Source organism: Cyanistes caeruleus, chromosome Z (assembly GCF_971803275.1).
Source record: "Cyanistes caeruleus chromosome Z, bCyaCae1.hap1.1, whole genome shotgun sequence".
NCBI classification, from domain to species: Eukaryota; Metazoa; Chordata; class Aves; order Passeriformes; family Paridae; genus Cyanistes; species Cyanistes caeruleus.
Window position 1 is genome coordinate 6,402,985 of NC_141732.1, and position 70,435 is coordinate 6,473,419.

Consider the following 70,435-nt stretch of genomic DNA (forward strand, 5'->3'; position numbering starts at 1 on the left):
CGAATCCTAGCAGATTATCAGCAGATACAACAGGTATGTTTGACACCAGATCTGCAGAGCGTGGTTACTGCTGAGTCTGGCTCAAGGCCTTTTTAAAGCAAAGCACATCTTGTAAACTCTGCAGAAGTCTTTGCCTGCCCTATTTTTTTTATTTTTTTATTTCTCCTTCATAGGGTAGCCCCAGCTACTTTGAAATGAAGAACAGGTGCCTGTACCTCCACAACAAGCTGTCACATATTCATCAGAGCCTCATATCTGAATTTGACAAGCATTAAGTGGAGTCCTGGCACCAGGCAACTGCTTCAGCCAGAAATATCTATGAACTCTGGATTTTTTATCACAACTAGAAGATTAGGTTTTTAGGATTATTTTCATTAGTATTGAACAGTAGGTAGCATTGAGCAATAGATGACTTTCTAAAAATGTAGAACTGGTTCAAAGAAGTTGAGTAAGTTAATGGATTTCAAAGATGATATTATTGAACTTTAAGAATAAAGAAATTTCACTTGTGACAACTCCTTCTCTCATTGTTGCTTGTATCATATTGAGGTGGCTTTTTTCTTCTGGCCAATTATTTTCTTCAAGACATATGTTTGTCTAGTGAAATAAATTTATCAGGAAAAGGTTGAAGCCCAGTACCTCTACTATGAGGTTGCCCGCATTTTAAGAAAATATTAGAGGAAATGGAAATTCTTTATGATACATATAGGGGTGTTTTCCAACCCTTCTCCTTAATGCACACTCTTTGCCTTAAGTGGTCCAAAGAGTAGGTGTTTGGACAACCCCCTCCCCCAGTCAGCTTGTTTGGAAGGGTTACAGAGGAATGTGTTATGGTCTGCTCTAAGCTGTCAGCTGAAGCAGCTGCCAGGACTGCCTGGAGATCATGGCCTCATCTTGTCAGTGAGCCAAGGAATATCCAGATCTTTTGCAAGTGTTCTATAAAACACATGGAGAAGTGTTGGAGGCAAGGCTCATCAACAGATTTTAAAGAGAAAGTGGCTTGAAATGTCTTTATGGAGACTCTGTCTGTTTTACAGTTTTTTCCAAAATAATCTGTCACAACCAGTCTTTCTAGGGAGACACAGATGTTGATTCCTGCACAGACCTAAAGGGATTTTGAAGTCTAGTCTTTTACCTAAGTCTCGTGCCATTAATTTCTTCAGCTGACAGGGTGGAGGTGTGTCCAGCAATGCCATAACCTTCTTCTGGGGAAGGATATGAAATTGACTGAGGAAGGACAATATCTGGCAACATTCAAAGGGGCTGTGAATGCCCCTTTCTTTCTTGGAGACTATTTTACCAATTCCTCAATTGTCTGCATGCCTACAATGTTTAGCCCCCTGTATGTGAGACATCTTGGGGTGTTTTGTGATTGAACACCTGATCCATTGTTGCCCTTCTGTTCTTTTTCAAGTGAAATTCAAGAACATGTCACCTCTATAAATCCTGATGTCTCACTATATTGGGGACAGTGAGGTAGTAACGACATGGAGTCTCTTGTGATTTGAACAGGAGAGCAAGGTTTATTACTGCAGATCTTGTTTTATAGACAAGTATGCAAAGGTCCAGAAAAGTAAAATCCTTATTGGTCAGTAAACTAAGACATTACCATCATTGGTCAGTGGTCTACACCACCCCTTGACCTTCTCTTGCAGTAAAACAAGAAACTGAAAACACCTGCAAGGCTGTCTTCTATTTCTAATGATTATTTGGATTCCTCCTTATGATTTCCCAGGCTACTTTCTTATTCAAGCCTGAGAAAGTTATGTGACTTGCTTTTCCACAGACACTGGGTTCCCTGCTTGCCGCTTGCTTTTAGCATCCACAGCCTGAGACTTGGGTCTTGCTTTGTCTGGGCCAGGGGCTACTCCTACAGCTCGTCAGTGCAGCAGCACAAGGAACGGTGACGTGGGGAGCACGGGGTGAATTCTGCTGGGGTGCCTTCCCTTGGGCACTTGGGGACTGCTGCTGGTGGATGGAGCATGCAAGAGTGCTGCTGTTGAAGTGTGGGCTGAGACAGAGGTTTTAGAGGCACATCCTTATTCTGGGTCACATTTCACTCTTGCTGTCAACTGCCTTTAGGATGTGTAATGTCCACATACTCCTTAGACCTGTGTGTTTCTGGCTGTCATTTCTGTCCACATCCCTATAAAACCAAAGGAGAAATAAAAAAACACTCTGTGCCAAACAGGAAAAAAATAAAACCTCAACAGCTTTATATGGAAAAAGAGCTTCTGAATATTACAATTATAAAGACACCAATTCAGTAAATTACAGTTGCTTTATATACCTGTTAAAAATGATTGTATGAGCTTGGGAGGTTTGGTGTAGCTTGGATTTAAGTCTGCAAGTTCATAGCTGGGGAACAAAGCAGGAATATCCCTGAAGAGCAGAAGGCTGCTGGAAACTGCTGGGAGTGGGGCAGGGCACAGTGTCCTTGGCAGAGGAATGTGATGGGGGGTTGGCACCCTGCTGGCTTTCCCAGAAGCCTGTCACTACTCCTCTGTCCCATGCCTGCTCACAGTGGGGAGAAGCCCTGGTGCAAACCAGATCTGAGCATCCCAGCTTGCAGTGCTTGTGAAGCTGCACCTGTGCATGGGGTGGTCCCCACCTGCTGCAGGTGAGAAGATTTTGTTGTTGGAAAGAGCAGAACTCATCAGGTTAATGAATAAAAAGTCTTTAGAATGTCTTTGTATATGAACAAGTATCCTTGGTCTTCAGAAAGAAGGGACTGTCCTGGCTCAGGCTTGTCGAGCTAATATCTTAACTGAATGTGGCTGAACATATAAAAGAATGTAGGTAGTTGTTGATTGTGCATTTTGAGTCTATAGCCAGCCCCCAAATCTTTATCCTTTTGAGGAAAGAAGAGTGAGAATTGAATGTCTTCAGCTGGGAGTTCCCAGGGGAATCTCCAGGTAAGGTGGAAAATCTTTCAGGTTACAAACCTTAAAACACAGTCTTCACCCTGACAGCCACAAAAGTCAGAATCAGGGCTGGCTTTCCTCTGACCAAGTCTGCCTCCCTGACACAAAAAGAACTTGGCCAGCTGCCTGCACAAGATGAAGACTGATAGAGTGATATTCTTGTTGGGCTCAGCCATTGTGTTCAGCTGTCCTTGAAGGAGAGGCTGGGAGCAGAGCAGAAGTGAGAAAAGGGGTGGATGTCAGTACTGGAGGCTTGGGGGATTTTCCCCACCACTTGACCTCAACCTCCTCTTCCTTTCCAAATGTGACAGCCACATATACAGGCTTAGAATGGCTTCGAGATTTCATAAGATACATGCTTTCAAAATAGCCATTTTTGTCCTAATAACACTGAATGCAAAACACATGCAGTAAAAACATTCTGTGAGTACATCACATGACTGGAAAGTCAGACCTGGAGAGGAAGAATAACTTCAAACCTTTTAAAAATATAACTTTAAGCAGCATTCAGCCTTCCACCTCAAACCACTCTCTATACTTGGGTGAAGTGCTGCTGCCTTAGGTGTTGGACTTTTCTGTCTTCAGCCTGAGGCTCTGGAGCATACATGGATTGGCTGCTCTCTGTGTCTTCATACTGACACCACTTTTTGCAGTGACTTCTAAGAGACACTATGGCCTTACAAGGACAGCAAATCCTGTGTTACTTGCTCTCCAGCAGCAGAGTTTCCCCTAATACCACTGCAGTGAAATGGGCACAAACCATCCCTGGCAATCCTCGATGGCTACCATGCCACAACCCTGGAAACAAGACACCATCTCCAGCCAAGTCAGTGCCAATCCTCTGCATGAAATCATATGATTCACCCATCCATCCCTTCCCACAGGAAATTTCTTGCAGTTCTATGCTTGCCACAAGATGACAAAAACTTCACCAGACAAGCTTTTAGGAAAAAGATCAGCAGGCTCCCACAGGTTGACACTCCCACAGTGGTGTCAGGGAGGATGGGAGAAGAGTCTTAATGGTGTCCTTGTGCCTCTTGTTTTCAGAACCACTGGCAAAGTCTGACTGGACTGCAGGGAGGCTACATGGCCTTACCTATAAAAAGGTACCCCCACAGAGCCTGGGTGGAGAGCTCACAATACCCTGGACACCCTTGGCTGGATCAATGCTGGTCCCAGCCCTGGTGATCCTCTCCCATGGGATCTCTGCTTCCTTTTTCTCTTTCTTCCCTCTTTCTTCAATGCCTCATAAAGCAAAGCCTTCCTCCCAAATCCTCCCTGCATTGCCTGAACACACTCTGGCTTTTGGGACACAGTGCAGCTTCCAGCACTGCTCAGTGCTGCTGTTGTGGCTCAGTGGGTGCTCAGTTGAGGAGCTGAGTGTCCAAGGTGAGGCTGGGGCTCTGAGCAACCTGGTCTAGTGGAAGCTGTTCCTGACCATGGCAGGAGTGTTGGGACAAGATGATCTTTAAGTGCCTTGCAACCCAAGCCATGGCTCTACCCAAGGCAGTATGGTTCTATGATTCTAAGAAGCTACAAAAAGTATCTCCAGTGTAAATCTCAAGTGTGCTGCTATATATCCATAAGTAATCACATGAGACTGATTAGAGAATTTTTTTTTTTAAATTTTAATCAAAAGTTTACATATTCAATCTAAAAAATGCATCATTTAGTCAAGGTACACTAGAAGAAAAACATACAAGTGTTTCAAAACATGCCTAGTAAAACAGTTATCCTTTTTTCTAACTTTCTATTTTCTTTTCTAACTTTTCTAACTTTTTTCTAACTTTTCATTTTCTATTTTATGGTTCTATCTTTTGTTTTTTTCTTCCTCTTAAAGGAAACACCCCATGGCTTCAGGACAATAACAATGGTTTTCTGACTATCATGTTGTCATGAGGTGACTTTACCTTTAAGGTGGTTGTGAGAGCTAAGTTGAAGTTGCTGGGGACTAAAAGGAGTGTCTTCTCCTGACCAATTATTGGTCATTACTGGGAATTGACAGCAATTTTAACCATTGAAAAGGGAGATCAACTTGTGGACCCTACCTTAAGATGTAAAGTCAGGGCACTTTGGTACTTTTTGTTTTCCTGGCTGTGAAAGGTAACAGAGCTCCGGCCTCCCGTTCCCTGCCCAGGCCATGTGGCCGGGCGGGGACGGTGCCGGGCCCAGCGGCTCCCGGCCGGGAGATGGGGCCTGTGGAAGGCTTTCCCCGGTCTCTGGCCAGGCCGGGCCGATCTCTGGCTCGGCTGCAGGTTTTACTGTGACTAAATTTACTAGAGACTGCCGAGTGAAGAAAGAAAGAGGCTCTGAACCTGCAGCGAGCTAAAGCGGCGACTACACTTTCCGGAACAGCCATGAAGAATCTTCCATCGCAGACAGCTCCAGCTCCTGCACCGGCAGAGGTCACAGAACCATCTACAAAGCTTGGGCAAGATTTTAACTCTTTCATTACCTAGATGAGACTTGCAGATTAATTTTTTTTATCCAGAGAAGGAAAAAGAGAGTGGTCAACATGAAAAGAGACTTTATAAACTACCAGTGACAAGAAAGAAAAGAAGCTTCAGGAAAGGTAGAGAATTAAGAAGATGCTTTAATTAAGATGAAATATTTTTCTGTTAAAGCTATGGAGATGGACAATAAGGTCCTGAAAGAACTCCTTTAATTCATGACAGTAAATCGGGAGGAATAGAGTGTTCAAAGTGAAAATTTCGAGTAAAAAGTAGAGTGATTGTGATATAGTGAAGTGCTGGAAACAGTGAAGCGAAAATTTGAAGCCTTGGGGGGCACTGAGAAAAACTGTTTTCTGGTGAAGCTCACAGAAACAGATGAAGAAGACTTTTGCTTTTGAATACCTCATCCTTAAAATGCCATCCCTAGACTCAGGGGTGAAGTGCTGCTGCCTTAGGTGCTTGACTTCTCTGTCTTCAGCCTGAAGCTTCTGGAGCAGACCTGGATTGGCTGCTCTCTGTGTCTTCATACTGACACCACTTTTTGCAGTGACTTCTAAGAGACACTATGGCCTTACAAGGACAGCAAATCCTGTGTTACTTGCTCTCCAGCAGAGAGTGATGCTGGATACACACCTCAGAGTGATGTGAAATGGGAGAAGTGAGCTCTGATACTAGCAGCTCTGGGCAGCTGACAACAGGGCAATGGAGAACTATAACAAAAAATAGTTTTCTTGTGAGAAACTCCATAAATTAACAGAAAGAAACTTCTGTTTCTCTACAAAGACTGGTGAAAAGACTGTAGCAGGAATTAAGACTGTTTTAACCACCAAAGTTCCAAAGTTTTTGTCTCTGTTGTCATGTGAACAAGGGAATAGTAGATAGGGGATAAAAAAAGTTTTTCTGGAAGTTTATTCTGGTGTTCCTATTATTGGAGTTTGTTAATAAACTTTCTTTATTCCTTTTAAGTTTTATGCCTGTTTTGCTCTTGTTCTAATCTATATCTCACAGTAAAAAATAAGTTGTTTTTTTTTTTAAGTTACTGGTTTAAAACCATGACACTACCTGCCCCTCCCACCGAGCACCATGCTTCACCTCCTTCTTCTGCTCAGTGGGTTTCTGGGAATCCAGGAGTTGGTATGTATTATTTGCTTCTGCAACTAATGGAATAAATTTTCTTTGCAACCCCCACTGTGTCTTGGCTTCTTTTCTACACGGGTCTCCTTCTGAAGCTATGACAATGACTACCAGAGAGCTTCAGGACAACCCTATTTCCATTTCAATATATTCTGAGACAGGATTTAAATATGTCAAATAATCTGGGGAAATGTTTAGCCTGTGAGTTTCAGCAAAGTACCGAAGATGTCTTAGTTCCATGGATACAAGCTAGTAGGTGAGATTGCTACATGTGCACAATTTAGGGAAGGGATTCTCCACACACTCTGCACTGAAATAGAGTACTGCCTCCTTTCGAACCTTGAGCTGGCTGAGGGGAATGGGCCCTCTTTGGTCACTTTCATTTTGGCCATTTCTCTTGAGCAGGTAAGAAAGATCAAAACAAAATCTTTTCCAGCTCTTTCCCTCTAGTTTACCTTTTGGGGGGCCAAAGCTCTGTGCTGCAGGTGGCCCGAGTGTCTGCAGAGCAATGCAGCCTCCACAAAATCCATCAGTTTCCTCACAGGTCATCATCATTTCTTCCCAGGTGTGTCCAGATCTGGCAGGAGAAAGAGCCCACAGCACAGTGGGCACCGTGCCCTGCCCAGACAGAGCTCTCTGGCAATAAGCAGCAGCAGCAGCGCCAGCACTTTTCAACCTGCTCCTGCCTTGGCTTCACCTGGGGGACAGAAGCCTCTGAAAATCAGCACTTCCACTCATGTTCCCAGCTTGGAGCAGCTACTGCTCCTCATGTTTCTCACCCTTTGCCATTCAGCTTTCCTACCCTTTTCTTCCCTCCTGTAGTGGCCAGGGATCTGGCCAGCGGTGTGGCCGTTCTTCCCTGGAGGGAGGAGACCCCTTAGGCTGCAAATGGTTGCCCTCTCCTTGGGGGAGAGACCCTGGCTGGCCACCTTTACAGGTGTGCTGAGGTCAAAAAGCCACCCCCAGCATGCCTCCAGTTTTATGTACATTCTGTGTTTCTCACTGGTTATTCCCTTTGACCCACCCTTTTCCACAGCGGATAAAAAGCAAGTTCTATCCAACCCTAGCAGCTTTTGAACTGGGATTTCTTGGAGGAGACAGCTGAATTAAAACCTCCTAAGAGATCAGAGCTACGAAGATCTGTCTCTTTTCTTCTGTATTTGCCTTAAGAGCTGTTTTCACTCCAGCAGCCCTTTTGAGGGCTAAAGAGCTGAAAGCCCAGAAGCAGCTGCTGAGGTGCCCGAGCCCTGAAGTTCTCACCACCCCACCGTCACACACAGCTGACTTGTCCTTCCCATTTCTCTCCTTTCCTCACTCACATTTCTCACATTTGTGACTTCCTATTTTCTGCCTTTTTCCTCTCACATTTCTTCACCCACTGCTTCCTGTCAGTGACTCTTTCTCTTCAGTAGTTGATGGGTTTCTCTTGTTTTTTTCCTGCAATCCCCTACTCAAAATTTCGGGTGCTAGAGCAGCAGCCCAAGAAGCCTCTGCCTGTGCATCTGCTGAACACAAAAGCTCTGCTCAACCTAAAGCATCTAAATTAAGAAGAACCTAAGCCACAATGGATTTCCTGCTGCAGTTTGATGGGTTATTTTCATTCCTACATAGTCTTCATAGTGTTCTAAATAAATAGGTACCCTGAGGGATAGATATCACAGGTGAGCACCCATTGCACAGTCTGCTTTCAGTTAAATTCCATCTCCATCTTCATCACCTCACACTCACTATGAGTCCTGCATGGAAGACCCAGGATCTGATGCCTCATTGTGCTTTTGGTACTTTTTCTTTAAGCAAATGAAATTTTCTATTTTAAAACATTCAAACCCTGGAGTTTCTTTCTATTTTTACCTGAGACTACTGCCAGCCAAGGTCACAAACTGCCTGGTACGTGTTTGTGTGCACAGACCACAGATGCTACCCTGTGTCCGTGCCCCGGGTGTCTGTCAATGTCCATTGAAAGAGATGGCTGGAAGGGGGGCTCTGACTGCCCTGCGATGTTCTGGGGCTGGGCTGGTAGAGGCTGCAGAACGCTCTGAGAGGCACAGCCTCACCTCTGGCCACCATCTTGTGCATGGCACAGCCTCATCTCTGGCCACAATCTTGTGCATGGCACGGCCTCAGCTCTGGCCGCTATCTTGTGCATGGCACAGCCTCATCTCTGGCCACCATCTTGTGCATGGCACAGCCTCAGCTCTGGCCGCCATCTTGTGCGTGGCTACCTCAGCCCCAGCTGCCATCTTGTGCATTGTGGCAGCTCTGAGGGCTGTGCGAGGGACGCTCTTCCCCAGAGCTGTTTTGTGTCCTTTCCTTTCTGGGGATGACATTTGGAAATGCTGCTTCTGTCCTGGGTTACCCTGTTTTGGCCTTCTCAATACACAACTCGCTCTCTTACTCTTATTATGATTATTATGTTAACTCTTATTATGATTATCTTACTCTTATTATGATCTTATTAGAAGATCCTAAGAAGAAAATGAAAATCATACTGGGATTATGAAGCATAAAAAGTAGTCAAGAAAACAGTACTCCATAGTGCAGGGCCTATAGAGCAAGGATTTGTTCATTCAACACCACAAGTGAGGGGAATAGCTCCACAACTTGTCCATTCTTTGCACAGTACAAGCTTTTGAGCTTTTTTAACTTAATGGGCACATTCTACTTTCCTGACCGTCATATTTTCTAATTCCTTGATTATGGAAGCCCTTGTAGCAGGGCTCTGCACAAGTCAGCCTCCTGGTGGTCGTTGTGAATGAAGGCCAGAAGTGTTCCTCAGGCTTGAACGTTTTTGTCTCTGTTTCTGCACATGCTCTATGAGATTGTCTGCTCAAATACCCAGGGGTTAGCTGTTTGCAGTTGGCTTGTTGTGCTAAAGTTGCTGATTTCTAAGAAGTGCTTGATTCCCATACCCTGTTACAAAGTAACTACTTTCCTCAGAGCTACAGCTTTTCCCCCTAGCTCAAGCACTATCTCTTTGCCTCAGTATCCAAAAGAAGAAAGGGAGGAGGGGGAAAAGTGGGCAGGGTGATAGGGCAACATTATCTTGTTGCCCAGGGATCAATTCCTAGGTCAACTAAGCAGTATTCTCGTCCATCTAGTAAGTGTGGGGGTACCACAGGGACAATGCCATTGCATGGATTTGGAGTGTTGGGGTGTTGGCACCAAAGTCTTTCTCTTGAGGGAAGTGCAGGGACACAGGGGCTGTCAGAGGACAATGAGACACGGGGGACATGAGGCCATAATGTGCCGAGCAAGATCCTGCCCAGGATGGCAGCAAAGGCATTTCCTCCCCATGGCTTGGCACTGCAGGAAATCCCAAAAGGGGCTGAGGAGTCCCATGGGTAACCAGGAGGGATGACCGACATCACTGTGGCTGCCAGCATTCCCCAATCACTGGCCATTCCATGGACACTGGGGACTCTGAGGATGTGTGGATATGCTGGTTTTACATTAATTAATACTCAGTGAGGAGGGAAGAAGCCAGCTAGAAAAATGATTTTTCTGAGAGAAGCTGCTAAGAGCTTCCTCTGTACCTAGTAAAAAACCAATAGCTGTCTAGTTCTGAGAAGTGACAACCCATTAAACCATTTAGAAGCTGGCTCTGACCCTGTGAATTCTACATTTTAAAAGACAGGCAAGCCCTCTCTTGTTTCCAGCCTTGAAAGGTAACTGGGCTCTGGCTGGGCCTGCCCCGCTCCACCGCAGCCTGCGAGGCCTGGAGGGGCCGGGCCAGGCCCCAACAGGAGCCAGGCGGGGGACGGGAGGCTGCAGGGCCCCGGCCAGAGCTAAGCCAATTCACAGCTACTAACATCTTACTAACACCAAGCCCTGGCCTCAGCCCTGGCCCTGTCTGCTCGTGCCGAGCCAGAGTCCGCTGGGCCCTGGGAGTAGCTGCTGGCCAAGCCATGCCTCTTCCAGCGCGACCCCCCACAAGCGGCTGCCATCAGTGGGAAGGGGAAGCCCTCAGTCTGCAGCTGAAATGAAAAACAACAGGGGCCAAAGACCAGCCACACAGCAAGAACAGCCATGACCATTGTGATCAGGTCCCTGAGATCTTAGCACAACCACAACACGGCCTCAAATCCATCACCGTAACTATTGCAAAGACTACCCAGCAAAAATTATCGTAACCATCTGCAGGCCAGGGTGAGATATTACCTCTTTCACTGTACAGAGAAGACTTAGAGACCTTAATCCTCTCTCAAGAGAGAGAAAAATATAAAAGACACGTATAAGATAACATAAAAGTCAATAAAAAAAGATCAAGTTCCAAATCAAAGAACCATGAAGAGATGCCCTAATATGCCATTGCCATCTGCTGCAAGTATTTCCACCGAGGCCCCCTTCTAGAAATGTCCCTGCAGCACATCAGCATCAGCTCTAGGTTTGGTTGCATCAGTGGGACAATTCAAGCCTTACCCCAAGCAAACAATCTCCATTCTCAGGCAACATTTTGCTTTGGGTTATTTTTCCAGCTCCTTTGGCTGTGTAGATGGCCCTAATAACAGGAAACAGTCATCTCAGAACTGGTGTTATTTTTTCCAGCAATGAAGGAAAGAAACTCAAACAAAACAAAGTTTCTAAAGTAGTGGTTTTGAGAGAAGTGCACCCCCCTTCTTCTCACTTCTTGCCTGTAACCTGGAGAGGATGGTTTAAAGGCACAGAGTCCCTGCTGCTCCTTGTGCCATGCTGCTGAAACACTTAGTGACCATATTATTTCATAAGCCAAGCCACTTTCTCCATATCAGCAAGCTGGAGCCTGGTGATGGGGAAAGCCTGCCAAAACGTCCCGTTTGTTTCTGGCACTTTCTGGGATGCGCCCAGCATTTATGCATTGACTTGAGTATCCAACGAGCAGAGGCTTAGCAAAGGGATGACACTTCTCTTTCTTCTGATTTCACCAGGAATATTTTCCTTTTACTGCATAAGGAAACCTGAAATTTTCAGACTGCAGAGAGACAAAGCTGCAGGCGGCTCCTGTGTGCCCAAAAAGGCATTTTTATCTCAATACATTTGGGGAGCCATCTTAATGTATCTGTGTTGAATAGGGGATCCCAAATGTTTGTTTCCTTCCCTGAAGAGCACCTGGGGGATTTCCTTTCTTTTCTTCCAATTACCATTGTTTTCAACAACAGGACAAAAAGCTTGATGAGTTTTGTTTTATGGCAGCTGTGCTTGAGGGACCGACAAGCACTGCTGAGCTGCCTTTTATGTAATAATTCTTGGAAAGAGTAGAGTTAGTTAGAATAGCAAAATCCCCCTTCCAAGAAGCCTTTCAAGCTGGTGTGAACTCTCAGAGAAGAAAACATGTATTTGCATGTCTTTATTTTCCCACTAACTAGATCAGTCCATGAAATCAGCTGCAAAAGCCAGACCTGCAGGATGTTGGAAAAGCTGGGGCTGCTTTGGGGCTTGTGTTTTTTGATGATACAGGGAAGTCATCTCTGCCTCTCTGCCAGGGCAAAATCTGCCACTGCAGAGTGGAGCTGAAACAATGGGCTCTGGGAGAGCAGTTGCAGATGGGAAAGAAGCAGGTGGAGCCTTGTGTTTCTGTTTGCTCCAGGTTCAACTCCTGATAGCCAAAGGAGGGACCCCACAACTGCGGCAGCCCAAACTCCTCTCAGCTTTGCTGCGTGACTTCCTGAGCTGCTGCCTGCAGACAGACGAGGCACAGTGCTGGTCTTCTGAGGAGCTCCTGCAGGTAAAATGCCAAGGGGCTGCAGGTGAAACAGTGGCTGAGGGATGGTGGCTCCTTCTCCGCTGAATTCCAAGGCATCAGATGTGCCCCCCTCCTCCTCCCTTCCAATCCTGGCGCTGTTCAACTGAGAATGGTGAGGAATCCTAGACTGGGCAGGGCTGGCAGGGACCTGTAAAGCTCATGTGGTCCAAGTGCCCTGCAGGGAGCAGGGACATCCTTAAAGAGAACAGGATACTCAGACCTGAGCTATTTCCAGGGGTGGGGCACCTACCAGCTCTTGGGCCAACCTATGCCACTGCTGCCCCATGCTCCTTAGACCTCCTCTGACTCAATGCCCTTGTCATTTAAAAAATATTCCCCTGCCTTTGAAGCTCTTAGCTTGGAAAATCATGCTTTCTTCTTGTTTTCTTTTCCTTACTGCAGTATCAATTTGTAACATCGGTCAAGCCTGGCTCCAGCCTGGTGCCACTCATCCTTTCAGTGAAACAGTGGAAGGAGAGAAGGATAATGTTCTAATCAATTTAGAACAGTTTTCTCCGTGGCCATCTTAGAATAGAATTGTAGAGTAGGAATTTAGAGAAGGATTGTAGAGTAGGATTGTAGAGTAGTAATGTAGAGTTGGATTTTAGAGTAGTATGGTCAGCTGGGCAGCAGCAACAAGAACAGGAGCAACAACAAGAAGAGAGGCAGCTGCACAGCACAAGTGCCTGGCACAAAAACTGATTTTGAACAATCCTTTGCAAAGACTTCTTGACAGGAAACTAAGCACAGGGAGACTACATTCAGAGGAAACAGAGACCAGAAGAGAACAGGTAGCACGGCAAGTATGTTTGTCATCTATAAACATTAAAGAGAGCTGGACCTAACAGAGCCTTTCTTTTCTTGGGAATAAACACTTCAATGTTTCATTCAACAAAAGGTTTCATACTTCCTAAGATTAAATGCATCTTGACACCTAGAATCAATTCCTACAAAGAGATGCCAATTTGGTAAGAGGAAGAGCATTGCCAAATGTTCCCATCGTCTCCAGCATGTTGCAATTTGCCAAAAGAATGAATGCCTTTCCATCTGTAAAGCAGAGCAGCTGATGCTGTATCCCATTCCAAGGGGGCTTTCGGCATCAGGACCCTCACCCTGTATGAGCAGGCTGAGCTCCAAGACGCCCTTGCCCGTGGCCCATGGGAAGAACCCCAGTGCTTCCCTTCACCCTGACAGCGCGGATCAGTGGCTGCCATTGGACTCAGCCTCTCAGCACCGCACACGTCCCCCCTACCTTCCCAAGTGGGCACAGCGGGCAAGGGCAGCGAGGACAGCAGTGCTGCTCAGGCGCCGCTGTGACATGCACAGCTGCCCAGAGGAGATGCTGTCCCTCTCGGGAGTCCAGGCCGTGCCGTGCAGAAGCCGGCCCAGACGAGGGGCTGCTGCCTCGGGCCAGCTCGGCTCTGCAGCGGCCGGCCGGGCGGCAGCGCCACTCTCCCAGCTAAGGAAGGCTCCAGCCCCTGCAGTCACAGCAGCCCTCAGGGCCAGGGCACACAGCAAGGCTGCCAAAGGCCAAGCATGAGCACTGACAAGCCATGGCCACAAGCCACAGCCAGCCTGAGCCCCTGACAAGCTGTTGCCCCCATTCAGGACACAACGGGATTGGCTTTGGCATCAGACACACCGAGGTGTGGATCGATTTTGTCTCAACAGGTGAAAGTACACAGAGATGAAATGGGATCTTTTCTCAGCCCCACCAGGTCTTTATGGGAGGGCACAACACTGGCAGCTCTTATGGGCAAGAAGCAGATTAAATGGGTTGTGCTGCAGAATCACAGAGGGCTTGATGTGTTTTCCTAGAGACTGATCTGAGCAGGGGTTGGGCCAATGGGTAGAACTCAAGCAACTGCTCCAGCAACAATTCCTGCTTCTTTCTTCAGTAGAAAGGGAAGCCAGGTAAACTTTAACCAGTCCAGGCTGCCCTCAGGGACAGCAGGAACATGCAGAGTGCTCTCTCCCTGCCTCGAAGCAGAGCACTTCCTGTGGAGAGACCTAAATGTCCCTGTGACACCAAACTGAGGAGGAACATTTGGTACAGCTAAGTCTGGCACGTGCACACAATTCACTGTCCCTCAGACAAGAAATAAACTAGATGTACTCAGTAGCTCCAGGAAATCCTCCTGTGGCTGAGCAGCATCTGTGTCAGTGCTGGAGATGAAGAAATTGCACAGGCTCCACTTCTCAGGGAGGGGAACCAAGGCTCCTTGGTAGCTCTAAGAGTAGAAATGAGTTGGTGTCAGAAAAGTGAATGGCAGAGATTACCCCGAGTACCCTTTTCAAATTCAAGCCCGTAAGAAGTTGCTCTTAGCCACATGCCAAGCTCATAAACTGGATTTTTTTGGACACCTGCTTCTGAAACCAAATGGTCAAAACCAGAGGTTGTTTTATTTGAGTTCATAGACACCTTCATATCCTATTTTCATGGATTTTCTGAAGGATGACTGCAACAATGACCATTCCATTTCCTCCCAAGGATCCCTTTCCCCCTCCAAGGGCTGCAGACACATTTGCAGCTCCTTGTTCAAATGTTGTACCTCTTCCCACTGAGTCCACTTTTCCTCCACCATCTTGGAGACATGCTCAACCTTCAGCATCTCTGCTTGGGACAGTTGCTGTGCCTCACGCCAACCTTGGGGCTCTTCATCACCTGTCATTTGCTGGAAGCCTTCCGAGGCTGCCAGGTGAGGTGTCAACACTCCAACCTCAAGTCAAACAGAACAAAGCAGTCAGAGACTACAGCTTGTCCCTTTCTGCCAAGGCTCATTGACTGTGAGGAAAGGGAACGAGCAGGAGAGGAGCAGATTCCCCAAGGGATACAGACAGCTTGTGGCTTGTGTTCAACATCTATCTGGGTGACTGTGTTCACTTGCAAAAACACCTGAAGAAACAAGGAGAGCAGGAAGAGGCCAGCAGGAATGCACTCAGATGAGTGCTGGCAAAAGGGGAAAGCGACATGTGCCACTGTCCAGAGCAGTAGCTGGGATTCAGCACACCAGCAAGTTTCCTTCAAAGCAGCTGGGATAGACACTACAGCAGGATGGCACTGAGAGGCATCACCCCAGCTCCCTGCTGCTCTGCAGAGGAAAGGCAAGAGGGGCTGAAACCACCAGACTGCAGTGACTGCAGTGGCTATCGCTGTTTCACTCACTTGTTTTAGTAGAGAATCCTTCTTCTGAATCAGGTGATTAATATTCTCTATAACAATTTTCAGTTCTTCCTCCAGCCTCTTCTCCTTTGCATTGATCTTAACCTCTGTTTCCTGCAGCTCTGCCTGGAGATTTTCCTTGATGTCCTCTAAAAAACACGAGAGAGACAGCTTGATGAGTGGAGTGACTTCTACTCTTTCACTCACCTGATTGTGCTGATCTCCTCGCTGCTGATGGAGCCTCATCTTGTCTTCGGTGCTCCTCATGTCTTCCTGGTGCCTCCTCTTCACCGCCACAATGGTACTCTGAGCTTCAGGCAACTCTGCCTGTGGCTCTGCCTTGATATTCTGTATACACAAATGGAGAACAAGTGACTGGGAGCTGCCATCAGGCTCAGCTTTTCCCTCTTTCAGCCTCAAAATCACACTCATTCAGTCACTTCTTTCTGCCTACTTAACCACCTCTGCTTCCACTGTAACCCTCCTGTCCCAGAGCTGATCTCTGCAGATTACAAGGCTCTGTGCTTTCAGTGCTTCTAGGACTCCTGGCCTCCTCAGTCCCAAGAGCTGTGTTTTATGCCCCTCTTCCTGCCCTGCACTCTGTCACCTGCTGAGTCAGGCTTACCTGGCCATTCTCCAGTGCCTCTTCCACCTGCTGCCCAAGCTGCTCTTCCTGCTCTCGGCCTGGGAACAGCTCTCCCTCAGTCTGGCATGGCATCTCTGATAAATCAATCTGCTCCTGCTCTTTCTCCAGAACAACCTGCAAAGAAAGCAAGAGAACATGGCCTTCAACTCCCCACACAACATTTGTGGGCCAAGACTCAAACACTGATGGGCTCACACGTTCCCAAAGCACTGTGCTGCTGCTCTCCTGGCTTGTTCTCTGCCCATGGGGAGACACAGATTCCAAAGTGACACTGGCAGTACAATCAGGGTCCAGCTGGGTCTGAGTCCCCAACAGACTCCTGGGCAGCTGACAGGAAATGTGTGCCATTTCTCAAGGGTCTGCTGAGGGCCTCCCTCCCCTTCTGCTCTGTCCTCTTTGTCTTTCCATAGTCACTCACACTCAGCCCTGTCCCACAGCTCCACCCTGGCTCTGCAGGTGGCTTCCTGTGTGATTTCATCCCTTGTGAGAGACACTTGTGGACTTCATGTTCTCTTCAGGCCTGCACCACCATTCCTGCCTTTCTGACATCTACACTCTTGTTAGAAATCCTGCTCGTTCAGGAGATAAGGATGTATGCAATTTGATCCTCTGATGGAGGTCAGGGAGCCCCTATGGCCAACTGAGTATATGGAAGAGGACCAAGGTGTTTATCCTCCCTCTTTTGTCAGCTGAGAATTCTGAGCAGCACTAGCAGAGATCCTCCAAAGGCCCCATCAACAAATGAATTGACACACCCCGAGGGATGCCAATGAAGGAAACCATGTGTCATGTAATGCATGTATGACCAAAGTCTCCAAACTCCACCTAGAGCTTGAGATTGTTCCACTCCCTTAGGACATGCAGCAATTTGTTGCATAAAAAGAAGGTTTCACAGCAGAAGAGAGTGGAGGAGGAAAAGAGCTGTGAGGGGAAAAAACAACCCTCTCTGCAGGGGGAATCATCTCTGCCTGCTCTGGATCAGTCAATGGAACCTGTCTCTCCTCCTCTCCTCAAAGGGATGCCTTTAGGTGACTTTTATACCACCAACTGCTTTGGAGAAGAGATGGGAAAATTCAAATTGAATATTTGATATCTGTCAAATAGATGATAGATAGATGGATAGATAGATAGATAGATGGATAGATAGATAGATAGATAGATAGGCAGCTAGATCTCACTATTATAAACTCTCTTACTATATTTTCTATCCCTACACACATCAACACTTGGTAGCCAGTGCCCCCATCAGCAGCAGTGCTGAACTTGCTCTCCTGTTGCTTCAATAAATCACACTCTTGGGGAATCTGGATTGTGTCAGTGCTTTGCTGTCAGACCCAGAGCACTGCTCTGGGAAGTGCAGTCTTTGTGCATCTGTGCTCAGACAAGTTCTTCTCTTGGACTCAACCACACTGATGGTGCTGAAGTGGCTGCAATCAGAAATGAAGCCCAGCCCCTCCCAGCATCTCTGATCTCTCAGCACCAGCTGGAATGCAAGGCCATTGATTTCCTGCCCAATTCCCAAACACAACACCTATTGATCAACCATGGGCTGCCAAAAGGCATGGGCACTGTTCACCTGAAAGTGATGTGTAAGCCCTGCTATCTGGCCTGGCACCAGAACAGCTCCTTCTGCCCCATCATCCCCACCCCAAACTATGTGTTCTCCTGCAAAAATACTGCATTTTCCAGAACTGCCATCTTCCAAATTCAAATTCTAACAGAGTTTCTTCCAGTGCTGCAAGTGGGCAGGAAGAGTTGAGCCAAAGCACCTTTAATGGCTGCAGAAGGAGAAATTACACAGAGTCCTTTTTACAATCAAACCAATAGACAAATAAACAAAGCAAAAAATGAAATTGTCACCCACTCCAGGGTCTAATCTTCTTGGCTGCAGGGAGGGGATGTTTGGCAGGGAAGTGGCACAAGTGGTGAGCACTGTCATGTCGGGATTGATGGAAGTCTGCTTGAAGCAGACTTAAAGCACCACAGTGCTGCCCAGCACAGGGGGACACTCAGTGCCCTGCTCCTGCTGCCCCACTCTTGCTGACACATGGCCAGCATGCCCCAGGTCTTCTTGGCCACCTGGGCCCACGTTGGCTCACGTTCAGCTGCTGTTGAGCGACACCCCTGGGTGCTTTGTCCCAGGCAGCTGCTCAAGCACCAAGTTGCACATTTGACTTTCAAGACACCATCCAGATTTTGGAGATGCCTTTCCTGTTCTTAGCAACACAAGACAGCACTCAAGGACTTGCGGCTTTATCCCAGCCTCCAGGCTCCAGAGGAGTTTTCAAAGCTGCAGACTTCAGAAAGAAAAGTCTCAACAGACATATGGAGTCTCTGGTTTTGCCTCAGAAGAAGGATTCAGAACTGTGCAGTTTGTGTCTTTTGCCACACAAGAGAAGAGTGGCCCCACATGGATCCATGGACCACAAAATCATCTCTTTGCAGCTTATCAAAAGCCAGAAGAGACGTGGGCTCAGAGCACCTGTCAGCTCTGCTACTGACTGCTCTGCCTGAAGAGGCAAAACAACAACCCAGCAACAAAGGCACCAAAATCCCTGATTTCAGTCAGAAATTTCACATCCCCAGTGTGTCTCTGAAATACTCCCAGGTAAGCACACCCAAGAAGGCCATGGAGACAAACCAGCCCAAAGCACTTGTGTGGTCAGAGCCACATCTTTTGTGCCTGCAGCTACTTGGCCAGTCTGTAGGGCACAGGACTCTCCAGACCATAGTGTCCTCTCCAGAATGTGACATGGCCGAGCAGAGTGTCTTTGAAATGCTCCCTCCTCTGGGCACAGGGAGCCTTCATGCTTCAGGCTGGCCCCTCTCAGAATCCCAGCAATTGGGGGCCTAAACATGACAGATCCAAAGTCATTTTTCAGCTGCCATTGCCTGGGGTGACTTGCTAGGTGCTGGCACGACTCCAGCACTCAGCAGCCTCAGCTACCAACAGCAAGTGCTGGCTGCTCAGGAACTTGCAGCTCTGCCTTGCACTAAAGACAACACCAGCCAGAAGTGGCACTTACAGTCTCCGAATGTTCAGGCTGGGGTGTGACCAGTGCTGGAGGCTCGTGGTCATTTTGCTCCTCTTTGGCCTCTTCTCCAGGAGCAGAGGGAGCCAGAGAAGAGTCTGCTGTTGGTTCTGGGCTCTGTGCACAGATAGTAGTGTTAGGGACAGGCAGCTACCTATCATTTATAACCTTACTTCTATTCTGCTCTATTTCTACAACCAGCTCGACTAAAGACAAATCATCCACTTTGATAGCAATGGGATTCTAAGTCACTCCAACTAAAAGAAAATGGCTTAATTCAACTGGACTGCAAATTGTCTGAATTAGATCTGCCACCTTGGCTACTATCAAGAAGCAGTGTTCTCTCTGCAAAACTGGTCTTCTGGTTCTTTTAAAGCATTGCAGTGGAAAATGAGGAAATAGGCAGCAATGCCTTTGCTATCACTGCTGCAGACATGGAAATGGATTTCCTTTCAGCCTACTCAGCTGGCCACCTACACTCTGCTGCCACAGGCCAAGCTCCCAGCTTGCTCCACAATTCTCCAACAGCAGGAATATCAAAGGTTCCTTTCTCACTCACCTCAGGATCGGCACCTCTGAACATACACCTCAGGTGACCTGCAGTGAGCAAGGGAAAATGAACGCAATGGGGTGAGAAAACTGCCTGGGCTGCTGAATCCCATAGAATAAGTGAACCCAAACAGAGGGTATTTTCCTCTGACAGCATCCCTCAGGGGACACCATTCTTTCACACATCCAACAATGAACTGGGCAATATTCTTGCTTGTGCCTACACTTTGGCCTCTTTTGCCAGTAAGTGAACACAAAGTTGATCAAGAACATGGAGAGTTTTCTTTCACACTCAATGCTCATGTCCTGTCCGACAGATAAAGTAGCTTTTGCTCTTTTCCTTTTCAGGTACTTTTTTAAAAAATCAGTTGCATGCAGTAATTCTCATTAACTTGCTGAAAACATTGGCCCAGAAAACCTTCCCCCAAATCCCCCTGAGCTGTGGCAGTTCTACTGTGCAGCACAGCAACAGCAGCTCCAGCGTTCAGGAGCACACACTCGCTGCTTTGGAGTTTGCACTTCATTGCAAAGGGTATTGCTATTCTAGCACTCAGAAAAGGGTGAACTTAGTCAAATCCTTTCATGACAAAACTGAGAACAAAAGAAGCTTTCCCTCATTTGTGGGGAGAACCACAAAGTCTTAAGAAGGCCTTCTGAGAAGGTCTCTGCATTTTCAAAGCTATCCTGCTTGAGCCAGCAAACTGAGGAAAGGACAGACTCTGCTGCCACAGACTCTCCTGTGCAGGGAATGGAACCCTTGCAAATGCTGCCTGCAGACCCCTGGCTACAGGCATCCTGTTTTTTGCTAAACTTGTTGACAGGAGCTTTAGCAAAGCAGTGGCATCTTAATGGTCCTTCTGTTTCAAAATCAACCCAGTGACTAAGAAAAAGCAGGAAGACCTACAAAAGCCAAGTTAGGTTACACCCAGGGAAAACCTCTTACTTACATGCCAGGTTTATCAGGTAATAGCCGGAATAAAAAAAGCCGTAAACAGTGCAAACTGCAGCAGCGAGTGGCTCCATCACTGGAGCACTGCTGTGCCAGTTTGCAGACTGCATTTTTGGCAGCCATTCCCTCTAGTAAAAGGAACGATGTTGCAATGACAGTCGCCAATGATGGTGAAGCACTATAACTTTCCTAGTCAAAATTCCAAAAGGATCGATGTGATCTTTGATGATGACTTTGACTGACATTCAATAAATTCCTCATGTGGGGGGCAAATAATGTTAGTGGACCAGGAGAGCATGGTCCACCAACCGGCCATCTTGGAATTCCAGGCCATGCTCGATTCCCACAAATCAAAAAGTATCCCAGTGGGAGTTCCCATTCTCCTGAAGTGTTTCCTGTCAGACCCCCTGTTTTTAATCTGTTCCATGGAGATTGTCCTGTAACATTTGGATAACCTTCAAACAATGTTTTTCCTCCTTGCTCTTGTAACCAACTAATCCAAGGATCTCCAAACCAAACTACTCCTGTACCATTAACTGCTTGCCACGGTGGGGCCATACTGTTGCAACTAGGCAGAACAGTAACATTGACATCCAAGGTTGGGAAAACACTGGCTAACAAATCCAGTTCTTGAAATGGAATAGGATATGATCAGTTCAAATTTGCAATTACTCTTTTCTGCCAGGCTGCATTGTGCATAAACGGCCGAGTATACTGTCCCTTTGGACTGAGACAGTCATCACTTCTGCCGCTTCTTAAATTTACAATTTTCGGGTCCCATCAACCAGAAAAATCTGTTTTGTTCTCCTGAAGGGGAATGCCAATTAAGCAAGTTCAAAAAGGGTCATTGGCCTGCTGTAAACTGAGACAAAAATCCTGCATACCAGACACATTAGCCCAGGTTACCCAAACATTTCTTTGTGCTTTGTCCAGAAACACCCCTCACCATACAATGAAAAACCCCCCAAAATCAACAGTAACATCGCCATGGGGCGTGCACTACACCATTGTCTTTCTCCCATGTCCCGTTCACGACTACAAACTTGCCAACTTTGGGCAACTCCAACACCCATTCCACACTTGGTGTTCACTACCTTATTGCCTAAAGACAGTATGTGAACAGGATGCCTCTTGAATAGTCTGATCTTTGGAGAGGATGACTGAAGAAGAGCCTTCCCCAAACCATACCAAAGAAGATATCCATGTCACTTTCCACCTCTAAGGAAAAAGTGGCAGTTCAGAACGAAATGTTGTGCTTTCTCACAGGGATAGAAAAAGGGGAATTTTCCAAAGGAGTTAAGGTTTCAGAAACTTTATGGATTTACAATCCTACTTTACATTACTACTCTACAGTCCTACTATCTAATTCTACTCTACATTCCTACTCTAAGCTGGCCATGGAGAAAACAGTTCTAAATTGATTACAACATTATTGTCTTCTCCTTTCACTGCTTCACTGAAAGGATGAGCGGCACCAGGCTGGAGCCAGGCTTGGCCAATGTTACAAATTGATGCTGCAGAAAGGAAAAGAAAACAAGAAGAAAACATGATTTTCCAAGCTAAGAGCTTCAAAGGCAGGGGAGTATATTTTAAATGAAAAGGGCATTGAGTCAGAGTAGGTCTAAGGAGCATGGGGCAGCAGTGGCATAGGTTGGCCCAAGAGCTGGTAGGTGCCCCACCCCTGGAAATAGCTCAGGTCTGAGCATCCTGTTCTCTTTAAGGATGTCCCTGCTCCCTGCAGGGCACTTGGACCACATGAGCTTTACAGGTCCCTGCCAACCCTGCTCAGTCTAGAATTCCTCACCATTCTCACTTGAACAGCACCAAGATTGGAAGGGAGGAGGAGGGGGGCACATCTGATGCCTTGGAATTCAGCGGAGAAGGAGCCACCATCCCTCAGCCACTGTTTCACCTGCAGCCCCTTGGCATTTTACCTGCAGGAGCTCCTCAGCAGACCAGCGCTGTGCCTCGTCTGTCTGCAGGCAGCAGCTCAGGAAGTCATGCAGCAAAAGTGAGAATAGGTTGGGCTGCCACAGCTTTGGTGTCCCTCTTATGTTTATCAGGAGTTGAGGCTGGAGAAAAAGGAAACACAAGGCTCCACCTGCTCCTTTCCCATCTGCAACTGCTCTCCCAGAGCCCATTGTTTCAGCTCCACTCTGCAGTGGCAGATTTTGCCCTGGCAGAGAGGCAGAGATGACTTCCCTGTATCATCAAAAAACACAAGCCCCAAAGCAGCCCCAGCTTTTCCAACATCCTGCAGGTCTGGCTTTTGCAGCTGATTTCTTTGAGTGACCTAGTTAGTGGGAAAATAAAGACATGCAAATACATGTTTTCTTCTCTGAGGATTCACACAAGCTTGACAGGCTTCTTGGAAGAGGGATTTTGCTATTCTAACTAACTCTATTTCCAAGTATCATTACATGAAGGGCATCTCTGCAGTTCTTGTTGGTCCCAGAAGCACAGCTGCCATAAAACAAAACTCATCAAGCTTTTTGTCCTGTTGTTGAAAACAATGGTAATTGGAAGAAAAGAAAGGAAATCCCCCAGGTGCTCTTCAGGGAAGGAAAGAAATATTTGGCATGCTATATTCAACAGAAATACATTAAGATGGCACCCCAGATGTATTGAGATGAAAATGCCTGTTTGGGTACCCAGGAGCCACCTGCAGCTTTGTCTCTCTGCAGTCTGAAAATTTCAGGTTTCCTTATGCAGTAAAAGGAAAATATTCCTGGTGAAATCTGAAGAAAGAGAAGTGTCATCCCTTTGCTAAGCCTCTGCTCGTTGGATACTGAAGTCAATGCATAAACACTGGGCCCATCCCAGAGAGTGGCAGGAAACAAACTGGAGGTTTTGGCAGGCTCTCCCCATCACCAGGCTCCAGCTTGCTGATATGGAGAAAGTGGCTTGGCTTATGAAAGAATATGGTCACTAAGTGTTTCAGCAGCACGGCACAAGAAGCAGCAGGGACTCTGTGCCTTTAAACCATCCTCTCCAGGTTGCAGACAAGTTTCCCTGTGAGAAGAATGGGGGTGCACTTCTTCTCTCAAAACCACTATTTCAGAAACTTTGTTTGGGTTGAGTTTCTTTCCTTCATTGCTGGAAAAAATAACACCAGTTCTGAGGTGCCTGTTTCCTGTTATTAGGGCCATCTACACAGCCAAAAGAGCTGGAACAATAACCCAAAGCAAAATGTTGCCTGAGAATGGAGATTGTTTGCTTGGGGTAAGGCTTGAGTTGCCTCACTGATGCAACCATACCTAGAGCTGATGCTGATGTGCTGCAGGGACATTTCTAGAAGGGGGCCTCGGTGGAAATACTTGCAGCAGATGGCAATGGCATATTAGGGCATCTCCTCATGCTCCTTTGATTTAGGACTTAATCTTTTCTTATTGAGTTTTGTGATATCTTTTACATGTCTTTATATTTTTCTCTCTCTTGAGAGATGATTAAGGTCTCTAGGTCTTCTCTGTACAGTGAAAGAGTTAATATCTAACCCTGGCCTGCAGATGGTTATGATGATTTTTGCTGGGTAGTGGTTGCAATAGTTACGGTGATGGATTTGAGGCTGTGTTGTGGTTGTGCTAAGATCTCAGCGACCTGATCACAATGGTCATGGCTGTTCTTGCTGTGTGGCTGGTCTTTGGTCCCTGATATTTTAAAATTCAGCTGTAGACTGATGGCTTCCCCTTTCTCTGCCTGGCAGCCACTTGTGGCGGGTTGCACTGGAGGAGGCCTGGCTTGGCCAGCAGCTACTCCCAGGGCCCAGCGGACTCTGGCTTGGCACGAGCAGACAGGGCCAGGGCTGAGGCCAGGGCCTGGTGTTAGTAAGATGTTAGTAGCTGTGAATTGGCTTAGCTCTGGCCGGGGCCCTGCAGCCTCCCGTCCCCCGCCTGGCTCCTGTTGGGGCCTGGCCCGGCCCCTCCAGGCCTCGCAGGCTGCGGTGGAGTGGGGCAGGCCCAGCCAGAGCCCAGTTATCTTTCAAGGCTGGAAACAAGAGAAAGCCCTCTTGGGCTTGCCTGTCTTTTAAAATGTAGAATGCACTGAGGCAGAGCCAGCTACTAATATGAGTTAATAGGTTTTCACTTCTCAGAACTAGACAGCTATTGGTTTTTTTCTAGGCACCGAGGAAGCTCTTAGCAGCTTCTCTCAGAAAAATCATTTTTCTGGCTGGTTTCTTCCCTCCTCACTGAGTTTTAATTAATGTAAAACCAGCATATGCACACATCCTCAGAGTCCCCAGTGCCCACGGAACGGCCAGTGATTGGGGAATGCTGGCAGCCACAGTGATGTCGGTCATCCCTCCTGGTTACCCATGGGACTCCTCAGCCCCTTTTGGGATTTCCTGCAGTGCCAAGCCATGGGGAGGAAATGCCTTTGCTGCCATCCTGGGCAGGATCTTGCTCGGCACATTATGGCCTCATGTCCCCCGTGTCTCATTGTCCTCTGACAGCCCCTGTGTCCCTGCACTTCCCTCAAGAGAAAGACTTTGGTGCCAACACCCCAACACTCCAAATCCATGCAATGGCATTGTCCCTGTGGTACCCCCACACTTACTAGATGGACGAGAATACTGCTTAGTTGACCTAGGAATTGATCCCTGGGCAACAAGATAATGTTGCCCTATCACCCTGCCCACTTTTCCCCCTCCTCCCTTTCTTCTTTTGGATACTGAGGCAAAGAGATAGTGCTTGAGCTAGGGGAAAAAGCTGTAGCTCTGAGGAAAGTAGTTACTTTGTAACAGGGTATGGGAATCAAGCACTTCTTAGAAATCAGCAACTTTAGCCCAACAAGCCAACTGCAAACAGCTAACCACTGGCTATTTGAGCAAATTTTATAGAGCATGTGCAGAAACAGAGATAAAAAAGTTCAAGCCTGAGGAACACTTCTGGCCTTCATCTGCAATGACCACCAGGAGGCTGACGACCACCTTGTGCAGAGCCCTGCTACAAGGGCTTCCATAATCAAGGAATTAGAAAATATGAAGGTCAGGAAAGTAGAATGTGCCCAATAAGTTAAAAAAGTTGAAAAGCTTGTACTGTGCAAACAATGGACAAGTGGCGGAGCTATTCCCCTCACTTGTGGTGTTGAATGAACAAATCCTTGCTCTATAGGCCCTGCACTATGGAGTACTGTTTTCTTGACTACATTTCATGCATCATAATCCTGGTATGATTTTCATTTTCTTCTTAGGATCTTCTAATCATAATAAGAGTAAGAGAGCGAGTTGTGTATTGAGAAGGCCAAAACAGGGTAACCCCGGGACAGAAGCAGAATTTCCAAATGCCATCCCTGGAAAGGAAAGGACACAAAACAGCTCTGGGGAAGAGCGTCCCTCGCACAGCCCTCAAAGCTGCCACAATGCACAAGATGGCGGCTGGGGCTAAGGCTGTGCCATGCACAAGATGGTGGCCAGAGCTGAGGCTGTGCCACGCACAAGATGGCGGCCAGAGATGAGGCTGTGCCACACACAAGATGGCGGCCAGAGATGAGGCTGTGCCATGCACAAGATGGTGGCCAGAGGTGAGGCTTTGTCTCTCAGAGCGTTCTGCAGCCTCTACCAGCCCATCCCCAGAACATCGCAGGGCAGTCAGAGCCCCCCTTCCAGCCATCTCTTTCAATGGACATTGACAGACACCCGGGGCACGGACACAGGGTAGCATCTGTGGTCTGTGCACACAAACATGTACCAGCCAGTTTGTAACCTTGGCTGGCTGTAGTCTCAGGTGAAAATAGAAAGAAACTCCAGGGTTTGAATGTTTTAAAATAGAAAATTTCATTTGCTTAAAGAAAAAGTACCAAAAGCACAATGAGGCATCAGAGCATGCGTCTTCCATGCAGGACTCATAGTGAGTGTGAGGTGATGAAAATGGAGATGGAATTTAACTGAAAGCAGACTGTGCAATGGGTGCTCACCTGTGATATCTATCCCTCAGGGTACCTATTTATTTAGAACACTATGAAGACTATGTAGGAATGAAAATAACCCATCAAACTGCAGCAGGAAATCCATTGTGGCTTAGGTTCTTCTTAATTTAGATGCTTTAGGTTGAGCAGAGCTTTTGTGTTCAGCAGATGCACAGGCAGAGGCTTCTTGGGCTGCTGCTCTAGCACCCGATATTTTGAGTAGGGGATTGCAGGCAAAAAACAAGAGAAACCCATCAACTCCTGAAGTGAAAGAGTCACTGACAGGAAGCAGTGGGTGAAGAAATGTGAGAGGAAAAAGGCAGAAAATGGGAGGTCACAAGTGTGAGAAATGTGAGTGAGGAAAGGAGAGAAATGGGAAGGAGAAGTCAGCTGTGTGTGACGGTGGGGTGGTGAGAACTTCAGGGCTCGGGCACCTCAGCAGCTGCTTCTGGGCTTTCAGCTCTTTAGCCCTCAAAAGGGCTGCTGGAGTGAAAACAGCTCTTAAGGCAAATACAGAAGAAAAGAGACAGATCTTCGTAGCTCTGATCTCTTAGGAGGTTTTAATTCAACTTTCTCCTCCAAGAAATCCCAGTTCAAAAGCTGCTAGGGTTGGATAGAACTTGCTTTTTATCCACTGTGGAAAAGGGTGGGTCAAAGGGAATAACCAGTGAGAAACACAGAATGTACATAAAACTGGAGGCATGCCGGGGGTGGCTTTTTGACCTCAGCACACCTGTAAAGGTGGCCAGCCAGGGTCTCTCTCCCAAGGAGAGGGCAACCATCTGCAGCCTAAGGGGTCTCCTCCCTCCAGGGAAGAATGGCCACACCGCTGGCCAGATCCCTGGCCACTACAGGAGGGAAGAAAAGGGTAGGAAAGACGAGTGGCAAAGGGTGAGAAACATGAGGAGCAAATGGTGAGAAATGTGAGTGATAAGAGGAGAAGAAGGTGAGGGGAGAAGAGGGCAGGAAATATGACGGGAAAATTCTAAGCAACATGAGTACAAAATGGTGAGAAACAAAGGGAGAGAAGGGAGAGGATGTGAGGGGAAGAGCGTGAGAAGTTTTATTTGTGAAAAGAGTAAAAGAGGCTGGAAATGTGAGAGGAACATTGTGGAAACCTGAGGCAGAAGAACAACAAAAAAAAAAAATAGAGAAACCCGAGGGTGGGAAAAGTCAGAAAATATGAGTGAAAGAGGGGAACAAAATATGAGAAAAAAAGTATAAGGACCATGAAGAGAAAAGAATTATAAATGTGAAGAAAAAAGTGTGAGACACATGAGAGGAAAAGAGTGAGAAGCATGAGGAGAAAAGTGAGAAACATAAGGAGAAATTTTGAGAAAGCAACCTGGGATAAGGAAACAAGAGGGGAGAAAAGGGTGGGAAAGGTGAGAAGAAAAGTGCGAGGAAGATGAGGTGAAAAGGCTGGGAAACAAGAGTGAGAAATGGTCAAGAGAGTTGTGACAATCATGATTGGGAAGGGAGAAAAGATAGGAAATGAGAAGGTAGAAAAAGGCAGGAGAAAAGGCACTGTTGACAAAAGAGGTGTTATAATTCTTAACCCATTCCCCCATACCTTTTCCCATTTATTGCACAAGCCCAGAGCTTCTCTGTGTGTCCGTCTCTGCCTCTGCCTTTATTCCCATTTGGAAGCAGTCAGACTGGCAGGATCTGCCCACCAGCAGCAGCAGCTGCTCCAGGCTGGGAACATCAAGTGGCAGTGCTGATGGATTTTGAGGAGGCTCTGCAGGCATTGCTCTGCACACACTTGGGCCACATGCAGCACAGAGCTTTGGCCCCCCCCAAAAGGTAAACTAGAGGGAAAGAGCTGGAAAAGATTTTGTTTTGATCTTTCTTACCTGCTCAAGAGAAATGGCCAAAATGAAAGTGACCAAGCAGGGCCCAATCCCCACAGCCAGCTCAGGGTTCAAAAGGAAATATTACTCTATTTCAGTGCAGGGTGTGTGGAGAATCCCTTCCCTAAATTGTGCACATGTAGCAATCTCACCTACTAGCTTGTATCCATGGAACTAAGACATCTTCGGTACTTTGCTGAAACTCACAGGCTAAACATTTCCCCAAATTACTTGACATATTTAAATCCTGTCTCAGAATATATTGAAATGGAAATAGGGTGGTCCTGAAGCTCTCTGGTAGTCATTGTCATAGCTTCAGAAGGAGACCCGTGTAGAAAAGAAGCCAAGACACAGTGGGGGTTGCAAAGAAAATTTATTCCATTAGTTGCAGAAGCAAATAATACATACCAACACCTGGATTCCCAGAAACCCACTGAGCAGAAGAAGGAGGTGAAGCATGGTGCTCGGCAGGAGAGGCAGGTAGGCAGTGCACTTTCAGGACATCCCCTGCATCAAATCTGTCTGCATTTTGTCCTTCTCACTCCTCCAGCCCAGAAGCAGGCCTTATATCTCCTGCTCAGGAGTGGAATTTTCCCAGTGACAGCATCAGCTCCCACATGGCCGGCACGTGAGATGAGACCACGATGGCTCAGAATACCGACTCCATGCCAACAATGCCTCCATTATGAACAGTTCCTCTTTCAAAAGTTAACTGCCCACCCATTGTTTCTATTGCAAGGGTCAAGTTCCCACCCCTTAATCAATACAGTTTTCTTTATTGTCTTTTTGACCTGCTCAAACATGGATCAAATATGACAGGGCCTCTGTCACGATCCTCTAACACAAGTTAGAGTTGTGAGAGGTTTGTATGATCTCCGAGTGCAAAAAGGACACCAAGGAATTTCAGGTTAGATCATAACAGCAACAATGTACCTTTATTTTAGTGCCAGCAACATGGGTTATGCAATAGATGAGAGGGAGAGAATAAGAAAGAGAGAGAGAGAGAGAGAGAGAGAGAGCGAGAGCGAAGGGAGGGATAAAGAAGCAAAGTAAAGAGAGAAAAAAGGAGGGGGTTATAGCTACCAATGGACGAGATGGGGGTGCTGGTGTCTTCTGTGGGGACATATCTCTCTCTGAAAGTAACTTAGAAAAGTCACTTTTATAGTCTGTTTCAAAGTGAGGGGCAGTTGGCCAAAAGGTGGGGAGATTTATAGGCTATTGTGGTGTGACTCATTGCTCTGAGAAGCCGGTGTAAGGCACAGAGCAGGCCGCTCTTCACAAGTCCCTGCTCACCAGCAGGAATTAAGTCAGTGTAGCGTGGCAGCACAGCAAACACACCTGCAAACAATCACAATTGTGCTGTGACCTGTTGCTCTGGAAAGCTGGTGTCAGGTCAAGCACACCTCCAAACAATCACTTAGCAAGCATCCACCTCAACCAGGCCAGAAGCTCTGCACAAAGTCCCTTGTGGTCTTCAGGGTCTCGGTCTCTGTTCTTGCCATGGTTGTGAGGCAGATGAGGGAAACTTGGCACCGTCTCTTACAGCCTGCTCTCACCTCCCAGTCGCTGACAGCTCTGCACAGGAGGAAATTTTGCAGAGCACCACCACTGATCTTTCTGCTTTCTCACTTGAGCAAGACTCTCATCCAGCCAAAGAGATTGCACTTAGGGATTGTAGTGGTTTATATTTGCTAATTTCAGCTTCTTGGCAAACACCAAGAATAATAAATTAATTTGTGTAGTGGTTTAGATTTGCTAATTTTGTTTCCCGGCCAACACACCAAATAAATGTTGTGGTTTTAAAGCAGTAACTAAAAGAATTACTAGAAAACTTACTTATTTCTTGCTAGGAGATATGGATTAGAACAAGAGCAAAACAGGCTGCAAACTTAAAAGGAATGAAGAAAGTTTATTAACAAAAACTGTAAGAATAAGAAAACCAGAATAAAACCTCCAGAAAACCCTTTTCTCCCCCACTACCCAACCATTCCCTTGTTCACCTGACAATATAGAGACAAAAAAACAACTTTGGTGCTTGCAACAGTCCCAATTCTTGCTATAGTCTTTTCATCCGTCCTTATAGAGAAACAGAAGTCTTCTTCTGCTAATCTATGGAGTTTTTCACAAGAGAACTAATTTTCTTCATAGCTTTCTATTTCTCTGATGTCAGCTGCGCAAAAATCTGCCATCAACTGTCTCTTCCCATTTCACATCACTCTGAGGTGTGTTATGGGTCAAATGGTTCTAGGGATGTCATTTTTAGGGATGAGTTATTCAAAGGCAAAAGTTCTCTTCATCTGTCTCTCTGAGCCTCCCTGGAAACAGAAGGTTTTTCTTTGCCTCTACAAAGCCACAAATCTTCAACTATTACTTCTCCCCCTCTGTTCCAGCACATCACTGTATCACAACTACTCCACCTTTTGCTTAAAATCCACACTTTGAAACACTCTATTCCTCCCAATATACTCTGTCATGAATTAAAGGAATTTTATTTTCAGAACACTATTGTCCATCTCTATAGCTTAAACAGAAAAATATTTCAGCTTATTAAAGCATCTCCTGATTCTCTCTTCCCCATCTAAAACTTAATTCTTTTCTTCACTGACTTTGATGGTTTTATTGTGCCTTCTTCATGCTGATGATCCCTCTCTCTTCCCCTCACTCTGGGAAAAAAGGGTTAATCTGTAAGTCTCATCCAGGTAGTAAAAGAGTTCAAGTCTTGGAAAGCTGCAGATGTTCATGGAGTCAGGTTTCAGTTCAGTGACACAAACTGCAAACCAAGTCAGGCCGGCTGCCTCTGCTCTTCTCCTTCCCCCCACCCTCCGCGGCCTTGTCCGGCCTGGTTGGGGAGGAAGAGGCTGAGCCGGAGCCGGAGCTGGAGCATTGTTACCTGTTCAAAAGATGGAAACCAAAGAGAACAAGAAATTCCCAGTCTTAAGCCTTACGATAGGTATTCACAAGTTGATCTCACTTTTCAATGGTCAGAATCACTGGGAGTTCTCAGAAATGACTAGTAATTGGTCAGGAGAAAAACGTCCCATCAGCCTCCAGCAGCTTCAACTTCCCCCCAGCTCCCAAAGCAAACCTTAAAGGTGCAGAACTCAAGATATATAAAGTCACACCAGGACAATTATTTTTCTTGTAATAATTCTATTTTATAATTATTAAATAATGTGGTGGGTTTAGCACTGGCTAAAATCACCAGTGCACTTACTCATTTGTTTTTGCTGGGAGATATGGATTAGGAGAAGGGCAAAACAGGCTCAAAACATAAAAGGTATAAAGAAACTTTATTAACAGGACTACAAGAAGGAGAAGCATCAGAATAAGACTTCAAGGACTCTTTTCCTCCCCCTGACTAACTTCTTTCCTTTTCAAGCTGACAGCACAGACACAAAACATGGGATGTTAAATCAGTACCAACAATACAATACTCCTCTGTCAGTTCGTGAAGGGAGAGAAGATTTCTCTTGCCATGCCACCAAGACTTCTCTACAAGAAACAGTTCTCTCATGGCTTTTCATTTCCACAGATAGCATCTGCCCAGGTTAAGTTCTGCAGTTGTGAAATCCTTCCCATTTTCACAGCCCTGCTACAAGTGTCTTCATGGGCTATGAACCCATGGGGTATTATTTTAAGGATGAGTTGTTCAAAGGCAAATGTTCCCTTCATCTGTCTCTGTCATCACCTCTGGGAACAGAGCTTTTCTTCTTCTCTCCCTGGGGGCAAAAGGTCTTCCTCACTCTCATCTCTCTCGCTCTCTGTTCAGACTTCTCATGGGATCACAGCTACTGCAACATCTGCTTGGCTTCTTATCAGTGCATGCCTCTGTTCACATGCACAGTTTGAATGCTTCATTCCCCCATCCTCTCTCATGAATTGAAGGAGATATTTCTGTGTATCATTTTCTATCTCCATAGCCCTACCAAAAGAAATTTTCAGCCCAACACTGAGACATCTCCTCATTCACCTTCTTTGATTCTTACTTTAATGACCCCAGTGTCTTCATGTTGTCTTCTACGTGTCCCCACTTTGTCCTTTTCTCTTGAGGGGAGAATGGTGGTCTGCAGTTCTCATCTGTGCACTGATAGGGTTAAATGAAAGGCTTAAATCTTGCTAGGTCTGCAGATGGTCATGGGCAGTGGCTGCAGCAATTATGATGATGATTTCAGGCTGCCCTGGGCTCCTCTCTCTGCCCGGCAGCTGCTGGGAGGGGAGGCTCGGCCTGGAGCCATAGGTGTGTGCTGGGGAGAGGGTTTAGTGTCAGCGAGATGTCAGCAGCTGTGGCCCAGCCTTGCCTGGGGCTGGGATTCTGCAGCCTCCATCCCCCGTCCAGGAGCCACTGGGGTCCGGCCCAGCCTCTCCCAGGAGCACAGGCCGTGGGTGAGCAGGGCCGGCCTCACCAGAGCTCCGTCACCTTCTGGGTCCGGAAGCCAAGAGAGAGATTTCCCAAGCTTTATTTTTAAAAACGTAGATCTCACAGAGGCAGACCTCATTTCTAAATGGTTCAAAATGTTGTCACTTCTCAGCACTAGCCAGCTATTGACCTTTCCCAGGCACAGAAGGAGCTCCCAGCAGCTTCTTTCCGAGAAATCTCTTCCATAGGTGGTTTCTTCCTTCTCCAAATATCAATCAATGGGAAACCACCACAGGGATACAAATCCAAATGGCAGGAACCCAAATGCTCTGGAGTCACAGCTGAAGGCCTGCATCTGCACAGGATGTTTCGGCTGCCCCATTCCTCCACTGCTTTTGCCTGCAAATGCCATTGCCCTTTCTGCCTCAATTAGACATACCACACAGCTGGGCAAAACACAGCCAGTGAGCCAAATTCCAAAGGCAATGCACTTTGGAGAGGATGACTGAAGAAGATCCTTCCCCACTTTCAAAGCACACCAAAGAAGACATGAATATCACTTTGCACCTTGAAGAGACAACTGATAAGTCAGAAGGAAATGCTGAGTTTATTCACAGGGTAAAAAAGAAAGCAATCTTCCAGATGAGTTAAAATTTTAGAAATTTTATTGATTTATAGTCCTACTCTATAACCCTACTCTACAATTCTAGTCCACAATCCTACTCTAGAACCCTACTCTATAATCCTAGTTCAGAATCCTACTCTATAACCCTACTCTACAATTCTAGTCTACAATCTGACTCTATAACCCTACTCTACAATCCTAGTCTACAAGCTGACTCTACGCTGGTCCTGATGTTTTCTCCTCCTTCCTCCTCTTCACTGAAATGATCAGCGGCACCAGGCTGGACACAGGCTCAGTTAATGTTACAAGTGGATGCTGCCCAAAAGGGAAAAAAAGAAATCAACAAAACTCAGTTAACCATGACTTTCCAAGCTCAATGCTTCACAGCCTCAATCAGGATTCCTCTGGTCCCCAGACAGACCCAGAAAGGGAACCAATGGGGGCATCTGCACCTCCATCTTCACGTGCAGGACCTTGCCATCACAGGCAAACCTGGCCCAGAATCCCACTCATCCATTGATTCTTCTTTCTTCATTTTGATGGGACTTTTGCCCTAGCAGGGCTCTTGAAATGGTGCTTTCTCTGCCAGGCTGAGAGAGCTGGAGTTATTCAGCCTGGAGAAGAACAGGCCCCAGGGAGACTTTCTAGCCACTTTCCAAAACTTCAGAGTGGCTTCTGAGGGTGTGCAGGACATCTTTTTGAATAGGTCCAGTGACAACAGGACATGGGCTAATATGTTTAAAGAAAAAGGGGATGGAATCAGAAGAAGTCTAAGGAAGAACTTGTTTCCTTGGGCACACAAACAACACTAGCACAGGTTGTCCTAAGAGCTTGTAGGTGCCCTGTCCCTGGAACCATTCCAGGCAGGTGGGAGAGGGTTCTGAACATCCTGATCCCTTTAAAGATGTCCCTGCTCATTGCAGGGCACTTGGACCACATGAGCTTTACAGGTCCCTGCCAGTCCTGCTAGAATTCCTCGCCATTTCCATTTGAACAGAAGGAAGATTGGAGGTGAGGAGGAGGGGGGCACATCTGATGCCTTGGATTTCAGCGGAGGAGGAGCCCATCCCTCAGACACTGTTTCACCTGCAGCCCCTTGGCATTTTACCTGCAGGAGCTCCTCAGCAGACCAGCGCTGTGCCTCGTCTGTCTGCAGGCAGCAGTTCAGGAAGTCATGCAGCAAAAGCGAGAATAGGTTGGGCTGCCACAGCTTTGGTGTCCCTCTTATGTTTATCAGGAGTTGAGGCTGGAGAAAAAGGAAACACAAGGCTCCACCTGCTTCTTTCCCATCTGCAACTGCTCTCCCAGAGCCCATTGTTTCAGCTCCACTCTGCAGTGGCATTTTTTGCCCTGGCAGAGAGGCAGAGATGACTTTCCTATACCAATAAAAAACTTAAACACCGAGGCAACCCCAGCTTTTCCAACATCCAGCAGATCTTGCCTTGGCAGCTGATTTTCACTGACTAGTTCTCTGGTTAATGAGAACTTCATCACCAAATGCAGCTTTTGCTTCTCTGAGGATTCACTCCAACTTGTGTGAATAGCTTGACAGGCCATTTGGAAGGGGGAATAGCTATAGCTCTAGCTATACTATTTCCAAGGATTATTACACAAAAGGGATCACTGCCATGCTTGTTGGTCCCTTAAGCACAGCTTCCATGAAACAAAAATCATCAAGCTTTTTGTTCTGTTCTTGAAAGAAATGCAGATGCAGAAAGCATTTAAAACAGACAGAAATGACAGTGGGGAGAGGCCTAGGAGTCTGCATGAAAACGCCCACCAGTGCTGGTGGCAATGAAATAGATGCTGACCAAGGAGACTTTGATCCTCTTCAAGCCAGAGGAAAACTTCCTTCACTTTTCCCACAGCAGCAGAGGTCAAAAAGAAGGTTTTATCCCGTCCCTCTGCAGCTGAGCTCAGCTAGTGGGCATGGTGAGGAGTCCTCACTGTCACTAGCGCTGTGCAACCCAGGGATGGCCCTGCTCCTGTGCTAAAGGAACAGCACCGGCGTCAACTGCACCCCTTGGATCCCAGCCCCAGGCACCTGACTGCAGGCTCATCCTCCTGTTCAAGTACCAAGAAACAGCCGGGGCTTTGGCACACAATTCTAACTGCAGCTGGAGAAAAACACATCCTGAATTTATCCAGGCCACCCAGACACATGACAGAACAATGTACAGATGACTTGAAAGCCTGAAAGTTTGGAGGTCCCACAGGATTTGGAAAAGATGCTAGAATTTGGACAAAAATGGATGTGCTTTGTTTAATAAAGGAAAAAGTAAGCAGAACTACTTTGATTTTTGTATTTTCTGTTTACTTTTCCTTTTTGTTCTATTATTTTCCTTTTCTTTTTCTTTTTCTTTTTCTTTTTCTTTTTCTTTTTCTTTTTCTTTTTCTTTTTCTTTTTCTTTTTCTTTTTCTTTTTCTTTTTCTTTTCCTGATTTTATTTTTATTTTTAATTTTAAGTTTAATTTTATATTTTCCTTTTCCTTTTCCTTTTCCTTTTCCTTTTCCTTTTCCTTTTCCTTTTCCTTTTCCTTTTCCTTTTCCTTCTTTCTCTTTCCTTTTCCCTTCCCTTTTCCCTTCCTCTTCCTCCCCCTTTTCCTTATCCTATTCCTTTTTCTTTTTTTCTCGTTCCATTTCTCTTTTTTTCTGCTTTTTCTTTTCCATTCCCTTTTCTTTATTTTCATTTTTTCTTCTTCTAGAAAATTGAAAACAGGAAGGTCCCAACTCCATCTCAAAGGATATTTATCACACTGCTGAACTCTCCACTGAAAAATTCTTCTCCTTCAGAGACAAGCTTCAAGAATTTTCAAAAAGCAAAAGAGAAATGTCACGGAGGCCAGCATGGCTGCAGGCCAAAATGGCACGTTTCTGAACTGGGTACTTGCCACTTACCTGCTGATGCAACCAAACCTACAGCAGATGCTGATGTGCTGCAGGGACATTTTTAGAAGGGGACCTTGGTGGAAGTAGTGCCAGCAGATGGCAATGGCATTTATATGCGCCTTACCGAGACAGGAGTTTCATTCCAGGAAGGAACTTCTCGTTCCACCATTTCGATGCCCACGATTCCAAAAGACCATATGTCCATTTTGGGGCCGTACGGGTGACCTGTCACGACTTCAGGCGCCATCCACCCCGAAGTGCTGGCCACGGAGCTCTGTCTCCTCTGCTCAGGGGTGAGCTGAGCAGAAAGGCCAAAGTCAGCTGTGGAGAAAACAACACACCGTGAAAGGCAGCTCCAATTAGGAAACCAAGCAAAAGAATTGCCCACTCCCAGTCTCAGAATGCACTTTGTCATCTGCTGGAAATCCATTCCTGCTCAATTTCCTCAGGGCTTTAACCAAGGAAATATGGCATTGGCTGCTTCAAAAAATCCCCACCTTTTTTACACTTCCTCCAGCAATGGCCTTTCTTTTTCTAAAGCTTTAGATTGTAGCTCTCTCCCTTTGGATGGGACACAGTAATGCCACTCTTGACTGCTTGTGGTACCTTGTCATACCTCTGTGCACATCACAGCTGTGCCTTCAGCTCACAGCAGGGGCCCCTGCACTGCCATCAGCACCATTTTTGGGGAGCTGGCAGTCACTGAAAGCAGCCCCACACCCCACATCCCTGGGAGGCTGAACCTCACCAAGAATACACTGACCCAGCTTGACAGAGCCGTCCATTCTGAGAAGGATGTTGCAGCTCTTCACATCTCGATGGATCACATGGTTGGAGTGAAGAAAATCCAGTCCTTGCAGGCACTGAGAGAGAGAACAAAAGAGGGAGATAAAAATGAGTGATGTGATTTCATCACACAAGCAAGGAAACAGCTGTAAAAATTCCCTTTGCAGGGGAATGGGGAGTAATGGCAGAACACAGTGCCACTGAGAGGAAGAGCCTGCTGCTGCAACAGCAGCAGAGCAGGACCTTTGTCAGGAAAGGCATGGCAGCTTTTGCAACAGCAGCAGCAACTGCTGTTGTAGACTGTCCCCTGCAAACCAGGCAGAGTGACTGCAGCTGCAGTGGGTGTGCTCAGAAGCAAACAGCATTTGGGCTGCACTACCATCCTTTTCTGCTGAGACCTAAAAGAAATTAGTCCCTCTTTTTTTCTTTGCTGTTTGTTTCAAATCCTGCCACCAGCATCTTTGCTTTAGAGGTAAGGAATGTAGTGCAGATAAGCACAAAGTAAGCATTTAGAGAGGCAAGGTGGAGAACAGCAAATCCAAATAGAAGCGACAGAACTAGACTACAGCTGCAGGAGATAAGAGTACAAGGAGTGAGTAGAGTGAGTGCAGGGACACTGGCAGGCAGTTCACTTGAAAGGCTCTTGCTTGCCCATAGCATACCAGCAACACAGAAACCAAGCTTGGCCCATGAAATCACTCCCATTCTGAGCCCCAGTTTCCCAGACAATCTTGCTCAAGCCCTTGGAAGCACAGGTGGGATCCCTGACCTCACGGCTGACAACTGCAATCTCTCCTTCTGACATTTGAGTCTCATTGATGATATCTCTCAGAGTGCCTCCGTCCATGTACTCCATCACCAGCCAAAGGTGCTTCCCCACAAAGTAACTGAAAGAAGGAAACAAGGGTGTGGAGATGAACATGCATGGCTACGTTGCTGTTTGCAAAAGACAACAGTTGATTCTTGTTTCTGGGTGTCTTTGTTACAAGGACAGAATAAAAGGAATAGACATTGCCTCTAGGCTGTGCAGGGTTTGCAGTCTGTGCAGTCTCAAGGAGAATGGCACATGTACAAAAAAGGAGATGTCTTAGATGGCCAGCAAGTGACAAATGCAGTTTTAGTAACAGCCCAGATAAAAAAGCTGTCACACATGGTATCTCTTTTAATAAACACCGAGTCTTCCTGGCATTCACAGCAATGGAAAAAGGGCAGCAATGCAAGGGAAATCCTCTCTCTAGGGTGGTTTATCAGCACTTCAAAGGTGCTCCTAAAAACTTGAAAAAGTTAAGCCCCAATCCAATGTGGAGGAAATGAATTTACAGGGTGTTTTGTTCTTAAGATAGGGCTGGTCCAGATTTTTGGACAATTTTCAAACTGCATTTGCCAGGGTAGAATAATGCAGACAAAATGCAAAAATCTCTTCCATCCACTGGAGATAAGGTGAGAAATCATAATTAACCAGTAATTAAGAGCTCTTTTTTCTGCCAGTATCCAAAGTGGGTTTTTAACTTTGCAGGCATGAAGTATGTAAATAAATATTGGTGGGATAAAACAAGAATCCCTCACCTCTCTAAATAGGTCACAATGCTGGGGTTCCTGTTCATTTTCATGACCATGAGTTCATAAGCAGTTGCTTCCTTCCCGACCAGTTCTTGAAGATTGATTTTCTTTATGGCCACCTAAAATGATATTGAAAATGAGTAACTATGGAAGTTGGCATGGAGCTTCTCACATGGAGTGAGTGATTCTGGAACGGCACAGCCAAGCTGTGCCAAAGCACCTTGTGATTAGACATTGGAGTAATTAGGAAGTGACAATCCAACAGCCCATTGCTCTGCTCCCTTGGGGACAGTTACATGACACCTGACCACTTTGCCTTGTCCACTTGGTAACAAAGGTGTATCAACTCTCACCCACAAAGTTCTGACCACACCCTCTGCTGCTCTGCCTGCACTTCCAGAGAAGTAATCTGTGCCTTGGTACTCTGTGGATACAGGCAGGCCTTTGAGCTTTTAGGGACACCTTGCAGATCTCTCCCTACGTACAGCTCCCAAGTGGCTAATGAGCTACCAGTAACATTCAGATGTATTTGCTGTCAACCAGAAATGAGGATTCAGGACTCTGAAGCTGTAGCCCCAAAGAGCAGTGAGATGCTCTAAGTGAGATGCTAAACCTTGGTTTTAGCAAATGAGAGCAAGTGGGCACGTCCTTCTCTGCAAGGAACCGCTGCCCTCCTTGCCTTCCTACTGGCAGCTGAGAAGGACAAAGACTGTCCCAAGTGCAATTTGCAGGTTGGCACCAGTCTGTGCTTCCTGTGTCTTTGCTGCACAGCTCTACCCAAAGCTCCAGGCACAGATGTCACCCGTAGGGAAAGGCCTTGAGAGCAGCAGAGTCTCCAGGGGCTGTTGACATTTACCTCTCCTCCTGTGGCAATGTCAAGTGCTCTAGAAACCTCTCCAAAAGCCCTAGAAACAAAACAGCAGCAAAGAAAGGAGAAGCCATTTAGATCTTGCAGTGAAAGCCACTCCAGAGAGGAGATCTCTGCTGTAAATACCTAAAAGCTGCAGATTGCAGGAGGGGTCTGCCAGAAGGCAGATGATACATTTTCCCCTCCAGTACATGAGCACTGGGCCTGTTTCTGAAGTGCTGGGCTTTCCTGCCTCAGCTCAAAAAGACAGCTTATTCCTTCATCTCGGCTATCAGTTTCTAAACTGGGCAGTTCTAATCCTGAGCATGGAGTATTTCCTTTAGCAAACTCTTGGAAAGAAATGTCCCTGAGGACTGTTATCTGAGAGCTATCATAAGGGGACGGGTTGCTCTTTCAGGTAAGCAAGGTTCTTCTCCTGTCATTTGTGTGGCAAAATTCTATAATCTTGAGACATACGCAAATGCTAAGGAAATTACCACAGAGCTGTCCCACACTTGAGAGACAAGGAGATCTACCAGGTTCTGTTCCTTGCTGCAGGCAAGACCTTGGTTGGCAGCATGGGGAGGTCTTTGGCAATGCCTTCTGAGCACACTTACAAATTCTGGCCAGTACTAAGAGATGGGGCAGACTAACCCTGGTGTCTGAACATGTTTGCAGCTTGTCTGACTTCCCACTTGATGGATATTCCACCAGCGAAACACCTGGCCCAAGGCTGTGTAGAAGTATCTGTGGACTCACCCGCTGCCGAGATTTTCCAGTTCAATGTATTTTCGTATGGGATTTTCCACGTTCACCATTCTCCCTGAGGGAAACAAAATGCAAGATTCTCACTTTCAAGCAGAAATTCCAATTTCCAGGAGATATGAAAGCCCCACTGTCTGGGGCTCTGAACCCTTTGTGGTCAGCTGGGCAGCAACCACAACAACAACAAGAGCAAGAGCAACAAGCCAGGCAGTTCTGCAGTCCAAATGGCCAGCAGAGAGATTGGTTTTGTCCAGTCCTTTAAAGACTTCTCTTGTCAGGAAATAAAGCCCAGGGAGATGCATTCCCAGGAGAGGAGGGCATCATCTCCAACTTGTAGCCATTTGCCAACAGAATGAATGGCTTTCCATCTGTAAAGCAGAGCAGCTGATGCTGTAACCCATTCCAAGGGGGCTTTTGGCATCAGGACCCTCACCCTGTATGAGCAGGCTGAGCTCCAAGACGCCCTTGCCCGTGGCCCATGGGAAGAACCCCAGTGCTTCCCTTCACCCTGACAGTGCGGATCAGTGGCTGCCATTGGACTCGGCCTCTCAGCACCGCACACGTCCCCCCCACCTTCCCAAGTGGGCACAGCGGGCAAGGGCAGCGAGGACAGCAGTGCTGCTCAGGCGCCGCTGTGACACACACAGCTGCCCAGAGGAGATGCTGTCCCTCTCGGGAGTCCAGGCCGTGCCGTGCAGAAGCCGGCCCAGACGAGGGGCTGCTGCCTCGGGCCAGCTCGGCTCTGCAGCGGCCGGCTGGGCGGCAGCGCCACTCTCCCAGCTAAGGAAGGCTCCAGCCCCTGCAGTCACAGCAGCCCTCAGGGCCAGGGCACACAGCAAGGCTGCCAAAGGCCAAGCATGAGCACTGACAAGCCATGGCCACAAGCCACAGCCAGCCTGAGCCCCTGACAAGCTGTTGCCCCCATTCAGGACACAACGGGATTGGCTTTGGCATCAGACACATCAAGGTGTGGATCAATGCCCTTTTTTGTCTCAACAGATGAAAGTACACACAGAATCAACTGGGATCTTTTCTCAGCCCCACCAGGTCTTTATGGGAGGGCACAACACTGGCAGCTCTTATGGGCAAGAAGCAGATTAAATGGGTTGTGCTGCAGAATCACAGAGGGCTTGATGTGTTTTCCTAGAGACTGATCTGAGCAGGGGTTGGGCCAATGGGTAGAACTCAAGCAACTGCTCCAGCAACAATTCCTGCTTCTTTCTTCAGTAGAAAGGGAAGCCAGGTAAACTTTAACCAGTCCAGGCTGCCCTCAGGGACAGCAGGAACATGCAGAGTGCTCTCTCCCTGCCTCGAAGCAGAGCACTTCCTGTGGAGAGACCTAAATGTCCCTGTGACACCAAACTGAGGAGGAACATTTGGTACAGCTAAGTCTGGCACATGCACACAATTCACTGTCCCTCAGACAAGAAATAAACTAGATGTACTCAGTAGCTCCGGGAAATCCTCCTGTGGCTGAGCAGCATCTGTGTCAGTGCTGGAGATGAAGAAATTGCACAGGCTCCACTTCTCAGGGAGGGGAACCAAGGCTCCTTGGTAGCTCTGAGAGTAGAAATGAGTTGGTGTCAGAAAAGTGAATGGCAGAGATTACCCCGAGTACCCTTTTCAAATTCAAGCCCGTAAGAAGTTGCTCTTAGCCACATGCCAAGCTCATAAACTGGATTATTTTGGACACCTGCTTCTGAAACCAAATGGTCAAAACCAGAAGTTGGTTTTAATTGAGTTCATAGCCAGTTTCATATTCCATTTTCATGGATTTTCTGAAGGATGACTGCAGCAATGACCATTCCATTTCCTCCCAAGGATCCCTTTCCCCCTCCAAAGACTGCAGACACATTTGCAGATCCTTGTCCAAATGTTGTACCTCCTCACAATGAGTCCACTTTTCCTCCATCTTTGACACATTCCCAACCTTCAGCATCTTTGCTTGGGACAGTTGCTGTGCCTCATGTCGACCTTGGGGCTCCTCATCACCAGTCATCTGCTGGAAGCCTTCCCAGGCTGCCAGGTGAGATGTCAACATTTCCACCTCAAGTCAAACAGAACAAAGCAGTCAGAGACTACAGCTTGTCCCTTTCTGCCAAGCTCATTGACTGGGAGGAAAGGGAATGAGCAGGAGAGGAGCAGATTCCCCAAGGGATACAGACAGCTTGTGGCTTGTGTTCAACATCTATCTGGGTGACTGTGTTCACTTGCAAAAACACCTGAAGAAACAAGGAGAGCAGGAAGAGGCCAGCAAGAATGCACTCAGATGAGTGCTGGCAAAAGGGGAAAGTGACTTGTGCCACTGTCCAGAGCAGTAGTTGGGATTCAGCACACCAGGAAATTTCCTTCAAAGCAGCTGGGATAGACACTACAGCAGGATGGTACTGAGAGGCATCACCCCAGCTCCCTGCTGCTCTGCAGAGGAAAGGCAAGAAGGGTACAAACCACCAGACTGCAGTGACTGCAGTGTCTATTGCTGTTTTACTCACTTGTTTATGTAGAAAATTCTTCTCCTGAATCAGGTGATTGATTTCCTCTTCCACCATCTTCATTTCTTTCTCCAGCCTCTTCTCCCTTTCGTTGATCCTAGCCTGAATATCCTGCATCTCTGCCTGGAGATTTTCCTTGCTGTCCTCTAAAACACATGAGAGAGACAGCTTGATGAGTGGAGTGGCTGCCACTCTATCACTCACCTTGTTTTGTTGATCTCTTCTCTGCCGATAGAGTGTCATCTCCTCTTGAATGTTCCTCATGTCTTCCTGGTGCCTTCTCTTCACCGCCACGATGGCATTCTGAGCTTCAGGCAGCTCTGCTTGTGGCTCTGCCTTGATGTTCTGTATACACAAATGGAGAACAAGTGACTGGGAGCTGCCATCAGGCTCAGCTTTTCCCTCTTTCAGCCTCAAAATCACACTCATTCAGTCACTTCTTTCTGCCTACTTAACCACCTCTGCTTCCACTGTAACCCTCCTGTCCCAGAGCTGATCTCTGCAGATTACAAGGCTCTGTGCTTTCAGTGCCTCTTGGACTCCTGGCCTCCTCAGTCCCAAGAGCTGTGTTTTATGCCCCTCTTCCTGCCCTGCACTCTGTCACCTGCTGAGTCAGGCTTACCTGGACATTCTCCAGTGCCTCTTCCACCTGCTGCCCAAGCTGCTCTTCCTGCTCTCGGGCTGGCAACAGCTCTCCCTCAGTCTGGCATTGCCCCTCTGACAAATCAATCTGCTCCTGCTCTTTCTCCAGAACAACCTGCACAGAAAGCAAGAGAACATGGCCTTCAACTCCCCACACAACATTTGTGGGCCAAGACTCAAACACTGATGGGCTCACACGTTCCCAAAGCACTGTGCTGCTGCTCTCCTGGCTTGTTCTCTGCCCATGGGGAGACACAGATTCCAAAGTGACACTGGCAGTACAATCAGGGTCCAGCTGGGTCTGAGTCCCCAACAGACTCTTGGGCAGCTGACAGGAAATGTGTGCCATTTCTCAAGGGTCTGCTGAGGGCCTCCCTCCCCTTCTGCTCTGTCCTCTTTGTCTTTCCATAGTCACTCACACTCAGCCCTGTCCCACAGCTCCACCCTGGCTCTGCAGGTGGCTTCCTGTGTGATTTCATCCCTTGTGAGAGACACTTGTGGACTTCATGTTCTCTTCAGGCCTGCACCACCATTCCTGCCTTTCTGACATCTACACTCTTGTTAGAAATCCTGCTCGTTCAGGAGATAAGGATGTATGCAATTTGATCCTCTGATGGAGGTCAGGGAGCCCCTATGGCCACCTGAGTATATGGAAGAGGACCAAGGTGTTTATCCTCCCTCTTTTGTCAGCTGAGAATTCTGAACGGCACTAACAGAGATCCTCCAAAGGCCCCATCAACAAATGAATTGACACACCCCTAGGGATGCCAATGAAGGAAACCATGTGTCATGTAATGCATGTATGACCAAAGTCTCCAAACTCCACCTAGAGCTTGAGATTGTTCCACTCCCTTAGGACATGCAGCAATTTGTTGCATAAAAAGAAGGTTTCACAGCAGAAGAGAGTGGAGGAGGAAAAGAGCTGTGAGGGGAAAAAACAACCATCTCTGCAGGGGGAATCATCTCTGCCTGCTCTGGATCAGTCAATGGAACCTGTCTCTCCTCCTCTCCTCAAAGGGATGCCTTTAGGTGACCTTTATACCACCAACTGCTTTGGAGCAGAGATGGGAATATTCAAATGGAATATTTGATATCTATCAAATAGAGATAGATAGATAGATAGATAGATAGATAGATAGATAGATAGATAGATAGATAGATAGATAGATAATCACTATTATAAACTCTCTTACTATATTTTCTATCCCTACACACATCAACACTTGGTAGCCAGTGCCCCCATCAGCAGCTGTGCTGAACTTGCTCTCCTGTTGCTTCAATAAATCACACTCTTGGGGAATCTGGATTGTGTCAGTGCTTTGCTGTCAGACGCAGAGCACTGCTCTGGGAACTGCAGTCTTTGTGCATCTGTGCTCAGACAAGTTCTTCTCTTGGACTCAACCACACTGATGGTGCTGAAGTGGCTGCAACCAGAAATGAAGACCAGCCCCTCCCAGCCTCTCTGATCTCTCAGCACCAGCTGGAATGCAAGGCCATTGATTTCCTGCTCAATTCCCAAACACAACACCTATTGATCAACCATGGGCTGCCAAAAGGCATGGGCACTGTTCACCTGAAAGTGATGTGCAAGCCCTGCTGTCTGGCCTGGCACCAGAACAGCTCCTTCTGCCCCAACATCCCCACCCCAAACTATGTGTTCTCCTGCAAAAATACTGCATTTTCCAGAACTGCCATCTTCCAAATTCAAATTCTAACAGAGTTTCTTCCAGTGCTGCAAGTGGGCAGGAAGGGCTGAGCCAAAGCACCTTTAATGGCTGCAGAAGGAGAAATTACACAGAGTCCTTTTTACAATCAAACCAATAGACAAATAAACAAAGCAAAAGATGAAATTGTCACCCACTCCAGGGTCTAATCTTCTTGGCTGCAGGGAGGGGATGTTTGGCAGGGAAGTGGCACAAGTGGTGAGCACTGTCATGTCGGGATTGATGGAAGTCTGCTTGAAGCAGACTTAAAGCACCACAGTGCTGCCCAGCACAGGGGGACACTCAGTGCCCTGCTCCTGCTGCCCCACTCTTGCTGACACATGGCCAGCATGCCCCAGGCCTTCTTGGCCACCTGGGCCCAAGCTGGCTCACGTTCAGCTGCTGTTGAGCGACACCCCTGGGTGCTTTGTCCCAGGCAGCTGCTCAGGCACCTCGTTACACATTTGACTTTCAAGACACCATCCAGATTTTGGAGATGCCTTTCCTGTTCTTAGCAACACAAGACAGCACTCAAGGACTTGCGGTTTTATCCCAGCCTCCAGGCTCCAGGGGAGTTTTCAAAGCTGCAGACTTCAGAAAGAAAAGTCTCAACAGACATATGGAGTCTCTGGTTTTGCCTCAGAAGAAGGATTCAGAACTGTGCAGTTTGTGTCTTTTGCCACACAAGAAAAGAGTGGCCCCACATGGATCCATGGACCACAAAATCATCTCTTTGCAGCTTATCAAAAGCCAGAAGAGACGTGGGCTCAGAGCACCTGTCAGCTCTGCTACTGACTGCTCTGCCTGAAGAGGCAAAACAACAACCCAGCAACAAAGGCACCAAAATCCCTGATTTCAGTCAGAAATTTCACATCCCCAGTGTGTCTCTGAAATACTCCCAGGTAAGCACACCCAAGAAGGCCATGGAGACAAACCAGCCCAAAGCACTTGTGTGGTCAGAGCCACATCTTTTGTGCCTGCAGCTACTTGGCCAGTCTGTAGGGCACAGGACTCTCCAGACCACAGTGTCCTCTCCAGAATGTGACATGGCCGAGCAGAGTGTCTTTGAAATGCTCCCTCCTCTGGGCACAGGGAGCCTTCATGCTTCAGGCTGGCCCCTCTCAGAATCCCAGCAATTGGGGGCCTAAACATGACAGATCAAAAGTCATTTTTCAGCTGCCATTGCCTGGGGTGACTTGCTAGGTGCTGGCACGACTCCAGCACTCAGCAGCCTCAGCTACCAACAGCAAGTGCCGGCTGCTGAGGAACTTGCAGCTCTGCCTTGCACTAAAGACAACACCAGCCAGAAGTGGCACTTACAGTCTCTGAATATTCAGGCTGGGGTGTGACCACTGCTGGAGGCTCGTGGTCATTTTGCTCCTCTTTGGCCTCTTCTCCAGGAGCAGAGGGAGCCAGAGAAGAGTCTGCTGTTGGTTCTGGGCTCTGTGCACAGATAGTAGTGTTAGGGACAGGCAGCTACCTATCATTTATAACCTTACTTCTATTCTGCTCTATTTCTACAACCAGCTCGACTAAGGACAAATCATCCACTTTGATAGCAATGGGATTCTAAGTCACTCCAACTAAATGAAAATGGCTTAATTCAACTGGACTGCAAATTGTCTGAATTAGATCTCCCACCCTGGCTACTGTCAAGAATATGCAGTGTTCTTTCTGCAAAACTGGTCTTCTGGTTCTTTTAAAGCAATGAAGTGGAAAATGAGGAAATAGGCAGCAATGCCTTTGCTATCACTGCTGCAGACATGGAAATGGATTTCCTTTCAGCCTACTCAGCTGGCCACCTACACTCTGCTGCCACAGGCCAAGCTCCCAGCTTGCTCCACAATTCCCAAGCAGCAGGAACATCAAAGGTTCCTTTCTCACTCACCTCAGGATCGGCACCTCTGAACACACGCCTCAGGTGACCTGCAGTGAGCAAGGGAAAATGAACGCAATGGGGTGAGAAAACTGCCTGGGCTGCTGAATCCCATAGAATAAGTGAACCCAAATACCAAGAGGGTATTTTCCTCTAACAGCATCCCTCAGGGGACACCATTCTTTCACACATCCAACAAGGAACTGGGCAATATTCTTGCTTGTGCCTACACTTTGGCCTCTTTTGCCAGTAAGTGAACACAAACTTGATCAAGAACATGCAAAGTGTTCTTTAACACTCAATGCTCAAGTCTTGTCCAACAGATAAAGTAGCTTTTGCTCTTTTCCCTTTCAAGTACTTTTTTAAAAGATAAGTTGCATGCAGTAATTCTCATTAACTTGCTGAAAACATTGGCCCAGAAAATCTTCCCCCAAATCCCCCTGAGCTGTGGCAGTTCTATTGTGCAGCACAGCAACAGCAGCTCCAGCGTTCAGGAGCACACACTCGCTGCTTTGGAGTTTGCACTTCATTGCAAAGGGTATTGCTACTCTAGCACTCAGAAAAGGGTGAACTTAGTCAAATCCTTTCATGACAAAACTGAGAACAAAAGAAGCTTTCCCTCAATTATGGGGAGAACCACAAAGTCTTAAGAAGGCCTTCTGAGAAGGTCTCTGCATTTTCAAAGCTATCCTGCTTGAGCCAGCAAACTGAGGAAAGGACAGACTCTGCTGCCACAGACTCTCCTGTGCAGGGAATGGAACCCTTGCAAATGCTGCCTGCAGACCCCTGGCTACAGGCATCCCATTTTTGCTAAACTTGTTGACAGGAGCTTTAGCAAAGCAGTGGCATCCTAATGGTCCTTCTGTTTCAAAATCAATCCAGGCACTAAGAAAAAGCAGGAAGACCTACAAAAGCCAAGTTAGGTTACACCCAGGGAAAACCTCTACTTACATGCCAGGTTTGTCAGGTAATAGCCGGAATAAATAAAGCCGTAAACAGTGCAAACTGCAGCAGCGAGTGGCTCCATCATTGGAGCACTGCTGTGGCAGTTTGCAGACACTGCTCCAACTCAAGAAGAACAAGGCTCCTGTCAGTGTGCAGCTGCCCACTGACAAACGCCTCAAGCAGGAGGATGCTCCTGCACTGAGCAAGCCCAAGAGCTGCTCTGACACTGAGGCCTTCCGTGCTCCAAGGCAACCTTCTGATGTCTCCATGACAATGTGGCAACCATGCCCTGACATCACAAAGCAAGTGTTCTGCATTGGAATTTATGCAAATTTATGCAAAGCAACCCAACCTCCCCAACAGCAAACACCAAATAGCCTGGGAAGTTCTCCTCTGTCACAAAGCTGCACAAAGTCCCCTGGTGAAACAAACCCTGTTGTTCAAGGGATCCAAGAGTAAAAGCAAGAGTGGCCCAAGCACCTACAGCCTGTTCCCCAACTGAGCACTCACATGGGACCAAAGACAAGGCAACCAGACCAAGAGAATGGCCCAAAGCATTGCACAGAACCAGGAAAGAAAGCACTGTTGCCATAACAGCTGAAATAATTCTTAACAAATCTCTCCACATATTTCCATATTTATTGGACATGCCCAGGGCTCCTGTGTACATATATCTCTGCCTTTATTCCCATTTGGAAGCAGTTGAACTGGCAGGATCTGCTCACCACCAGCAGCAGCTGCTGCTCCAAGCTGGGAACATGAGTGGCAGTGCTGATTTCCAGAGGCTTCTGTCCCCCAGGTGAAGCCAAGGCAGGAGCAGGTTGAAAAGTGCTGGCGCTGCTGCTGCTGCTGCTGCTGCTGCTGCTGCTGCTGCTGCTGCTGCTGCTGCTGCTCAGTGCCAGAGAGCTCTGGCTGGGCAGGGCACGGTGCCCACTGTGCTGTGGGCTCTTTCTCCTGCCAGATCTGGACACACCTGGGAACAAGTGATAATGACTTCTGGGAAAAACAAGGAGTTTTTTGGGAGCTGCATTGCTCTGCACACACTCGGGGCACCTGCAGTACAGAGCTTTGGCCTTCAAAAAAGGTAAACTAGAGGGAAATAGCTGGAAAATGTTTCATTTTTACCATTTTCATTTTCTGACAGATTTAAATCACAACTCAGAATTTATTGACATGAGAGTAGGGGTATCCTGAGGCTCTCTGCTAGTCATTGTCATAGGTTCAGTGCCAGGGTCTTCATTTCTTCCTGCAGGGACAGGAATAACACAGCACCAATATGAGGATCAGATCATTTGTTTATTCTCTAAGCTTGGTTACTTTTATACTGTATATAGATCTATTCATACAAGTATCTCCTGTAGAACTGGCTGCACACATCCTTGTAAGCATTTGTATTGGATAATTACATTTGTGTATATGGGACCACAACTTGTGTGTTCAACTTCTCTATCTCTCATCTCCTTTGGCTCTTCCTTTGTGTTCTTTTGCTGACCACAACTGTTTCTTCCCTGTCTGATAACCTTGCCCACGTTCTTAACTCTTTCTCTTTATGGTGAAATTTGTTCTAATGCAGCTCAGGGTCCTACATCTCCCCTTCTTTTCTTTAAAATTGGAGGAATTAAATGGTGCAACATTTGTTGAATGCATTGTAAGAAACAAGGCAGAAGCAGCAGAAAGCTTAGAAATACAATCAGTAACATTATTGCCCTCTTGACCAAGGTCTGCCACCAACCCCTTAAACCCAAACTAGCAAGAAAAAGGATCATGTCATTCTCTGATATGCTTCATGTTTTCATGTAGTCCTGCCATTTGTTTATCAATATTTTGGGAGTGCTCAGATAAGCTTAAAACAACACATTCCTTCAAAATCTTCACACCTGTGTCCATGTGCTAATAACAAAAAATCTATAGCTGCAAGATTTTGCATGGGTGGCATGCCTAATACTATCAACATCAGTCAGCAACTCACTCAACACTTTCTTAGTCAAATGCAACTGTTTGTCTCCCCAACAGGCAAGATGAGCTTTATTTTTCACATTCCTGGCAGCCATTCCCTCTGGTAAATGGAAAGATGTTGCAATGACAGTCACCAATGATGGTAATTGCACATTGGCATTACAAGTCTCATCAAAATTCAAATGGATCGATGTGATCTTTGATGATGACTTTGACTGGCATTCAATAAATTCCTCATGTGGGGGGCAAATAATTTTAGTGGACCAAGAGAGCATGGTCCACCAACAGGTCATCTTGGAATACCAGGCTGTAGAGGAATGGCTAGAGAGCAAAGGTCATATTCCCATGCAGCAGTTAGCTGGGAAAGAGTTAGACAATGGAGTACAGTTGGTGTGAGATGTTGCAAAAGTCAGGAAGGCCTTGGTGATAACTGTTAACTGAGAACAGGATGCTGTGATCAGAAGAATGTGAATTCAGCATAGCTGAGCGATCACAGGAATGTAGAATTAGGTGGAGTTGACCTTAAATGAAATATCCAATAATGAGCTTGCTTTTGCACTATGTATGAGCCTAATTATTGATGCTATATAAGTGGTTTTAGAGTTACCAGTAAATGAGATTTGCTGATCATTCGTATTGAGTGCTGCATTTTCTCCCGCCAAACTCTTCAAATGGCGCCCGAACAACAGGGACCTGAGCGACCCTTGGAACCTTTGGGACCTTAGAGACCCTTGGAACCTTTGGAATCTTTGGGACTTTAAAAAGGAGTCGGAGTCGGCCAAGTGAGTGGTGACAGGGGACGGGTCCTCCGTAGCAAGGACGGCAAAAAGCAACAGCTGTGCTGCATTCCAGGCAACCTCGGAGGAGGGTTCTGATCACACAGTAGGGTTGCCGCGCCCAGGCGACCTTAGAGGAGAGTCCTGCCGTAACGTGCTGCCGAAACCTTGTAGGGCTGCAACAGTGCTGATGGTAAGATGGAAAGGCAAGTAGCATATGATTTATTTACCTGCTTTTTAGAAAAGCAACAGGTTAAAAACTTTGATTTGCACAAGGAGCTTCCTGAACTTCTTGCTTATGGATATGCTCAGGGTTGTTTTCAGAATCCCCATACAGTCCATGAATTAAGTGAGTGGCAAAAGTTTGGAGAAAAATTGTGGGAAGCTACTTTAGATGGTGATAAAACTGCTAAAAAATTGGGAAAGCTGTGGCGGACAGTTCATAATGTTCTTTTGCAGTATCAGGCTGAACAGGCAGCTGCCACAAAGGCATCTGCAGCTATGTCAAAAAATAAATTATTAGAGGGAATTAATGAATGTCCATTGCCACCCACCACGAACACAGTAATCTTAACCCCCACCACGCAGTCACTGACTCCTGCTCCAGCTGCTAATTCTTTTGTGTCATCTCAAATTCCTTCACCTACTAACCTTGATTCTGGAACGGAGCCTTCGGCACCGTTACCATCCTCTCCTATGGGAAATAAATCTGTCCCTGGGGTAGGACGTGAGTTAGGTGAGACTGTTGCATGGGAAAGAAGGGAGACATGGGCTACATTGGCATGGAATGTTTTGCAAGAAGGAGATCAGGAAATGACAGATGCTGTATTGGAAGTAGTATGTCCCGTAACCTTTGCACCGATGCAAGTGGGAGGAATACAAGCTCAAATTACAGCTTTAGATTGGAAGTGGTTATCACAGTTGCGATCTGCAGTCAGTCAGTTTGGAGTGACCAGTGAACCGGTTAGACAGATGATTGATTATTTGTGGGGTACACAGATTTTGTTGCCTGCAGATTGTAGGAGCATTATGAAGTTGATTCTTACTAAGCATCAGCAGTTGTTGTTTAATGCGCACTGGCAAGCTTATTGTCAAGAAAGTGTAAATGTGCAAAGGCAGGCAGGTGATCCACTGCATGGATTAACTTTGGAAGAACTTCTGGGATTAGGAGCATATAGTCAAGTGGAGGCACAAGCTGTTTTGGGACCAGATAAATTGAAAGAAGGAATGCGATTGGCACGAGTTGCGTTTGATCAGATTAAGGAGCCAGGAGGAATTCCATCTTATATGGGTATTAAACAGGGGCGAGATGAGTCATTTGGAGCATTTATTGATAAAGCGGCTACAGCTATAGAACGGGCAGGTGTTCCTGAATATATGAGGGGAGCATTATTAAAACAATGTGCCTTACAAAATGGTAATCCAGCAACTAAGTCAATTTTAAATTCCCTAAGTGCTAATTGGACTATTGAGGAGGCATTAGAGAGAATGTCTAATATACCAGTGGGTTCACAGGCAATGTTAGTCCAAGCAATTAAAGAACTCGGGCAAGGGTTAGAAAAGCAGGCTGCATCTACTCAGAGTCAGGTTTTAGAAGCTTTAGAAAAGCAGGCTCTGCATCTACTCAGAGTCAGGTTTTAGCAGCTCTTGCACCCCTACAAGTGGCTACAACTAACAATGGCACGATTCCAGCCTCTCGATTCAAATGTTTTTGCTGTGGCAACCTTGGACATATTCAAAAGGAATGTACTGTATTGTCTGTTTGGTGCAATCAGTGTCGGTCCAATACCCACGCTGATAATGTTTGCCACTGGCGATCGGGAAATGGGAAAGCCAGCGTGAGAAGCCACCGCGCCAGGACACAAATAGAGGCTGCTGGAACATCAGTGCAACTTCCCTCCAGCCTGCCACAGCGGGGAGCCTCGGTCTGGACCTGGCAGCCTCAGTGACTGTGGATTTATTGACATCACAGCCCTACAAGATTCCCATGGGAATTATTGGACCACTGATAATAAATGGAAAAGCTATGGGTGCAATAGTGTTCGGGTGTTCATCTGCTAGTCTTATGGGACTATTTATTTTACCTGGAGTAATTGATGTGGACTATTTTGGTGAAATATATATCATGGCATATACACTGGCACCACCAACTAGAATTGATAAAGGACAGCGAATTGCACAATTAGTGCCGCTGCCACAATGTACCCATCAGTTGACACCACTGAAAAATCAATCACGGGGTACGGGTGGATTTGGTTCTACAGGAGGAATTACATTGCTTACTCTGGACTTAAACACTCGAGCCAAGCGAACAGTTGTTCTCAATTATAACAGAGAATCCCACCACTTAGAAGGACTATTGGATAGTGGGGCGGACTCAAGTATTGTTGCTCCACAATATTGGCCCCAGGAATGGCCTTTGTTGCCTAGTATGGTTCCTGTTACAGGGGTGGGAGGCTTAACTCTGGCAAAAAGGTCTCCACAAATCCAGATTCAATTAGATGGGAAGGTCATCAATTCTGTTTTGTCAATTGTTCCATTACCAGACAAAGTTCAATGTCTAATTGGACGAGATATTCTGTCACAACTTGGTGTTATTTTGACCAATGAACACCCTTTAGAACAGAGGCCATTGTTTGGACTTTCCCACTCCCACTTAAATGGATAATTCAGGAACCAGTATGGGTTGAACAGTGGCCTTTAAAAAGGAAAAGTCTGCAACTAGCTCATCAATTAGTGCTGGAACAATATCAACAAGGATATTTAAAACTGTCAACAAGTCCTTGGAATACTCCTATTTTTGTTATAAAAAAGAAATCTGGGAAATATCGATTGCTTCACGGCTTACGTGCAGTAAATGAACAAATGGAGCCAATGGGGGCACTACAACCTGGTTTGCCCAATCCTGCAATGTTACCAAAAAATTGGCCCTTGTTAATAATTGATTTAAAGGACTGTTTTCTCACTATCTCATTGCATGAACAGGATACTTGCAGATTTGCTTTTACTTTGCCATCATTAAATCGAGCAGAACCAGACAAGAGATTTGAATGGACCGTTTTACCACAGGGTATGCGTAATTCTCCTACCTTGTGTCAGCTTTACGTTGACAATGCTTTGTAGCCACTACGTGCTCGATGGCCTACAACTATTATTTATCACTATATGGATGATATTCTTTTTGCTCAGTTACAACCTTTTGCAGATAAACAAGTTCAGGACATTCAAACACAACTACTTCAGAATGGACTGATTGTTGCACCTGAGAAAATACAGCAGTCATCCCCATGGAAATATCTCGGGTGGACTTTAACTGAGCAGTATGTTGCCCCTCAGAAACTGTCATTGAACATGTCACTTCATACTGTTCATGATGCTCACCGATTGCTAGGAGATTTGCAATGGCTTAAACCTGTTGTAGGTATTCCTAATGAACTTTTACAACCCTTACGACCTTTGTTAAAAGGTACTGATCCTACAGCACCTATACAGGTCACCAGTGAACAACAAGAAACTCTCAATAAAATAATGGACTGTATCCAGACAGGTGTTGTTCATAGGCGAGATCCAGACTTGGACATTAACCTTACTGTATGGTTTGGACCTCAACATCTCATTGGTGCCTTAACGCAACAACAAAAGAAAACAGGGGAAATATGGGTATTAGAGTGGTTATTGCCAACACTTCAACAGAGACATACCTTAATTCAAAAAACTGAAATTTTGGCAAATTTGATAAAACACGGGCGGAAGCAATTGTGGCAGATTATGGGTGCAGATCCAGCTGTAATTCAGATACCAATAAAAAAGGACACTTTAGACTGGTGTTTAATTCACAGCTCCACATTGCAAGAACCATTGCTTGACAACAGCAGTGTAGTCAGTACTGAGGAAGTGCCTCGAATACCACTACGATGGATAGGTCAGCAGAATTGGATTGAAAAGCCCAAACGATCATTTGTGCCATTACCAGAGGCATCAACTCTGTTCACTGATGCTGGAAAGAAATCTCGTACAGCTGCTGCTACATGGCAAAATTCAGAAGGACAATGGAATCATCACATTATTCCAGCTCAAAAGGAGGACACATTACAAACTCCTGAATTAGTTGCTGTTGTTTGGGTTTTGGTGCAGTTTAAGGGTCCTGTTAATGTGGTAACTGATTCTTTATATGTTGCAGGAGTGAGTGAACGTATTGAAAATGCAGACATCAAGGAAGTAAAAAACCCTCGCTTATATGAACTGTTTTTGCAACTTCAAAGAGCAGTAAAGTTGAGGACTGCTTCCTTTGCTATTATCCATATTCATAGCCACAAATGGGATGTGGGTTTAGGAGAAGGAAATGCTAGGGCAGATCGACTGGTTTCATTGACACAAAATAATCCTGTCCCACCACAGACATTAGCTAGAGAAGCTCATGCCATCCTTCATCAAAATGCAAAAGGTCTCCATCGGAAGTTTCAGATACCTTTAGAGGAGGCTCGGGCTATTGTCAAAGCTTGTCCTATTTGTAGTTTTCACAATCAAGGCAGTGGATTGGGTCTTGGGGTAAACCCTAGAGGATTACAGGCTAATGAGTTGTGGCAAATGGATGTTACTCATGTTGCAGAGTTTGGGAGAGTTAAGTATGTACATATCACCATTGATACTTACAGTCATTACATCTGGGCTACAGCTCAATCTGGTGAGAAAGCATGGAATGTTGAGCGACATTTAGTAAGTTGTTTTGCAGTCATGGGAGTTCCACGTTCTATCAAAACAGACAATGGGCCTGCTTATTGCAGTAGTAGAATTAAGCAGGTGATGCAATCATGGGGAATCAAACACATAACAGGGATTCCTCATTCCCCCACAAGTCAGGCAATAGTAGAATGAGCTAATGGTACTTTGAAGCAATATCTGAACAAATTTAGAGAGATCAAAGATCCACAAGAAAGATTATTGCGTTGCTTATTTGTTTTAAATTTTCTGTGTATCTTTGGAAACAGCGATTTGCCTGCAGCAATACGTCATAGTGCACCTGAAGCAAAAAAACTCAAAGTCCAATATGGGTTCGCTATAAAGATCCAAAAATAGGTCTGTGGGGAGGTCCTAGCAAGGTACTATACTGGAGACGTGGTTATCTTTGTGTGTCTACCCCCACAGGGCCTGTCTGGGTGCCAAGCCGATGGACTAAACCTGCTGATCCCAGTGCTGCTGATCCCAGTGATTTACCTTCAGCTGATCCAGAAAATTTAGCAGATACTTCTCGCTCTCTACCATCAACATAGAGACGGGATCTGATGAACTCTCACATGAAAATCTTGTGTACAGTAACAAATTGTGAATGTTATCCTTTTGTATGTTACATTTGTAAGGTCTGTAAGGAAAAGTGGTGGATACATTCTAAGTGGGGTAGATCTCCAAGAGGGATTTGTACAGAGTGTTAAAACTTTGAAAGAAATTTAACAGAGATTGCATTACAGGAAGGTGTGCAAACAGGACAATTTGAAAAAGGATCTGATAGATGGTGGGAGATTTTTGCTTTTGGGGTAAGTCCAGAAAATTATTGTTATCATCCTAACACCCCTTTACTCTTTATTATTGAAATAACCACAATATGTTGTCGTAAGACACTTACACAAGTCAGGTGTGATATCCCAGGGGTAAAAAATAAAAATTGGGAGCAATTCTTAAAACGGCAGTCTCGAGAGAAAGGGTCTTTCCCTGAAAGTTATCCCTGCTGCTGAGAAGATGGAACACCCTGTGGTTCGAAGCAACCGAATCGATGGGAGAGGCAGAGGGGTAAAAGAAAAGGGAAGCAAGATCTCACATGGGATCCAGCCAAAATGCTGGCGGAACTGCCACAATCTTTTTAAAGTCCTTAAAGGACTATCTCTGATCAGGTTGTTGTTGTGGTTTACCATGATAAAGGGAAATGAAGGGTTTTTGATTGACATGGATGAGAGTCAAAATATGTGGGTAACATGGGCTAATCAAACTGGACAGGATAATTTTTGCCTTTCAATGGCTACCCCTTCAGATCCTTTTCGAACTTGTTTAGTGGGCGCACCTTTAGATGATTCACTCAATGCCACAATGTTTAAAAACTGGACAAAGAATTGGAAAACACCCAAGGAAGCAAACAAAACATTATGTGAAATTCCCTCAGGTAAATTCAGGATCAATATCTGTGACAAAGGTTTAATTCAGGCAAATCCCATTGGTGCTCAAAATTGGAACATTGCTACAGGTTTAAATGTTACTGGGTCAGAACCACAAGAGTTAAGACTGTTAGGTTCAGCCCCTAGCAATTACTGTTTAAATTTTGTCAATAGGGCTAGGAGCAATCATGCAAAGAAGTCTCATGGGCCAAATGGTACAAATGTTTCTCCACAGAATTTGCTATATTTGCAAAATAATGATACATACTGTGGCAATTAGTCTCCCAAAGTAAATTCTAGCAGTACACCTTTACAATTACCACCTAGTATTTTTCTAATTTGTGGAGATCATGCATGGTAAGGACTGCCAGCAAACATTTATGGAGGGCCTTGTTATTTTGGGAAATTGACATTGTTTGCACCCACTATACAGCAACTATTAGGAGCCAGTAGAACCAGGTTACGAAAAAAGAGAAGTGTGTTTCAATGGGGACCAAAATGCAAAGATCAGGTTGAACTTTGGGAATGTCCTACAGTGATTGTGTCATCTAATTTTACACCTGGAGTATCTAGTGCTCAAGCCTTAACACAGTTATGACAACTGGCATGTTGGACAGGAAAACAGTTTAACATTACATCAAAGGTTTTGTCTGATTTGCTTTTGGATATGAACAGTGTTAGGCATGCTGTATTGCAGAATAGAGCTGCTATTGATTTTTTGCTATTAGCACAGGGCTGTGAAGACTTTGATGGGATGTGTTGCATGAACCTTTCTGATCATTCAGTGTCTATTCATGCTCGTCTTCAACAACTACAGAGCAATATGAAAAAATTAACCATGCAAACAAATCCATTAGAGGAATGGTTTCAATCCCTAGGTCTTACAGGATGGTTAAAAAATTTGGCACAAATGGCAATTGTTGTTATATTGATCATTGTGTTACTGTTTATTCCTTGCATACTGCAATGCTTCCAAAACATGGTAAAAAAGGCTACTTCTACAGTTTTGTTAGTGCAAAAAGAAAACGGGGGAATTGTAGAGGAATGGCTAGCGAGCAAAGGTCATATTCCCATGCAGCAGTTAGCTGGGAAAGAGTTAGACAATGGAGTACAGTTGGTGTGAAATGTTGCAAAAGTCAGGAAGGCCTTAGTGATAACTGTTACCTGAGAACAGGATGCTGTGATCAGAAGAATGTGAATTCAGCATAGATGAGCTATCTACAGGAATGTAGATTTAGGTGGAGTTGACCTTAAATGAAATATCCAATAATGAGCCTGCTTTTGCACTATGTATGAGCCTAATTATTGATGCTATATAAGTGGTTTTAGAGTTACCAATAAATGAGATTTGCTGATCATTCATATTGAGTGCTGCATTTTCTCCCGCCAAACTCGTCAGCAGGCCATGCTCGATTCCCACAGATCAAAAGGAATCCTGGCAGGAGTTCCCACTCTCCTGAAGTGTTTCCTGTCAGACCCCCTGTTTTTAATCTGTTCCATGGAGATTGTCCTGTAACATTTGGATAACCTTCAAACAACGTTTTTCCTCCTTGCTCTTGTAACCAACTAATCCAAGGATCTCCAAACCAAACTACTCCTGTACCATTAACTGCTTGCCACGGTGGGGCCATACTGTTGAAACTAGGCAGAACAGTAACATTGACATCCAAGGTTGGGAAAACACTGGCTAACAAATCCAGTTCTTGAAATGGAATAGGATATGATCAGTTCAAATTTGCAATTAATCTTTTCTGCCAGGCTGCATTGTGCATAAACGGCCGAGTATACTGTCCCTTTGGACTGAGACAGTCATCACTTCTGCCGCTTCTTAAATTTACAATTTTCGGGTCCCATCAACCAGAAAAATCTGTTTTGTTCTCCTGAAGGGGAATGCCAATTAAGCAAGTTCAAAAAGGGTCATTGGCCTGCTGTAAACTGAGACAAAACTCCTGCATACCAGACACATTAGCCCAGGTTACCCAAACATTTCTTTGTGCTTTGTCCAGAAACACCCCTCACCATACAATGAAAAACCCCCCAAAATCAACAGTAACATCGCCATGGGGCGTGCACTACACCATTGTCTTTCTCCCATGTCCCGTTCACGACTACAAACTTGCCAACTTTGGGCAACTCCAACACCCATTCCACACTTGGTGTTCACTACCTTATTGCCTTGCCTAATACATAATAATGCTAAGCGTTTAAGAAGCTCAAAGCTAATGTCTGCTAATACTCTCTGTCCAGAATCTTCAATCTGTTTGAATGAGTTTAGAAACTGTTGTTGTTCATGCAGTACTCTGACTGCACCCCTTGGAGCATTCCCTCCAGGCAACTGATCTAATGATGGACCACCAAAGTCACTCAACCATCGTGCTCTAGAGTAGGTAATAACCCATGTGATACACGGCTGACACTTATACACCTCCTCTCTTTCACGTGCCCGAGTGACTCTCCAACTCTCTTGTTTACACCAAGAACAACACACCAATAGCCAGGGTCAATAGTCAAGCCCTTCTTCTCCACAAACACATTCAAGAGTCTAATTGTCTCTTGTCAACAATTGTTTTCAAACAGCCACATAAAATGCAGTAAGATCTGGCAAAAAACCAACTGCATCCTTATTGTCAGGGTGCAGGGCACTCAGCAATGGTGTCAATGCCAAGTTCATTCCATGCTGATGTCTCTTCCATGCTTCAAGACAAAGAGCTGATGTCATTATTCTTCTGTAAGCATGGTTTAAGCCATTTTGCAGGAATCCATGTAGCTGAATCTTTCCCTGTGGAAATACAAGCATAAGCTTTTCCCCAAGTTAATAACTGCATTGGGCCCTCCCATAACCCAGTCAGAGGAGGAAAATATTTAACTTGCATATTTTTAAAAGTAAAATCAGGTTGGTTTGTTTGCACGTGTACTATTGCAGGAGGATGGTCTTGTCGTCCACCTACACTCAACCAATTTATAACAAATAATGGTTTTGCCAATATTTCATGGGGAGAACCCCCTATTTTCCCCTGTTTTTCCAAAATATTAAGGTGACTTTTATGAATGTCATGAATGCATTCAACAATTGCTTGGCCAGACGAGTTATATGGGACTCCATGGAGAAGTTGAATACCCCAATGTTGTAAAAAATTAGCAGTAGAAGTCGCTCAATACACGGGACCATTGTCAGTTTTGATCTTCTTGGGGCAGCCCATCACAGCAAAATTTGGAGTCCTTCTCCGAAGTTGTTAAGCTGCAGCAGCTGAGGCAGATGAATGGGCAGAAGCCCACACAAATGCTGAGCAAGTATCCACTGACATATGCACATAATGTAATGGTCCAAAAGGTGAAAATTCAGTAATATCAGTTTGCCAAACTCATGGGGCTGGAGTCCCCGAGGATTAGCTCCTCCATCTTGCACTGGTGTCAGAATAGCGCTCTCAGGACATGCTGCAACCACTGCTCGAGCCAGTGTTTTTCAAATTCCAAATTGTTTACAGAGAGCAGCAGCAGATTGATGAAAGACAGTATGTGAACAGGATGCCTCTTGAATAGTCTGATCTTTGGAGAGGATGACTGAAGAAGAGCCTTCCCCACTTACAAACCATACCAAAGAAGACATCAATGTCAATTTCTACCTCTAAGGAAAAAGTGGCAATTCAGAAGGAAATGTTGAGCTTTCTCACAGGGTCAGAAGGAGGGGAATCATCCAAAGGAGATGAGGCTTCAGAAAGTTTATGGATTTATAATCCTACTCTAAAATTCAACTCTGCATTACTACTCTACAATATTACTCTAAGCTGGCCATGGAGAAAACTGTTCTAATTTGATTAAAACATTATCGTTCTCTCCTTTCACTGCTTCACAGAAAGGATGAGTGGCACCAGGCTGGAGCCAGGCTTGGCCGATGTTACGAATTGATGCTGCAGAAAGGAAAAGAAAACAAGAAGAAAGCATGATTTTCCAAGCTAAGAGCTTCAAAGCAGGGGAGTATTTTTTAAATGCAAGGGTGATTGAGTCAGAGGAGGTCTAAGTAGCATGGGGCAGCAGTGGCATAGGTTGGCCCAAGAGCTGGTAGGTGCCCCACCCCTGGAAACAGCTCAGGTCTGAGTATCCTGTTCTCTTTAAGGATGTCCCTGCTCCCTGCAGGGCACTCGGACCACATGAGCTTTACAGGTCCCTGCCAGCCCTGCCCAGTCTAGGATTCCTCACCATTCTCAGTTGAACAGCACCAAGATTGGAAGGGAGGAGGAGGGGGGCACATCTGATGCCTTGGAATTCAGTGGAGAAGGAGCCCATCCCTCAGACACTGTTTCACCTGCAGCCCCTTGGCATTTTACCTGCAGGAGCTCCTCAGCAGACCAGCACTGTGCCTCGTCTGTCTGCAGGCAGCAGCTCAGGAAGTCACGCAGCAAAGCTGAGAGGAGTTTGGGCTGCCGCAGCTGTGGGGTCCCTCCTTTGGCTATCAGGAGTTGAACCTGGAGCAAAAAGGAAACAAGAGGCTCCACCTGCTCCTTTCCCATCTGCAACTGCTCTCCCAGAGCCCATTGTTTCAGCTCCACTCTGCAGTGGTACTTTTTTCCCAGGCAGAGAGACAGAGATGACTTCCTGTATCATCAAAAAACACAAGCCCCAAAGCAGCTCCAGCTTTTCCAACATCCAGCAGGTCTTGCTTTGGCAGCTGATTTCATGGACTGATCTAGTTAGTGGAGAAATAAAGACATGCAAATACATGTTTTCTTCTCTGAGGATTCACACAAGCTTGACAGGCTTCTTGGAAGAGGGATTTTGCTATTCTAACTCTACTGTTTCCAAGGATTATTACATGAGGATCTCTGCAAGGCTTGTTTGTCCCTTAAGCACAGCTGCCATAAAACAAAACTCATCAAGCTTTTTGTCCTGTTGTTGAAAACAATGGTATTTGGAAGAAAAGAAAGGAAATCCCCCAGGTGCTCTTCAGGGAAGGAAAGAAATATTTGGCATGCTATATTCAACAGAGATACATTAAGATGCCTCCACAAATGTATTGAGATAAAAATGCCTTTTTGGGCACACAGGAGCCACCTGCAGATTTGTCACCCTGCAGTCTGAAAATTTCAGGTTTCCTTATGATGTAAATGGAAAATATTCCTGGTGAAATTAGAAGAAAGAGAAGTGTCATCCCTTTGCTAAGCCTCTGCTCATTGGATACTCAAGTCAATGAGCATTTGAGTACTCAAATACTGTTGGGCCCATCCCAGAAAGTGGCAGGAAACAAACTGGAGGTTTTGGCAGGCTCTCCCCATCACCAGGCTCCAGCTTGCTGATATGGAGAAAGTGGCTTGGCTTATGAACAAATATGGTCACTAAGTGTTTCAGCAGCACGGCACAAGAAGCAGCAGGGACTCTGTGCCTTTAAACCATCCTCTCCAGGTTGCAGGCAAGAAGTGAGAAGAATGGGGGTGCACTTCTTCTCTCAAAACCACTATTTCAGAAACTTTGTTTGGTTTGAGTTTCTTTCCTCCATTGCTGGAAAAATAATACCAGTTCTGAGGTGCTTGTTTCCTGTTATTAGGGCCATCTACACAGCCAAAAGAGCTGGAACAATAACCCAAAGCAAAATGTTGCCTGAGAATGGAGATTGTTTGCTTGGGGTAAGGCTTGAGTTGCCTCACTGATGCAACCATACCTAGAGCTGATGCTGATGTGCTGCAGGGACATTTCTAGAAGGGGGCCTCGGTGGAAATACTTGAAGCAGATGGCAGTGGCATATTAGGGCATCTCCTCATGGTTCTTTGATTTGGAACTTGATCTTTTTTTTATTAACTTTTATGTTATCTTACATGTGTCTTTATATTTTTCTCTCTCTAGAGAGAGGATTATGGTCTCTAGGTCTTCTCTCTGCAGTGAAAGAGTTAATATCTCACCCAGGCCTGCAGATGGATATGATGATTTTTGCTGGGTAGTGGTTGAAATAGTTATGGTGATGGATCTGAGGCCATGTTGTGGTTGTGCTAAGATCTCAGGGACCTGACCACAGTGGTCATGGCTGTTCTGGCTGTGTGGCTGGTCTTTGGCCCCTGCTGTTTTTCATTTCAGCTGCAGACTGATGGCTCCCCCTTCCCACTGATGGCAGCCGCTTGTGGGGGGTCGCACTGGAGCGGGCCTGGCTTGGCCAGCAGCTACTCCCAGGGCCCAGCGGACTCTGGCTCAGCACGAGCAGACAGGGCCAGGGCTGAGGCCAGGGCTTAGTGTTAGTAAGATGTTAGTAGCTGTGAATTGGCTTAGCTCTGGCGGGGCCCCTGCAACCTCCCATCCCCCGCCTGGCTCCTGTTGGGTCCTGGCCCGGCCCCTCCCGGCCTCGCAGGCTGCAGTGGAGTGGGGCAGGCCCAGCCAGAGCCCAGTTAACTTTCAAGGCTGGAAACAAGAGAGAGCCCTCTTGGGCTTGCCTGTCTTTTAAAATGTAGAATTCACAGGGGCAGAGCCAGCTTCTAAATGGTTTAATGGGTTGTCAGCTCGCAGAACTAGACAGCTATTGGTTTTTTACTAGGCACAGGGGAAGCTCTTAGCATCTTCGCTCAGAAAAATCATTTTTCTGGCTGGCTTCTTCCCTCCTCACTGAGTATTAATTAATACTCACTCTGCTGGTCTTCTGGGGGTCTTTGGGGCTGAAGTGAGCAATTTTCCTTCAGCTGAACTTTTCACTTTGTCTTCTTGCGCATGCTCCCTTGAGTTCTTTTCACCCCCGTCTTTCCATTTCTTCTGGCTTAGGGGTCCAAAAGAATCCAAGGAACACCCTCATACTATGGCACATTTATGCTTGCAGCCTGTTTACATATTCCAGCTCCTTATCTCATCCAGTAGTCTTTATTCTCTTCCTGCTAATATGGGAGCAGTCAGTATTTCACACAGGTTTTGTAGCCCCTTCTTTTACACAAGGCAATTTTATAAATGATTGCTGATTCTTAATTTCTCTGTTTCAACCCAAGTGATCTTGAGTGTACGTGTGGGTCACTGAGCTGATACTAGATTCCCAGAATAGGTATCCAGTTGAAAGGAATGAGAGAGATTTCTCTTTACAAGCTGCGGGTAAAGCTAGTGTCGTGGTTTTAAACCAATAACTAAGAAAATTACTTATTTCTTGCTGTGAGATATGGATTAGAACAAGAGCAAAACAGGCATAGAACTTAAAAGGGAAAAAAAAGAAAGTTTATTGACAAACTACAATAATAAGAACACCAGAATAAACTTCTAGAAAAACCTTTTCATCCCCATCTACCCACTATTCCCTTGTTCACATGACAACAGAGACAAAAACTTTGGAACTTTGATGGTTAAAACAGTCCCAATTCTTGCTAGTCTTTTCACCAGTCTTTGTAGAGAAACAGAAGTTTCTTCCTGTTAATTTATGGAGTTTCTCACAAGAAAACTATTTTTGTTATAGTTTTCCATTGCTCTAATGTTAGCTGCCCAGAGCTGCTATTATTAGAGTTCACTCCTCCCATTTTCACATCACTCTGAAGTGTGTATGGGCCATGAGTCTAGAGATAGCATTTTTAAGGATAAGTTATTCAAAGGCAAAAAAAGTCTTCTTCATCTGTTTCTGTGAGCTTCACCAGAAAACAGTTTTCTCATTGCCTCTCAAGGCTTCAAATCTCCCAGCACTTCACTATACCATAATTACTCTACTTTTTACTCAGATTTACACTTTGAACACTTTATTCCTCTCTAGATCCTGTATCATGAATTAAAGGAGTTCTTTTCAGGACTTCATTGTCCATCTCCATAGTTTTAACAGGGAGATATTTCAGCTTAATTAAAGCATCTTCTTAATTCTCTACCTTTCCTGAAGCTTCTTTTCTTTCCTGTCACTGGTAGTTTATAAAGTCTCTTTTCATGTTGATCACTCTCTCTCTCTCTCTCTCTCTGGATAAAAAGATTAATCCGCAAGTCTCATCTGGGTAATGAAAGAGTTAAAATCTTGCCCAGGCTTTTGTAGATGGTTCGGGGATCTCTGCTGAACCGGAGCTGGAGCCGTCTGCGATGGAAAGTTCTTCACAGCTGCTCTAGAGAGTGTGGTCGCTGCTCCAGCCCACTGCAAGTCCAGGGCCTCTCTCTTTCTTCACTCGGCAGTTTCTAGTGAATGTAGTTACAGCAAAACCTGCAGCCAAGCCAGAGATCAGCTCGGCCTGGCCTGGGGCCCGAGGAAAACCTTCCCCAGGCGTCCCCATCTCCCGGCCGGGAGACGTGGCAGGCCCGGCTCCCATCCCCACCCGGCCGCATGGCCTGGGCAGGGAACGGGAAGCCGGGAGCTCTGCCACCCTTCACAGCCAGGAAACAAAGAGAACCCAGAGAGCTCTGCTTTTACGCTTTAAGGTAGGGTTCACAAGTTGATCTCACTTTTCAATGGCCTAAACTGCTGTCAATTCCCAGCAATGACCGATAATTGGTCAGGAGAAAAGACTCCAGGCAGTTCCCAGCAACTCCAACTCCCTTAAAGGTAAAGTAACTCCATGACAACTAGGTACTGAGAGATGGAAGAAGCAATGCGTGGAACCATCAGATCCATAGGATAAGAAAAAGGGGGGGTGGGGTATACATTAAAAGGGGGTCTTTATTAGGCAATTTGGGAAGCCTGTACCTCTCAAATACTTCCACCAATGGGTAAAGAGAGTGAGAAATGCAGCCGGGAAATTAGGAAAAAAAGGAGGCTGCATCCTCTAAAAATTTGAGAGACCCCAGGGGAATGCCCCATGGCCTTTCCCTTTATTCAAATAAAGTAACAAGACTCCTCCGTCTTTATTTTGGATATAAATCTCTGGTGTTTGTGGACTAATTTTCCTGGCATAAGTGCCTCCTGCGTTACTGAGGGAAGGCGGATGCCCCGTGTGTTGCTGAGGTGTCATGAAGATTCCCTGCATGCCACTCTGGAGCCATGAGGGTCACTGAGGGTGGCAGGTGTTCAGGATTCCACTGAGGTGACATGGGGGTCACTGAGCAGAGGCGGGTGTCTGTTGAGTCCCTCAGGGGATGTCGGGGTCACTGAGGGAACGTGGGCCTCATTTGAGGTGGAGTCCGGCATGCCGAGTGTGGCTGAGCACGCATGCTGGTCGCTGAAGGTACTTGAGGGCCACTGAGCGGACGTGGGCGCTCCCTGAGGGACACGGGAGGGGCGGGCGCGTCCCCACTGCGCAGCCGCCGCCGCCGCCGCCGCTCCCTGCCGCAGAGGGCGTTTCTCGCCCAGGCGCAGGCGGCCCCGGCCCGCCGCTCCCCTCAGCCACGGGGCGCGAGCTCGAACCCGCTGTGTCCGCCCCTTCGGGCCAGGCACTGGGTGGCCTTCCATAAGCGGTGTGGGAAGTGCCCTGGGGCAGCCCAGCGCTGATACACGTAGAGGAGAATGGGGCAGGATTGTCTCAGGACTAGGGAGTGTTTCAGTTTGTGAGAGGTAAACCTGGAGTGGCTCAGAGGGAGAGAACTTCATAGGAGAGGAATGCTGGCATTATCTGGTGTCACCTGTAGGGCACAGAATGAACATTTGGGGGTTAAAGTTGAGGTAATCACTAGGCTGAGAGAATTATGAAATCGGAAGCAATCTCTGGAGTACATGTAGTGGACATTTGGCAGATAATTAGAAGTGACCTCGAAGAGACAAAATTACATTTGAGGAAGAGTCTGAGGTAATAGCTAGAGAGGACATTGCGATAATTTTGTGACAAAATCTGAGATAAATTTTAGGAGAAAGAAAGAACGTTTTGGGAGTAAAATATCAGGTTATCTGACTTCCCACTACCTTGTGCCATACTCCAGCAGGAGGGCCTTGTCCTCCCTGTCCCCAGCCAGCCCAGCCTGCGCACCTCAGGGTGTCCCCACCATCCTGGTAAAGCCCAGCCTTGATGGCTTCTGCCACAGGTCCGGGAGATACTTTGGGGAAGCGTCAGATTTGCTGGGCGTCGGCTGTCCGGGGGCTGCTTATCCTTCTAACACCCAGTTCCTCAGGGCTTCCTATTGCCCCAGCTCCTCAAGAGCTTCCTGTCCCCTTGGAGCCTCCAGCCTCCACACATCCCCCTCGTGCCTTCCCACAGCCTTGTCCTGTCATGGCCACCGCAGTCTCTCATCCCTTCATGGCCTCCAACCACCCCATCCCCTCAGCATCTCCCCCGGCGTGGCCCGGCAGCAGCTTTGCAGCCCCACAGGAGCTCCAGAGGAGCTGGATCAAGAGGCACCTGGGAGTCCTCAGCAACCCAGTCAGCACCACACGGGCACGAGGACACAGATGGCGCTTCCTGGCTGCGACAGGGCTTCTGCCTTCAGCAAAACCACCAAAGGCCAAGGGCTTCTGGCCATTTTCCCTGCACCACTGCATGCCTGGGCAGCTTGCCGAGCACAAGCATCCTTTCCCTCCTCTTCCCCATGCCCTGCACACCCTGGGCAGTGAAAGAAAGATCCTGGGAGTCTGTCTATTATAACACATCCTATATTTATATACTAAAGAAAAACAAAAAGAAGAAAAGAACAATCTTGAAGGAAAGGGAAATGTTTGCCTGCTCATGTGGCCCCAGCAGGCAGAGCCTGCCAGATCAGTTGCCAGCAGTACTCCAGCAGCGCAGCCAGCAAAGACCCGACAGATGAGGCCATGACCTCCATGCTCCGCAAAGCTGATCTTGCAGCCTCTGGAACGTGGAGATTGGAGCGTGGTCTCCTGCCCTGAGAAGGCACAATGTCTGAATTGCCAGGCTTTTGACCTCCAGGCTGATGTCACCTGTCATGTCTTCAAGGGCTGGAAGGGGCTTTCAATGATAGTTCTTCAAGATGCTTTCTTCTGTCTTCCGTTTGCAGAAGAAAATCAAAATACATTTGCTTTTGCATGGGAGAATCCCACCACTGGCAGGAAAAAACAACCTTAGCTGGATGCATTGAGGGTATTACCTCAAGGGTTCAAAAAAATTCCCAAAGTTTTTGGGAATTGCAATGAATAAGGTGTAATGATTGGCTCACGCAAATGAGGAGGAGTTATTAAGTATGTTGGGAAGAAGTTCTGTTAAGATTTATAGGTCTTTTGACAGGTCTTTTTATAGGTCCTGTGGTTCCAGTTTGGTCTTCAACCCTTTTCTGCTGTCCCCTCAATCCTCCCCTTCCTTTCTGCGGTTACTGCCTGGCAGCTCTGGCTGGCCGGGCTGTCAAAACACGTCAGGGTGGGCGTACTCTTGTCCCTGGCAAGAGGTGGCAGGGAGTGGGGGACACTGGGTGCTGGAAGGCTTGGCAGGCCAACATCTCGCCATCAGTCAAGATGCAAGAAGGGCTTCACCGACAAAAGGCACAGAGGACTGACTGACAGACTGTCATGGTTTTAAACCAATAACTAAGAAAATTACTTACTTCTTGCTGTGAGATATGGATTAGAACAAGAGCAAAACAGGCATACAACTTAAAAGGGAAAAAAAAAGAAAGTTTATTGACAAACTACAACAACAAGAACACCGGAATAAACCTCAAGAAAAACCTTTCCATCCTCTATCTACCCACTATTCCCTTGTTCACATGACAACAGAGACAAAAACTCTGGAACTTTGATGGTTAAAACAGTCCCAATTCTTGCTAGTCTTTTCACCAGTCTTTGTAGAGAAACAGAAGTTTCTTCCTGTTAATTTATGGAGTTTCTCACAAGAAAACTATTTTTGTTATAGTTTTCCATTGCCCTAATGTCAGCTGCCCAGAGCTGCTGTTATTAGAGTTCACTCCTCCCATTTTCACATCACTCTGAAGTGTGTGTATGGGCCATGCGTCTAGAGATAGCATTTTTAAGGATAAGTTATTCAAAGGCAAAAAAAGTCTTCTTCATCTGTTTCTGTGAGCTTCACCAGAAAACAGTTTTCTCATTGCCTCTCAAGGCTTCAAATCTCCCAACAGTTTTCTCATTGCCTCTCAAGGCTTCAAATCTCCCAGCACTTCACTATACCATAATTACTCTTTACTCAAATTTACACTTTGAACACTATTCCTCTCTAGATCCTGTATCATGAATTAAAGGAGTTCTTTTCAGGACTTCATTGTCCATCTCCATAGTTTTAACAGGGAGATATTTCAGCTTAATTAAAGCATCTTCTTAATTCTCTACCTTTCCTGAAGCTTCTTTTCTTTTCTGTCACTGGTAGTTTATAAAGTCTCTTTTCATGTTGATCTCTCTCTCTCTCTCTCTCTCTCTCTCTCTCTCTCTGGATAAAAAGATTAATCCGCAAGTCTCATCTGGGTAATGGAAGAGTTAACATCGTGCCCAGGCTTTTGTAGATGATTTGGAGATCTCTGCCAAACAGGAGCTGGAGCCGTCTGCGATGGAAAGTTCCTCATGGCTTCTCTAGAGCGTGTAGTCGCTGCTCCAACCCGCTGCAAGTCCAGGGCCTCTCTCTTTCTTCACTGGGCAGTTTCTAGTGAATTAGTTACAGCAAAACCTGCAGCCGAGCCAGAGATCGGCTCCTCCGGAAGGAAAACCTTCCCCAGGCGTCCCCATCTCCCGGCCGGGAGACGTGGCAGGCCCGGCCCCATCCCCGCCTGGCCACATGGCCTGGGCAGGGACGGGAGGCCTGGAGCTCCGCCACCCTCCACAGCCAGAAAACAAAGAGAACCCAGAGAGCTCTGCTTTTACATTTTTAAGGTAGGGTTCACAAGTTGATCTCACTTTTCAATGGCCTAAACTGCTGTCAATTCCCAGCAATGACCGATAATTGGTCAGGAGAAAAGACTCCAGGCAGTTCCCAGCAACTCCAACTCCCTTAAAGGTAAAGAAACTCCATGACACAGACCTTGGGAGGAGCCAAATCTACCGCTAGGGATGAGGCCACGGACCCTAGGAGGAGCCAAGTATACATATATGGGCAAAGCCACGGACTGCGGGAGGTGCTGGGAGGAAATACAGGGACTGCTTATCAATATTAATGTAGCTGGTGCAACCTTGAGTGTATAAAAGGCAGAGACACCATTCTGTGGGCTGAGCCTCTGGTGAGCAGAAAGAGTCTCACAATGCTCCCAGCCCTGTCCCCACTTTGCTTTGTAACTTGAACAGGATCTAACTAAATTTTATTTACTCATTCCTGCTTATGGTCTGAGTCATTTGTAACAGGAATCAATTGGCTAAAGAATTAGAGCAATAGCAGTCTCTGCCTGGCAAGGAACACTCCCACAGAATGTAGATGATTTGTTGATTGCCACTGAAAGTACTAAAGAATGTTTTGAATGGGCAGTTTGAATGTTCTTGGATTGAATGGTTATTGAGTATCTCAACAGAAAGCCCAACTGGAACAGCAACAAGTGACCTACCTCAAATATGAGGCCTCCGTAGGACAACGGTCCTTGGGAACTGCCCGGAAGAAAGCAATTTTCCAGACACATCAACCACAAACCGTAAGAGAACTCTGTATTTTCCTTGTAATGACAGGTTGGTGCCAACTGTGGGTACACGGCTATGGATTGGTCGAGAAACCTTTATATGAATTGGTGAAAATCTCTGAAAATGCCGTGATATGGAACCCCAAAGCAAACAGGGCCTTTGAAAAATGGAAGCGTGAACTCATGAGGGTCCCTGCTTTGGGGCTGTGTGAAAGAAGTAATTTTGGTTATTCTCCCATGAGAGACGGGGAATAGCTTTAGTGGTTCTGGCACAACACCTGGGTTCTTACAAAAGGGCAGTAGCCTATTTTTCTAAACTTGATACTGTGGCCAAAGGCTGGCCTGCCTGCCTTAGGGCAGCAGCAGCAGTGATCACAAACATTGAAGAAGCATAGAAGTTTAC

General features: G+C 46.3%; 3 protein-coding genes across 4 annotated transcripts; 1 reads left to right on the top strand and 2 right to left on the bottom strand.

Moving 5' to 3' along the window:
* Positions 1–11,609: 11,609 nt before the first annotated feature.
* Positions 11,610–25,933, bottom strand: LOC147648038 (uncharacterized). The gene is made up of 7 exons (XM_086867833.1): positions 22,504–25,933; positions 19,631–19,668; positions 19,066–19,188; positions 16,019–16,153; positions 15,397–15,741; positions 14,783–14,950; positions 11,610–14,461 (listed from the first exon to the last, which is right to left on the bottom strand). Exons 2-7 carry the CDS (start codon positions 19,652–19,654, stop codon positions 14,321–14,323), a joined length of 936 nt encoding a protein of 311 aa, XP_086723959.1. The 5' UTR covers positions 19,655–19,668; positions 22,504–25,933; the 3' UTR covers positions 11,610–14,320.
* Positions 25,934–33,330: 7,397 nt separating this feature from the next.
* LOC111945013 (serine/threonine-protein kinase PAK 2-like) lies at positions 33,331–48,090 on the bottom strand. 2 transcript variants are annotated; one of them, XM_086867789.1, is made up of 15 exons: positions 47,820–48,063; positions 46,881–46,918; positions 46,313–46,435; positions 43,270–43,404; positions 42,648–42,992; positions 42,038–42,202; positions 41,601–41,715; positions 40,150–40,213; positions 39,400–39,448; positions 38,550–38,662; positions 37,753–37,870; positions 36,961–37,060; positions 36,322–36,518; positions 34,417–34,554; positions 33,331–33,623 (listed from the first exon to the last, which is right to left on the bottom strand). In XM_086867789.1, the coding sequence occupies exons 1-15, from the start codon at positions 47,896–47,898 to the stop codon at positions 33,525–33,527; spliced, it is 1,878 nt and encodes a 625-aa protein (XP_086723915.1). In that variant the 5' UTR covers positions 47,899–48,063; the 3' UTR covers positions 33,331–33,524. The 2 variants fall into 2 exon arrangements, with proteins under 2 accessions (XP_086723915.1, XP_086723916.1); XM_086867790.1 differs by lacking the exon at positions 46,313–46,435 and having other exon boundaries at positions 47,820–48,090.
* Positions 48,091–50,711: 2,621 nt separating this feature from the next.
* Positions 50,712–52,585, top strand: LOC147648039 (uncharacterized). The gene has a single exon (XM_086867798.1). It carries the CDS (start codon positions 50,744–50,746, stop codon positions 52,184–52,186), a length of 1,443 nt encoding a protein of 480 aa, XP_086723924.1. The 5' UTR covers positions 50,712–50,743; the 3' UTR covers positions 52,187–52,585.
* Positions 52,586–70,435: the final 17,850 nt, after the last annotated feature.

Coding starts and splice junctions, on each gene's coding strand:
- LOC111945013 (XM_086867789.1), bottom strand. CDS start 47,898: ATGATGGAGCCACTCGCTGCTGCAGTTTGCACTGTTTACGGCTTTATT. Junction 39,449..40,149: donor CTGGAAAATCTCGGCAGCGG/GTGAGTCCACAG, acceptor TTTTGTTTCTAG/GGCTTTTGGAGAGGTTTCTA. Junction 34,555..36,321: donor GGAATGAAACTCCTGTCTCG/GTAAGGCGCATA, acceptor CTTTTTCTCCAG/CCTCAACTCCTGATAAACAT.
- LOC147648038 (XM_086867833.1), bottom strand. CDS start 19,654: ATGTTCAGAGGTGCCGATCCTGAG. Junction 15,742..16,018: donor AGGCACTGGAGAATGGCCAG/GTAAGCCTGACT, acceptor TTGTGTATACAG/AATATCAAGGCAGAGCCACA. Junction 14,462..14,782: donor AGTGGACTCAGTGGGAAGAG/GTACAACATTTG, acceptor TTCTACTCTTAG/AGCTACCAAGGAGCCTTGGT.
- LOC147648039 (XM_086867798.1), top strand. CDS start 50,744: ATGGAAAGGCAAGTAGCATATGATTTATTTACCTGCTTTTTAGAAAAG.